General features: G+C 38.8%; 2 protein-coding genes across 2 annotated transcripts in view; one reads left to right on the plus strand and one right to left on the minus strand.

Moving 5' to 3' along the window:
• LOC110878742 overlaps positions 1–2,018 on the minus strand; it is a 9,351-nt gene extending 7,333 nt beyond the window's left edge. The window contains exon 1 of the mRNA XM_022127105.2: positions 1,675–2,018. Coding sequence (XP_021982797.1) covers positions 1,675–1,927 — 253 coding nt within the window. The 5' untranslated portion in view covers positions 1,928–2,018. The remainder of the gene's footprint in view (positions 1–1,674) is intronic.
• A 50,094-nt stretch (positions 2,019–52,112) lies between these two features.
• On the plus strand, positions 52,113–56,002 carry LOC110878741 (transmembrane 9 superfamily member 3). The gene is made up of 7 exons (XM_022127104.2): positions 52,113–52,596; positions 53,691–53,731; positions 53,928–54,495; positions 54,588–54,725; positions 54,814–54,970; positions 55,068–55,552; positions 55,629–56,002. The coding sequence occupies exons 1-7, from the start codon at positions 52,442–52,444 to the stop codon at positions 55,846–55,848; spliced, it is 1,764 nt and encodes a 587-aa protein (XP_021982796.1). The 5' UTR covers positions 52,113–52,441; the 3' UTR covers positions 55,849–56,002.
• The last annotated feature ends 16,087 nt before the right edge of the window (positions 56,003–72,089 follow it).

Below are 72,089 nucleotides of genomic sequence, written 5' to 3' on the forward strand. Positions count from 1 at the left end.
AGTAAGGTGAATTTATTCACAATCATCTTCATTCTCTTGTACATCAAGTAAAACAAGTTGCTCGATAAATCAGTGCAATGAGAATGTTGAAGAACAAGATTGTTTAGATAACTGGATGTCAAACCGAATTTGAACATGAACATCCAAAAAAATGTCTTATTTGTTCCTTGCACCTGTCATCAGCAAAAAACAGGTTCCGAGCCTATTCAACTAGGGATGTTCAAAAACCGTTGAACGGCCAAGCAGAACCAAAACAAGTCAGTCAGTGTGGCCAGTCTGAGATCCAAACAGTTAGGTTCACGGCCGGTTTAGCTCATTGTAGATGAAGATCCACCCAACCACGCCGGTTTGGTTTCTTGTTCGGAAACCGTACTGCCTAGAATTTTCACCAAACCAGGCGAACTGGCCATGAACATCCCTATTATCGACCATGCAAATTCAAAATTTAATTTTAGTCCAATACGTAACCGCGGAATTATGTTTAGCAATTACCTAATATTGATAAATAGTGACCATCTAAAACCACCCTGCTAAGGCATATGTATGTATGTTTTTCAAAGTTCACAATCAGGATTCAAGGGACAATGTTAATAAATCCCAAAAACCGTTGAACTGGGGCGGCCAAGCCGTCCTCCAAAGCGTAACAATTATGCAGATTTGGCCCATGTGAGATCCAGACGGTTGGGTTCAAGGCCGGTTTGGCTCGCTGTAGAGGAGACTCAGCCTACCCGACCTGTTTGGTTTCTCATTTCCGAAACAGTAAATCGTATTTTTCGTGAATACCTCTATTAATAACCATGTAAATCCAAAATTTAGGGGCTGTTAATGAGGCTCTTAATGGTTCAGCACTTAATGGTTCAGACTGTTTGTTTCACGAGCAGATGTCTGAATGGTTCAGACATTTGCCTCTGAATGGTTAAGACCCTGTGTTTAAAAAAGCGCGCTTAAAGCGAGCTTTAAGCGTGAAGCGCTGAAACGCTGGAAACATCGCTTTTTTGGTCTGAAGCGTTACATTACGTGAAGCGCTGTGAAGCGAGCTTTAAGCGCGAAGCGATGATGGTTTGAAGCGACGCTTCAGCCCAATCAGGTCACATTTGGGCCATTTTTTAAGCCCAACAGTCTTTAAATAGGGTTAAATGAGGCCTGTTTCTTTACCCTAAGTGTGTTTCGACTTTAATTTATGTTTTAACTATGTTTTTTATGTGTTAAGTGTGTTTTTTAATCATGTTTTTGTGTTTGTTATTGATTAACAAGTAGAATAGGTCATATTGATGTGTACAATATATATATATATTTTTTTTTATTTTGAGCGCTTCGTATACGTGAAGCTCTCGCTTCGCGCTTGAAGCTTCGCTTAAAGCTTTTGGAACCAAAACGCTTCGGAGCGCTTCGCGCTTTTTTAAACCAAGTTAAGACCTCTAATCTGAATTGGTCAAATATTTGCCTCTAAATGGTTAAACATTATACAGGCTCTTAATGGTTCAGACCTTGGTTCAGCACTTAATGGTTCAGACCTCTGGTTCAGCACTTAACCATTCAGATGTTGCCAACCAGTAACTAAGTTTAGCAATTACTTTACTGTATATTAATAAACAGTAACCATCTAAAACCACCCTGCTATTGCATATGTATGTAATAAAAGTTGAGGATCAGAAGTGAAAGCATAATAATAACCTGGAAGTAATGCCGCTAGGGTAGAGGCAAGTGAAGTCTCCTCCGAGTTGTGAAGAGGAGGCATAAATAAGCGAGCATGATGTGCAATATGAACCCTGGGTCCAGTTAATTTGTCAATACAGGGCTCAGGCGTCACAGGTGTAGAATGGATGGATTTAATGAGATTGTATCTAGTGTTTGTTGATAAAACCCTAGATGATGATGATGATCGAACCGCTTTGGAAGCTAAGGACCGTAAAGCCATTTGCATCATCAACGTCCCTCCTCCCGTAAAACTAGAGTTTTTTTAAATTACCAAAGCCTTCCTTCTTCTAGCCTGAACAAAGTGTTTCACTTTCATGTGTAGATAAGCAAAAAAAAAAAAAAAAGCTATAGACTTTGTTAAAAAGGCTAGGCCAAACACCCCATGAATCTTCTTCTTACGGGTGTTTGGCTAAACTTATTTAAATCAAAAATGACTTTCTGTTAAAAGGACTTATTGATTCATGACTATGTGAAAATAAGTTTTTAAAAAAGTGTTTGAATTAGCTTACATGGTGGGGAAAACTAATAAGTCAATAAATTGTTTTTTAAAAAAGTGTTTGGTTAGCTTAATCACGTAAAATGACTAGTGAATTTCAAAAAGTCACAATGTTCTAACTTTTCAAAACTGACTTTTCTTCTCTATACAATAAATCATTTTAAAAAGTCCTTTTGAGTTTGTCAAACACTTTTTCTGCTTATTAACATTTTATAAAAGTCAATAAGTTATAAGGAGGTGTGGAAAAGCTTAGTCAAACAACTCCAGAATTACCATCAAAATCACTCTACACATGTATGCAATTTGTCACATCTAATTTGGTCCAAAATGCATATATATATGGTGGACATTCCATCATTCTTTGACACCCAACCATTAATGTCTGTTAAAAACACATGTGAAAAGACACTCCTACCCTTTTACAGTTGCATTATACCACCCAGTGGTTTTATAACTATAATACTTTAAAACTCCTGAAATCTAAATGTAAAATCATTGAATTTTATTATACTGGTCTCTTATTGAATTAAAGATTTGATTTTCGGTTAAGCCCTATGCCATAAGCAGATTCATCGTATGTTGTTTCCTACAGTTCCTATCGGACGATTTTGTGATCATTTTCACCTATTGTAAATCCTATTAACTGTCCATGGGGCCAAGAGGCATTCACAAACTATTTAGGTGACGATAAGTCTGCATAGGAGTTATATTTCAACTTAATTTTTTTGTGTTCGATAATTACGAAACAAGTGCTCATAACTCTAACTCATTATATGCATGAGTATGAATGTATGATGCCACTTGGTTGATATCAAAGTTCAATGACGTTGTAACTACAATCTTGATTGACCAAGTAAAATCGACCAGTTTCATACATTCATTAGTAAAATCGACCAACTACAATCTTGATACATTTTCAAACGCGATATAATTATTAAATCATACAATCATGTGCAGGGTGATGATGATAAGTTTTTGCATGAAAATCAATTGTTGCCAAGCAAGTTTGACGAGGCATGTAGGAACGCTAAAGCTCCACTCCTGTTGCGATGCAACCTAGTTATGATCACTCTTACTATTTCATAACGTCTTTCATGGACAATCACATTCGTCATCATGCTCAAGCTCTTAATTCGTAAGCTTGCTTTTAAAGCATGTTTTATGAACATGGTATCTTAAAAACTCCAAAAAGACTTGTTGGGTGGGAGTATTTCTTCTTCTTTTAGTTTAGATTAGATGAAACTGCATGGTTTTAGTATTATGCATCACAAGTGTGCACCTGTGCCATATTTATATTGTGGTTGCAGCGTTCTGAACTAGTGTGATGTCATTTTATCTACGTTTTTTATCATGAGACTTAAGCTTTCTTAGAGATGGTGGTTTATGATCTTGGTAGGTTATGGGTGGGGGATTGTAGAATTTGAATTGGAAAGAGTTATGGATGTTGCTTGGATTTACCTTTTAACTATCGTCTCTTATGTTTATTCATGTGCCCGACTGCCTGTTATGTCTGAAATCTTACAAATCCAACTTTATGATATGATTTAATGAGAATAATAATTGGTACATATGACTTGTCGATTGCTTCGAGTCCGAGCCTAGTACTCTGTAGTGGCCCGAGTTTGGGTGAAATTTCCACATCTAAGGAGTGGGTCGGGTGGTACAATATGGTGATGAATTGGTGATGGCAGGTTTGAACGGTGGTGGTTGTTGCTTGATGTGTAATTTGTGCAACTAATTTTTTGACCAAGTTTTAAAAGTGAGACTCACGAAGTACATACAAAGGCAAGTGAATCTGACGTGAAAGTAGTATGAAAAGCAAGACCGAGTGTCGAACCGTGGACTCTAGGTTGGCACCTCTAATAATAAACCCCAATCACAATTCTAGCCCTAAATCGATTTCTAGAATTTGGTTTTATTTTAGAATTAACTAACTAATATTTTAACTAAATTAACTAACTTAACGAAAAGAACACGAAAGCAACTAAGAATTGTGAACTCAACCAGTAAAGACGAACAAACCACTTAGGTGGGAATCACTAATGACACATGAAAACAACTATCTGGCCAATGACTTAGATTTTGGTTTATAACTGACTACTCCCTCATGAAAGAGAATAAATCCTATAGTGATTAGGTAACAAGAAAGGTAATCCATAATCTCAAAAACCTAAAAACCGAACAATAGAAACAACCAAAACATGCAATGGAGTGATATGAGGAAACAAACCTAATTAATGGTCCTAAATCCCACAACTGTCAGATTGCAAAGATTACCCTTAACCAACCCTCTAGATGTGAAGCAAGCTACAAGACAATACACCAAAATCCTAGGAATGACTGACACACGGATAAGCAGACAAACCCCGAGTTATCGGGTGCTCAAAACTACCAAACAATATACATAATTACCTAGCAACTTCTAATTATCCTTTGAATCAAAAAAGATGGATGGACACTAACGTCTAGCTGATGTTAAATTGATTTGTGTTATGGATTGTTACAAATTTTCAATTAGTTAGATTGAGAATCGCAAATAAACAACCTAAAAGCGAGTTTAACACAACTATTGGTGACTCATTCCTACCAAAAGAATCAAACTCATCAATAATATCAATAAATTTAGCAAAACAAAAGCATATACAATCAATTCTAGCAACAAATCATAACCAATTTACTCCAAAACATTATCAAAGTCAAATAGTCAAGAGAATTGTCAAACATGCATCAAAGGATCATCCAAACCTAAGTAGTTTTAACGTTTTAGCTACTCGTCAGATTCAAAAACATCTTAAAATCAGTAAGCAAATAAAAGCAAAGATAAACATGGTTTCAAGGTTTAAACTACAAGAACTCAACCGAAATATAAACCGGGGGCGCTCCTATTTTAATCCTATGATCCAGAACTCTCAATCTTTAAAGAGTTCTTCAAAATCGCCTTAAAACTACTCTTGTTCATTTGGTTGCGAGATATCTTTCAACCCACGGCTTCTATGGTTTTTTAAAACAAATTTTCCATTTTTTTTCGCAACCCTTGCGGGCCGTATGTGTAAGACCCATAAACGTTTCTGACAAAAGTCGCAGCGGAAATTCGTGCCGTATAATTTCTTTCATTACACACGTCTTGACTTACTTGAAAGTTCATTTTAAAAATATATGTGTTACAAAACAAAAACATAACATTCGTTTGCTAAAGTACATACACAATTAATCTCGTACAATCTATCTTGTGACTTGGTCTTCGATCTCTATTCCTCGTGATAATCGCCCGTGATTTGCACAACCTGCACTCACCACATACAATCATAACATTAGCACACAATACATAAACAAAATTTATTCCTGTACCATCCCCTTTCGTTATTTGTCTAACTTTTAAGCATTTCATCTGCGTGTCCGTATCCTAGTGAGGCTTCAATAATGTACCTGCATTACTTTTCATCCTCAAGACACACCATTAACGTATTACTCAACGTATCTAAATCATGCATACTTACATTCTTACATGCATACATTCAAATCTACATACGTACATACCTTCCTATACCTCTACATATTTGCATACACTCATACGCACCTTCATGCATACATATATACATACACATTTACATACGTACCTACATTTCTACATCTCTACATACATGCATATACTCCTACGTATCTTCATATATACATAAATACACATCTACATACGTACATACACTCCTACGTACACGATTAATATCTTGCATACCTCTACATACTCATACATTAATCACATGGGACTTAAGACTTAGATTTATAACCCATATACATCAAAGGAACGATAAAAATCATGTTTGGGAGGCCCACCGTAGTCCACGGATAATATACCGAAGCCTACAATGCATAAATCACTTAAATAACAAAATTTCAGCTTTTAAGACATGAGGAGGGTGTCGGCGACGGCCCTTGCATTTACGCGTAGCCAAAAACCTCCGTAGGCAGGAAAATAACGCGTCGGCAAAAACTGACTTTCCATGAGGCGTCGGCGACGGCCTCTCGAAAGTGGGTTTTCCTGCTGTGTTGTTTTCGTCGTTCGTACGCACTAAAACTCGCATAACTTTCAACCCGTTTATCCGTTTAACCTCACGTTTCTTCCTACGTGATCGTAAATTGGTCCTCTACCGTATGGACTCAAAATCCCACATCCGGATTAAGGAAGTTCTTAACTTACGCGCTTTCGGCTTATTATTCATTTACGAATTATTCGACCCGTTCATGATTTCATCAAACTACTCATTTGTTTTAACCTAAAAGTTACATGAACATTATAACTATAATACTTTTACATTATCCGGGGTTTTGTACTTGGGATTTATGCACCCGATACCCGGTATGCGTTAAACTTATTAATTTCATTCATTTATACGAAAACAAACTTTGTTAATACAATGCCAAATCGCGAAATTGTTTGTCCATTAACCATAACTCACAACCGAGTCTTTAGACTATTAATCCGCGTCTCCGATTCTTGGTTAGTGTACTTATGTACAATTCTACCCATACCCGGTTATAATACCGTAATTATTACTTATACAACCCTTCCGGTATAGTAGTAAAACCACATTTTGACCCATTCGGCCTACTTAACGTAAATCATCAATTTCATACAACCCTTCCTTATTTGACTTCAATTATCATGCTTAATTAACTAGAATATAACTTTACTTAACAAACTAAGAAGTGATTCGGAAATCACTTACCTTGTGCATCTGTGTCCGTATCCGCTTCCTTGCCTCCCCTTGACCCGTTAGCCTTTCATGCTTGAGTCCATCTCGACATAATTCCTCTACTTTCATGCCACCAAATCACATTCTCGTTAGCATACACAATTGTACATGTTAACGATCATATCAATCGCATATTTCACATTTGCCCTTCGTTAGTCACAACTAACAAGCATAAGATATATAATCAAATTCATATCCTTTCAAACTCATGTAATTCATCATGTCATCACAAATATCACGTATTGACATAACATGTAACATACGACTTCCTATAATCCTACTTTTACGACAACAAATCATATCATGTTTCTTATGCGTAGTTGACTTTCAGAAATCAACAATTCATCATATGAACTTTCGACTTATTCTCATCTACTCGTAACATCAAAATAGGCTATACGAAAGACACCATATACATTACCTACTCACAATGCAAATGTACTTACAACCATATTCAAACTAGTAATTTAACATGATCATGCCATCATTTTTCGTATTTCGTTCCTATATACACCAAGCTTTTTCATCAAATTTTGCATCCTAACTTCACTTAGGCATTTAATCATACACTTGATGGGCGTACCATTAATTAAGCATAGTGTACAAGTATCATTTGCATAACATGACCAATTCATGTCAATATCATCAAGAACATCAAATTCAATAGAATTTCACATAACTTTTCTTCTAATTCAGTTCTAGCTAACAATTTACCAATATAAACAATCATCATACATACTCTCATCCAATTTCACACTTTACAACTCATACCCATTCTACTCTAAGTGGGTTTTCACTTCCAACATTGATTTAATCAATTTTAAGCATTCATAATGTTCTAGATGGTAATCTTAGTTCAGTATCATACTGATTTTGTCACACCCCAACCGATGGCGGAATCATCAGGGCATGGCACTGAGCGAAACAGATTGTTCAGAAGTTTCCATAACAACTATTTATATAATCCAGTTAAAGATACGTCCCATACCGTATCCCGAATAAACAAATACATTACTACAGATATCATCCAAACAAGAAATTCTGTTCCGATAACTCGGATTTTAATAAAATGAATATTGTTCAAAATGCTTCTAGAGACTCGATCTGCAAGATCTACAGACAACTATGCTCTAGACGCTTATTCCTAGCTCGCCTTCCTAGCAGGTAAGCATCCTAATTGCATGTCACATACGTTAAAATAAAGTCAATACATATAATGTAAAGGTGAGTATACAAGTTTAATAATAGCATATAGAGTTCGAAATAGTTTACGCATAACCAGCAGGTACACAGAGGAAAACGAAACATGTTAATTATCGACATGGACCTATCAATACCAGTGACTGCGGGTTGACTGTCCGAGACAGTTCGCAATACATGATTACCACCGTAATCCATGCAAGTAATTGTCCTTAACAACCCCCGTGTGAACGGGTGCTGAGTCCAAACTATAGTACTACGTCGTTAAGGCAGGTAGACAGCATTCCACGTGTAAACACAATCAACAAGCATTCATTTAGTCACGTAATACATGCATATTGGTTAGCGTTCAATAATTGAGTAGTGTGGTCGATTTGTGATTTTGATAAGTAACGTATGTAACACCCAAAAATGCTAAAGCAAAAAGGGATCGAGTATACTCACAGCGGTTGATTGATGGATTGAAGGGAGCGCTTGAGAGTAGGGTTAGCCTGAACAGTTCGATAGTATAACGATGAATACACGTAGAATGGAAACAAGTGTAAGTGGGTCGAACAGTCTGGTCGATCGAACGGCAGGTTCGATCGAGCGGGTTGTTCGTTCGGCTGGACAATCCGTTCGGACAGCCTACTCGATCGGCCGGTAGGCTCGATCGGTTGGACTGTTCGAGTGGACTGTTTCTTCCTTTGAGTAGGGTGTGTTTGTGTATGATGATTTGATCTTTTGAAGTTTTTGTTGTAGCATTTGAGAACACTGAAGTGTACTTACCTTTCAGGTCGATCGATCGAACGGTCTGTTCGATCGGTCGGCTTAACCGATCGGTTAGAAACTTCAGCAGTAGTTCTCAGCAGGGTGTCACTCGATCGAGCAGCATATTCGATCGAACAGCCTGTTCGTTCTGATGGCATGTTCGATCGGGTGGCACTCCAATGCGTCGAACGAGTTAAAAATCGATTCGGTGTTGAAGCATAGTATCTCATGATCCGAAGAGTAATGTTTACCAATCGAATAACATGTTCGATCGGGCATCACTTCGTTCAATACCATACTTCATGAAGTTGTGAAATGTGGGACCCTGTGCTAGCCGCTCGGCTGGCCCGGTCGATCGACTGGCATGTCCGATCGGCTGGGCTGTTAGTTCGAACAGCCTAGCCGTTCGGCCAGCATTCTGACCTGGTCGGCCTTTCGTCTAACACTTGGCTGTTTTGATTATTTGACATTATATCGAGGTAGTTTGACAACGAGCTGAACCATGGAACTTCCATTCTTACTTGTTTCACCTGTTCGGACAGGAATCACCCAAATCCGGCCAGTGAACGGTTCGGAACGGTAGTTTAATGTTTAACCCGAAATCGGTGAACCTCGTAAATAGAATCCGAATCTTGAACCACTCATCCACTAGAACATTTGGTGAGTTGGCTCAAGCTCCGTTTCTACCGGTTTGAAGGCATTGAGCGTGAAAGAGTTGAAAGAAAGTTGGAATTCCTTCTTTCAATCCTTCACATCATGGAATGTTTAGATCTTCGGTAGATCTTAGCTTGTTTATGTGAAAATCGGTTAGATCCAAGCTATTCATGGTGGATTGAAGTCAGGACATGGTGTTCTTGAAGAACACCATGATAACATCACCCAAGAACGCCTAGATCTTGGTGATTTCACGGTTAGAAATCAAAAATCGAAAGATAGAAAGGTGTAGGAGCATGTTTTGACTAAGAAAGTACAAGGTTTAGGTTGGAAACTTACCGAAATCGGAAGAAATCTGAGGAAAGAGGAGGAGCACGAGCTGGTCGGTCAGAACTTTCCAAAAGTGGTAAAGAGTGACAATGACAGCCCTATTTATAGGCTCCAAAGAGGAAAGGGTTGGCCGATCGGCCAGGCTTCCCCCGATCGAACAGCCTGCTCGATCGAACAGCCTGTTCGATCGGCTGGGCTGTTCGATCGGTTGTTAGCCTGATCGATCAACAGCCTGGTTCGAGGGTTCGGGCGACGATTTTCGATATTTCGATTTCGATCGAAGGCGCTACGAGTACGATAGAGTTTCCTATTCAAATTACTTTCAGTCCCAACTACTATATCTAACATACAATCATCTATAATTCACCTTATCCTAACGTTACCATTCGTCGAAGTCGTAGTTCGATTTCGATTGTATTCGATTTTGAGTTTCGAGGCTTCGTTTCGAGTTTCGATTGATCACCATAGAAAGCACAAAACATAAGGTAAACACGCACATATAACACATAAGGCACACACACACGTATAACAACACCCAAAGTTCGCGTAATTCAAGATTCAAGTTTGATGATGGTTAGATCGGTTTGATTACTGATTAGTTAACTTTATCGCATTGTTACTTCCTACCATTCACAGTCGTAAATCGATTCGCGTTAAAACATTCGATTACCTCGATTCTTTCTGATTACAACACTTACTCCACATAATACAAATAAAACTGAAAATAGACTATCTACAATCGAAGAAAGTCAAAGTTGACTTGAACTTTGACTTTGACTTTGACATTCGAAAACACGGGGTGTTACAACCTCCCCTTGTTTAGGGAACTTCGTCCCGAAATTAGGCTCGAAGCTGCACAGCACCGTGTATTACCAATTTGACGCTTCAGATCTTCATTTAAACAATTGAGGGTACTTGGCCTTCATGTCGCTTTCGAGTTCCCAAGTGAACTCCGCGCCTCGTTTTCCTTCCCATCGGACCTTCACGATAGGGATGCGTGAGCGTCTGAGTTGCTTGGTTTGGCGACCATGATTTCGACAGGCTTTTCCACGAAGTGTAGCGTTTCGTTGACCTGAAGATCGTCGAGAGGTACAATCAAATCATGGTCAGCTAGGCATTTTCGGAGGTTCGACACATGGAAGGTCGGGTGGACGTTATTGAGTTCCTCCGGTAGTTCGAGTTTGTAGGCGATTTTTCCGATCCTTTCAAGAATCTTAAAAGGTCCAACATATCGAGGCGCTAGTTTCCCTTTCTTTCCGAATCTGACCACACCCTTCCAAGGTGATACCTTTAGGAGTACGTAGTTGCCAACGTCAAATTCAAGGGGCTTGCGTCTTCTATCGGCGTAACTTTTCTGTCTATCCCTGGCCTTTGCCAAGTTGTCGCGAATCTGGAGGATTTTGTCAGTCGTTTCTTGTAGTAAATAGGGACCGGTTAACTGCGAATGACCGATCTCGTGCCATACAATAGGCGATCGACATCTTCTTCCATATAAAGCCTCAAATGGTGCCATTTGGATGCTAGCATGATAGCTGTTGTTGTACGAGAATTCAACTAGCGACAGATATTTGTTCCAACTACCACCGAAATCTATAACACACGCGCGGAGCATGTCTTCAAGAGTACGGATCGTTCTCTCAGTCTGTCTGTCGGTTTGAGGGTGGAATGCGGTAGTTAGGTTAAGCGACGTATCGAGCGCTGCTTGAAACGTTTCCCATAATCGCGAGGCGTACCATGATTACAAATGATCTCGTCGGTGTAGATTTGGGCTAGTCGTTCTACCTTGTAGTCTTCCCGTATTGACAAAAAGTGGGCTGATTTGGTCAGACGATCTACTATAACCCAAATGCTGTCGTGACCTGAAGGCGTGGGTGGGAGTTTGGTTATGAAATCCATAGCTATACTCTCCCACTTCCAGATGGGAATTGGAGGTTGTTCGAGTAAGCCGGAAGGTCGTTGATGTTCAGCCTTGACTCTGGCACAAGTCAGGCAACCCCCAACATAGAGAGCGATATCCCGTTTCATACCCGGCCACCAGTACTTGTAACGAAGGTCCTGATACATTTTGTCAGCACCGGGATGAATAGAGTATCGAGACTTGTGGGCTTCGTTCATTATAATCTTTCGCAAATCGGTCCGCTTAGGGATCCAGATCCGGTCTAGATAATAGAAAATCCCATCTGCTTTGCTTACTAGCTGAGCTCCATCATGGTAGATTTTCTCCTTCTTCAAAGTGCGTTCGTTAAAGCAAGCATGTTAGGCTTCGCGGATGAGAGCTTCGAGGTTGTGCTGGGCTTGGGTATTGCAAATACTGAGCAAATAACTCCGTCTGCTGAGTGTGTCGGCAACAACATTTGCCTTGCCTGGGTGATAACGAATCTTGATGTATTGCAAAATACATCATTTATTCATGTAAAGTTTGTATAGTTTTCGTTATATTTAGTTTTGATTTTCGTTAGAATATGTATACTATTGATCAAATCGTGTTTCGTAGGTCTTGATGCTCAAATATGCGAGAAACCGAGCAAAACGAGTTAAAATATTGAAGTGTCAAGTCTTGAAGCATGTTGGAAAGGTTGAAGAGTTGAAATAGAGTTTAAAAGCTGAAGAGTCACTTTCTGGCACCCCATCACCCACTGAGCAAGTTTCTGGCACCTGGCGAGAGTCTGAAGTTAGTAAATGAGCTGAAAAACAAGGTGGCACCCCACCACTAAGTCCCTGAGTTTCTGGCGGCCAGCCAGAACGTTCTGATTGGAAATTAATACGAAAATTAAAAGGGTTTGTGAAAAGGAGATATATGTAAACATCCTTAACTTGGAAAAAAACCCTAATTCGAATTTGGGGCATCTTGGGCGACTCTTGGAGCATTCTTGGAGCAATTTTGGAGTTCTTGAAGCCTAGGAATCATCGGTACGAGTTCGGGGAAGAAGGCTTGAAGATCGAATCGGGTTTTCTAGTTCTTTATTCTTAATTTTTCTTACGAAACTTGTGATGATGAATTCCGGTTTAGATTTCTTTGAATTGTTTTCATGTTTTAGTATGCTTGGCTAAACTTATAAACCGCCTAGACTTTGATGAATGGATTGATATAACGTTTTTACCGGTTTATGTTATTTGCATGATGTTTATGGATTGGTTGTGATTTGTAAAAGGTTTGATTTAATGATTTGATGTATATGCATGCTTTGAATTGGTTTATTGTTATTACTTGCTTCATATGATTCTTAGTGACGGTCTATATCACAACATAGAGTCATATTAGGGTTTAGGATTTCGGTGAGTGTCTATATCACATAAGAAAACCTATACTCTTTAGAGAGAATTGGCCAATAAACCCTAGAAGTAACTAATAATAATTTGCTAAGTCTTAGTGTTCTACTAGTCCTAATACCTGGAAAGTGAAGGGCTATTGGTAGGTCTTATCCGGCGAATTGCTTTAGATAGTCCTTGGAAAAGGTCATGTCTTGGTTTACCTGTCGGTTTTATTAGTCTATCAAGTCAAATTAATTACTTCAAACTACCCTAGACCTAGGATTGGAAAAGAATAGGTCAACGTTAGGGTACTTACACAATAATTAGACAACTGGAAAGGCGTCTAATAACCGGTAAGATTAACGACCTAGGTAGTTCCACAGGTTTCTCCTTGAGAAGGGTCGAGGGGCCTCGTTGGTTCTTAATAGGTTTAGTATTTTAAGATCCCGGTTCCATAACTCGTGCATTTAACTTAATTGGTAATCTCTTAAAAACAATCCAGGATTCTTGTCTAGGTGGTCTCGTTCTCATACAAGGAAAGTCCACAGTCTACGTTCGTCTCTAGTCTAGTTCTAGTTTAATTTAGTAGTTTAATATAGATTTCCTAGTTTTCCGTAACCCCCCCCCCCAAAACAATTAAAACAAGTTAAGTCGTGTCTGTCAGCGTCTAGTCAGAGTCTAATTGCGTGATACATAGAGTCCTGCGGTTCGATACTCGGACTTGCTTAGGCTATACTACATTGACCGGTACACTTGCCGGTTGTGTGGTTTAGGTTTAGAGAGTCTGTTTTATAAATTTAAAGCTTTGTAGTGTCTAGCGTAGAGAGTCTAACTTAGTTAATTTTTATAGTCTGTTTAGCACACATCAAGTTTTTGGCGCCGTTGCCGGGGACTCTTGGCAATCGCGTTCATTAGCTTTGATAGATTTCAGTGACAAATACGTGCTACGTGTTTTATTTTGTTTTGTGTCTTCTGTTTTCATCTTGAGTCGTAGTAACTTCTGTCCGCTTTTCTTGTGTTCAGGTTTTTGCTTGTAGTGGATGCCACATCTGCGCTCGCACGGACCACCACCACCAGTCAAGCTTTCATCATCTCAATTGGGCCAAGGCCCTCAGGTTGCTTCTTCATCCTCTTCTCGTTTCCCAAATTTTGACTCCACCCCGTTACCCACCCCACCGCCTTCACCAAACCGTTCACCTAAGGTTTCCCCACCCGAAAGCCCTACTTCTAGTACCTCTAGCAATCCAGTAACCGTAGAACCAATGGCAAACCCTAGGCAAACCGTCCATCAGCAAGCCACCCAAAATTTCACCGGCCTCGCCTCACCCATCACCGTTCCACCCATAGTTAATGAAAATTCATGGCAAATTCCATCTTATGCCATGCAGGCCATCACCAATAGTATCCAATTCCATGGCCGAGATGATGAGGATGCTCCGGCCCACATTAACCGTTTCTCTAGGATGCTAGCTACCTTTAGCCTTTGCGGTGCACCCAACGATGCCACCTACTTACAGCTTTTCCCATTTTCATTAGCCGGCCGTGCGGCTACTTGGTTGGACTCTCAACCAACCGGTACTTTTACCACTTGGGCGGGGCTTCGTCAAGCCTTTTTGAACAAGTATTTCCCGCCCGCCAAAGCCGCACGTCTTAGGGACCAAATCCACTCCTTTCGCATGGAGCCCGACGAGCCGTACTACCTTGCTTGGGAGCGTTTCCAAAACCTTTGTGCTCGTTGCTCCCAGCATGGTCTTTCTGATTGGGCTTTATGCGAGAAATTTTATAACGGTCTCACCCAAGAGACTCGTGAGAGGTTCGACACCAATGCGGGGGGGCACATGATGGGTATTCTCACAGTAGATGAGTGTAGAGAGCGTTTTGAGGCATTTGCTCAGTCTCAATCCCAGGCACGATCCGATCAGAGGTATCAAAGTGGTAATTCCCACACCACTACTAGTACACCCGCCCGAGGGGTGAACCATGTCGCCATGGATCCTAGTTTAGCCTCTGTTTTGGAGAACATCACTCGAGAGCTTAAGGAGATTAGAGCTAAGGTTGATAAGTGCGAGTTTTGTCGAGGTGGTCACGACACGAGTGCATGTCCTTTACTAGTTGGTGAGGAGCGATGTGATTATTTAGGAGGAGGTTTTGGTAGAGGTCAGTCTAGTGGTAATAATAATAATAATTTTGGATCGGGTTGGCGAAATAATAATAATAATAATAACAATTTTCGCTCAAATGGACCTCCTGGTTTTCAAATAGCTCAAAATCCAAATAGAGGTCTAGGTTTGCTTTTCAGTGGGGGCTTAAATGGGCAAGCAAAGGATGGGGGGTCAAATAATCAGGTTCAAACGGGTCAAGGTTCAAGTTTCGATTTGGGGGGTAGCATGGAAAGAATGGAGTCCATGATGAGTCAACTAATTGTTAGGGATCAAAATACCCAAAAGAAACTTAGCGAACATGACCTTATGCTTAAGAATCACCAAGCTGCTTTCCAAGATCTTCAAAGGGTTGTAGGTGATATGTCTAGGAAGTTAGAGGAGAGATTACCCGGTCAGTTTGCGGGTAACACCCAACCTAACCCGAATGCTCATGTAAAGGCCATTACCACCCGTAGTGGAAAAATCGTAGGGAACCCGAGCGTAGAGGAGAGAGTAGTCGATGAGGATGGAGATATTGTAGATGAAGAGATAGAGATGGAGGCTCCCGGCGAAGTGCAATCGAGGCTGCGCCCAGCAAGTACCGCACAGCCCGGTGAGTCTCAAGGTGAGAAGAGAGTAGAGAAACCTCCTATAGATGTTAGGCCTTCACCCTATGTGAATCATGCGTATGTTCCGTTTCCCTCACGTCTTAAGAATCAAAAATACTCGAGGGAATACGGGCAGTTCTTAGATATCTTCAAGCAATTGAAGATTAATCTTCCGTTTATAGAGGCACTCCAGTCCATGCCAAAATATGCAAAATTCTTGAAAGACCTTCTTAAGAACAAAGAGAAATTAGGTGAGTTGTCTAATGTCCCATTGCATGGAGGGTGTTCGGCCATCGTTTCAAATAAGTTACCTGAAAAGCTTACCGATCCCGGTGTGTTCACTATTCCTTGTCTATTCGGTAGTCACACGAACACTAGAGCCTTAGCCGACCTAGGTGCTAGCATTAATTTGATGCCCTTTTCTCTCTATGAGAAGCTAGACTTAGGCGAGCTTTCACCTACCCGAATGACATTATCTTTAGCTGATAGGTCCGTGAAACACCCGAGGGGAATAGTTGAGAATTTGCTTGTTAAGGTGGATAAGTTCGTTTTTCCGGCTGACTTCGTCATTCTCGACATGGAAGCCGATGAAAACGTACCGTTAATCTTAGGACGCCCGTTCTTGAACACCGCTAAAGCTCTCATAGATGTCTTTTTAGGCACCATCACACTTAGAGCGGGCGAGGAATCAGTAGTTTTTGAGGTTATGAGTTCGAAAGGGCATAGTGATAGAGTGCATTTGATTTCGTCAGTGGGGGAGTGTGAGAATGACGAGAGAGATGAGAAGAAGCATGTGAGTGATGCGAGTTTAGAGAAAGTGACAGAATTTAAGTGCGGGGACCCACCAGATAGAAAGTTAGAGGAATTGGAGGAGAGAGTGGAGCGTTTAGAATCTAGGATTGCGACACTGAGCAAACCTCAGTGTGGGGATAGATTTCAATACGGGGAATGGAGATTCAAAACGCTAAATGAAGAATTGAGAGGTTTTGAAAGAGATAAGGGTTTTCGGGTTGATTTGGATGATAGGTATAAAGGTGCTACAGCCCGTGAGTGTGTGTTTGGAGGTGAGTTGCATCTTTTTGATCCTCCATAAGTATGTGAAAAGTTGAAAACCCAAGTGTATATTTTGTACCGTTTGTATCTTCGTTTGTTTTTTCGTAATTTTTAGTAGCTAACGGTCGTTTTTATTAGTTTTTCGGGTCCTAGTTTGTGTCTTGAGTCCTTTGCAGGAGTACATTACTGAGGATTTGCAGGAAATTGCGAGGGAAGTGAAGGTTCCGGTAAGTTTTAAGTGTTAGACAAATTTTGGTGATTTTTGATGAATTAAAAAAAAAAAAAATTAAAAATTGAAAAATCCAAAAAAAAAAAAATTGAAAAAAATAGAAAATGTCTTTGAAATAAAAGAAGTTTGCATTTTTAAACGGAAAATGATAGAAAAAACAAATTTTTGCTCGGGTTCAAATAATAATAATATGAGATTATAATAAACTGAGTTTGCGTCTAGTTTGGGATATGTGGATAGGTCCGGGTTTTGGTTCTAAGTCCCTTTGAGTTAATATACCTTAATTGTCGGTCTGCTAGTGGGTTCTCGCCTGGGAAATATGGGAAACTAAAACCGGCAAAAATAGTATAAGGGATGCCGTTATAAGCTAAGATAGTTAGAGTTTTTTATCATATCTCGCTGAAAAAGGAAAAAAAATAGAATAAAAGTGAGCTAGAAACTAAATGAAAGTAACACAGGCCTATGTAATCCGAGTTGGGGATAGCGACTCTACAGCCGGAATGCCTCTAGGATGTGTGAAATCGACTTGCCGAATAAAAGTACCGAAACCTATGTAATCTGTGATTGGGGATAGCGACTCTACAGTCGGAATACCGCTGGGTTAGGGAAAGCATCGTCTAGTCTCACGAATGAAAAAAAAACAAAGCAAGCTAGAAAAAAAAAGAGAAAAGAAAAAAATTAGATTTGATTTCAAACTCTCTTTATCTTGGTATAAAACGGTTAGGAATTGGTCAAATGATCGTTCTTTTAGTCCTATAAGCTTGAGTTGGGAGTAGGTGGACTGTAGATTCTAGCGTGAGACCCTAGGTAGACTGACCGCACTTAAACTAAATTTACATGATAAGGGTTTAGGACTGGATTCGGGTTTAAAGGGATAAGTATATTCGCAATCGCGGCTAACGCAAATCTTGGTTTTAATTAATTATACCTATACTTTTGGCCCGGGTAATTGTTTGTTTCTGATTCCGTTGCATAATTCTTTTTCGAGGACGAAAAAAGAGTAAGTGTGGGGATGTTTGATGTATTGCAAAATACATCATTTATTCATGTAAAGTTTGTATAGTTTTCGTTATATTTAGTTTTGATTTTCGTTAGAATATGTATACTATTGATCAAATCGTGTTTCGTAGGTCTTGATGCTCAAATATGCGAGAAACCGAGCAAAACGAGTTAAAATATTGAAGTGTCAAGTCTTGAAGCATGTTGGAAAGGTTGAAGAGTTGAAATAGAGTTTAAAAGCTGAAGAGTCACTTTCTGGCACCCCATCACCCACTGAGCAAGTTTCTGGCACCTGGCGAGAGTCTGAAGTTAGTAAATGAGCTGAAAAACAAGGTGGCACCCCACCACTAAGTCCCTGAGTTTCTGGCGGCCAGCCAGAACGTTCTGATTGGAAATTAATACGAAAATTAAAAGGGTTTGTGAAAAGGAGATATATGTAAACATCCTTAACTTGGAAAAAAACCCTAATTCGAATTTGGGGCATCTTGGGCGACTCTTGGAGCATTCTTGGAGCAATTTTGGAGTTCTTGAAGCCTAGGAATCATCGGTACGAGTTCGGGGAAGAAGGCTTGAAGATCGAATCGGGTTTTCTAGTTCTTTATTCTTAATTTTTCTTACGAAACTTGTGATGATGAATTCCGGTTTAGATTTCTTTGAATTGTTTTCATGTTTTAGTATGCTTGGCTAAACTTATAAACCGCCTAGACTTTGATGAATGGATTGATATAACGTTTTTACCGGTTTATGTTATTTGCATGATGTTTATGGATTGGTTGTGATTTGTAAAAGGTTTGATTTAATGATTTGATGTATATGCATGCTTTGAATTGGTTTATTGTTATTACTTGCTTCATATGATTCTTAGTGACGGTCTATATCACAACATAGAGTCATATTAGGGTTTAGGATTTCGGTGAGTGTCTATATCACATAAGAAAACCTATACTCTTTAGGGAGAATTGGCCAATAAACCCTAGAAGTAACTAATAATAATTTGCTAAGTCTTAGTGTTCTACTAGTCCTAATACCTGGAAAGTGAAGGGCTATTGGTAGGTCTTATCCGGCGAATTGCTTTAGATAGTCCTTGGAAAAGGTCATGTCTTGGTTTACCTGTCGGTTTTATTAGTCTATCAAGTCAAATTAATTACTTCAAACTACCCTAGACCTAGGATTGGAAAAGAATAGGTCAACGTTAGGGTACTTACACAATAATTAGACAACTGGAAAGGCGTCTAATAACCGGTAAGATTAACGGCCTAGGTAGTTCCACAGGTTTCTCCTTGAGAAGGGTCGAGGGGCCTCGTTGGTTCTTAATAGGTTTAGTATTTTAAGATCCCGGTTCCATAACTCGTGCATTTAACTTAACTGGTAATCTCTTAAAAACAATCCAGGATTCTTGTCTAGGTGGTCTCGTTCTCATACAAGGAAAGTCCACAGTCTACGTTCATCTCTAGTCTAGTTCTAGTTTAATTTAGTAGTTTAATATAGATTTCCTAGTTTTCCGTAACCCCCCCCCCAAAACAATTAAAACAAGTTAAGTCGTGTCTGTCAGCGTCTAGTCAGAGTCTAATTGCGTGATACATAGAGTCCTGCGGTTCGATACTCGGACTTGCTTAGGCTATACTACATTGACCGGTACACTTGCCGGTTGTGTGGTTTAGGTTTAGAGAGTCTGTTTTATAAATTTAAAGCTTTGTAGTGTCTAGCGTAGAGAGTCTAACTTAGTTAATTTTTATAGTCTGTTTAGCACACATCAAATCTCACAGTCGTAATCGTTAAGAAGTTCTACCCATCGGCGTTGACGCATGTTAAGTTTTTTCTGATTAAAGATGTGTTGTAAACTCCTGTGATCGGTGAAGATCGTACACTTGGTACCATACAGGTAGTGTCGCCAAATCTTCAATGCAAAAACAACTGCGCCTAGCTCGAGATCGTGGGTTGTATAGTTCTTCTCGTGGATTTTGAGCCGACGAGATGCGTAAGCTATAACCTTGTCTCGTTGCATGAGGACACAGCCAAGACCAAGGTGAGAAGCATCACAGTAGACAATGAAATCGTCGTTTCCGTCCGGCAACGTGAGAACGGGAGCATTGCAGAGCTTGCGCTTAAGGGTTTGGAAAGCAGACTCTTGTTCAGTTCCCCAAACAAAAGACCTGTCTTTATGGGTAAGAGCGGTAAGCGGCACAGCGATCTTAGAGAATCCTTCGATAAATCATCGATAATAACCCGCTAATCCAAGAAATGATCGGACTTCAGACGGGTTCTTTGGCGTAATCCAGCTTTTAACTGCTTCAATCTTCGCGGGATCGACATGAATACCCTGACTATTCATGATGTGACCCAGGAATTGGACCTCCTCCAACCAGAATTCACACTTGGAGAACTTGGCATAGAGTTGGTTCCCCTGAAGTAACTCGAGAACCAAATGTAGATGTTGCGCGTGTTCGGCTTTTGACTTGGAATAAATCAAGACATCGTCGATGAACACGATGACGAAACGGTCAAGATAAGGCTTACACACGCGATTCATCAGATCCATAAAAACTGCGGGTGCGTTGGTTAGACCAAAAGGCATAACAACGAACTCATAGTGGCCGTATCGAGTGCGAAAGGTTGTTTTGGGTACATTTTCCTCTTGTATGCGCAACTATGATAGCCTGAACGTAGATCGATCTTCAAGAAACACTTGGCACCTTGCAGCTGATCAAATAAATCGTCGATTCGAGGCAAAGGGTAACGGTTCTTGATGGTCAGCTTATTCAATTCCCGATAATCGATGCACATCCTGAACGTCCCATCCTTCTTTTAGACGAAAAGGACTGGTGCGCCCCAAGGAGAGGTGCTTGGGCGAATAAAGCCTTTTTCAAGTAACTCCTGAAGTTGGTTTGAGAGTTCCCTCATTTCGGATGGCGCGAGTCAGTAAGGGGCTTTGGCAACAGGGTTAGCTCTAGGAATAAGGTCGATACGAAAGTCGATATCACGACTTGGCGGTAGTCCGGGAAGATCATCAGGGAACACCCGAGGAAATTCACGAACCACTGGAACGTCTTTGACTTCAACCTTCTTTTTCTTTTCCTTCTCTACTACTACAATGTTGGCCAAGAAAGCGTTGTATTCCTTGCGGAGATACTTGCTAGCTTGGACGCGTGACATAAGTTTAAGGCCTTTCGAAGCTGTTTCAGCGTACACACACAATAAATCACCATTCGCGAGTGAGAATCGAATCATCTTCTCGAAACACACAACTTCAGCATGGTTTTCGCGAAGAAAGTCCATGCCTACTATGACGTCAAAACTTCCGAGTTGCATCGGAATAAGGTCGATTGGAAAGAGGTGATTGTTGAGCTCGAGAGCACAATCACGGAGAACAGAGTTAACAGCGACGGTTCTTCCAGTAGCAACTTCGACTTCGAATGACGAGGGAAGATAAGAACGCTTACGACTAAGGAACTTCTCGAATTCAAACGACACAAAGCAGTTATCGGCTCCAGTATCAAACAAACATGATGCATAAATACCATTCACAAGGAACGTACCATTAACCACGTTGTTGTTAGCCTGGGCTTGACGAGCATTGATGATGTGTGTCGGTGTGTATATATTTTAGATATATATTTAAGCCCTTTTTACACTTTTAGCCAAGTTTTAAATTTATAAAACACGATATTCACTAACACTAAACACACATATGGGCAAGTGCACCCATCGTGGACGTAGTATAGTGTTGGTAAGATACCGAGGTCGTCCAAGGACACAAGAGCTTTTAATACCGGTTTATCCTCAACGTCTAACCAAATCAAAAAGTTAGAGAAATGTTTTAAACTAAAAAATAAAAACTAACTAAATGCTGAAAAGTAAAATAAAATAAAAACAGATAGACAAGATGAATCACTTGGATCCGACACGTGTATTAGTATAACCTTTGATTATTTTCGCACTTTTGCACTTGTTTAAGAGATTATCTTAGTTATTGTAGTAGGCCCCTCTTTTGAAGGCGACGTTACCCTCAACCCAGTAGTTTGAGTCAGCAAGGATACAATCCTAAAGGGTCGGATTATTGAAAGATAATGAATTAAGTTATTAATGCAAATTGTGGTAGGCCCCGCTTTTGGCGGTGACGTTACCCTCGGCTAAGTAGTCTGAGTCAGCAGGGATACAGTCCTAAATAGCCGGGTTATAGTATTAATAGTAGTTAACTTATGAGGGGGTCAAAGAGTTTGGATCCCCGCCATCCAATACCTATGGGCATTGAAGGAGATCCTACTAAATTTGACCCAGGTCCCAAGCAGGACCTCTAAACGCTGAACAAGGGCAAGACCCTTACCAAACCGTTCCCTTAACCCCCGACCAGGTAGCCAACATACCTCCATATAGACCGTGGAGATATGAATGGTGAAAATCTTTTATTTTATATAGACAGTAAAATAATGCCAAGACACCACGGACAAACGATAAGGAAAGATCACCTTCAACATAAGTAACTAGTTATTAAAGTCATTAATACAAAACCAAATAAAAAGTGCAAAAGATTAAAAATAAAAAGTATTATACTAAACACTTGTCTTCACCAAGTGATGTAAGAGACTTAGGCAAACATGGCCTTGATTGTCAAGAACTCTTACGATCAATCTTGGATCCCGAGACGACTCACACACTCTACGATGGACAATGGATGATGGTGGTGGATGATGGTGTTATGGTGGTGGTGGGTGGTGGATGAAGTGTGAGAGAGGTGGTGTGCCAAGGGATGAGAGAGAATGAAGCCAAGCTCCTCTATTTATAGGCTGAACAGAAGGCTGGACACGGCCCCGTGTCCGCTGGACACGGCCCCGTGCCCGTCTGACATTCTCTCTCTTCATTAATTGTAATTGCGAATTACAATTAATGCGCCTGCTGTACTTTCACCACGCCCCCGTGCCCGCTGGACACGGCCCCGTGGTGGGCAATGGAAGCTTCTACTGGTTTGTCTTTTCTGCTGCTTCCTGGGCACGCCCCCGTGTTCGCTGGACACGGGGCGTGTTCAGACTCTGTTTCTTCTCCTTTGCCTTGGGAGGTGCCGTTGAGGGTCCGGGCAGTCTACTTTTGTTCCTTTTCTTGTATTTATGCTAGAATTAGTTGTCTTTTTGCTTCTTTTGTGATTTTGAGCTCATTTAATCCTGAAAATGCAAAAGGAAGACAAAAACACTATTTTTCCAACATTAGTACTCAAAAAGGGTTAGTTTTATGCCTTAATTGATGTGATTTATATGTTGCATTTTACACACATCAAATACCCCCACACTTGAACTTTTGCTTGTCCTCAAGCAAAACTCTCTAAATGTGGCTTACACTCCCAAATGGAATAGGTAGAAGAGAAGGTTTTTTAGCTTGTCCTAGAGTGTCGGGAATCCAAGGTCTTTGTAAGTTTTATTTTTATTTATTTACAATCCTATTCGTTATGATTTATTTTGAACGTTTCATAAGATAAATTACTTATTTTGGCATAGCATGCCTTATTAAAATTACATTTATATACAAGTTCACATACCTCACGGGGGATCATTCAACACTCGGCCGAAGGTGTATATTTTAGTGAATCACTCGAGAGCGGCACGGAACTTACGCCTTCCATAGGCTTGCCAAGCAATCAATTCCTCCTCCTTTTTAACTTTTTACCTTTGTAAATATCAAGAGGACTTCTGGGTGAAGGGTTAGGCTTGGGTTAAAGGTGGGTGGTTGGGTTAGCGGTTAGTAAAAAGGGCTAAAATCGTAAAAAGCGTCGGTTTTCGTAAAATACCTTGTTTTTAGTGACTTTTTATTTTGAAGTATTTCTCCAAACAAGCTTTTATATAGCTTTTGTTTGGTTTTGACTTCACCAATTTTTTTTTTTTTCATCACATAAAAAGGCGAGTTTTCGAAAAACCGAGCTTGTTACTAAAATAAAGGGTGAAAAATAAAAAGGTTTTTTTTTTTTTTTGGTGGGTAAAAAGGGTTTTCTGGGGGTAATGAAATGAAAGGTTTAGGCTCAAAGGGGCTATCTAGGGGGATTTTGGGTAGGTGATAAAAAAAATAAAAAATAATGGTTTTGAAAGAAAATGGTTAGTCCTAATGCCTCCATCATTTACTTACTTGGGTTTAAGTTGGTAAGGACCGGGAATGTATCGTCGTGGCAAGTTCTAGATTTGTAAGAACTGAGCGGCTATTCACACAAGAAACGAAAAATGAGCATTTAATCTAAAGATGTGTATATTTTTATGCTCAATAAAGGCTCAAAACTCACTTTTGTGGGAATGGGTTTTTATGTGATCAAGTATATATAATCGAATTTTTAACTAAGCTTGTCATGCCGTTTCATAATTTTCTTGTGTTGGTTCTTTTTATCATGACGCTATCGGTTGTAAACTTGTAAAAATATAACCTTTTTAGAACTTGTTATTCCCAACTTAAACTAAGACAAGTAAATAATAAAAAAAATGAAAAAGTTTTTTGAAAAAATTTTTGGGATGTTTAGCGGTTCCAATAGAGTTTTGTGTAAGGCTTGTGTTTAGGATTTTGCAAAATTTCAAGGTTTTAATATCCCCCCCCCCACCACACTTAAATTACACATTGTCCTCAATGTGTCCAAAAATAATGTTTTTGGTTGATTAGAATGTGTAAAAGTGGGTTTAAAAGCAAAGTTTTGTGTTACTGGCATCCTGGACACGACCCCGTGTTGACCGGGCACGGCCCCGTGGTCAAGTGCCAGTAACAAAAATTAGAGAATAGAAACAGAAGCCTGGACACGGGGGCGTGTCCGCTGAACACGGCCCGTGTCCAGTTACCTGAACTGGGTGATTTTCTGCAGGGGGCTCAGCACGGGGCCGTGTTGGTTGGGCACGGCCCGTGTTGAGCCTTCTGTGATGGAGATTTGTGTCGGGCTGCTCTGTTCTTTGTGCATGGTTCCATTTTTCTCGTTCCCTTTTTCATCCATTACCACCATGAGTGTGTTTTATTCGTTAAAACAACCATCAATCTTAAAAACCATCATAACATTACTAATCATAGAGAGACATTACATAAAGATAAAGATAAAAATTACATAACTATTAAACTTATGGAGTTCTAGCCCTATGTTTTATTTTAATTTAGCAAAATTTCCAAGAAGCTACTAATCTTGGTTAGATAAGGCTTTTTAGAACTCCTACTTCCGGGTGTGGTTCTCCTCATATGTCGGCAAGCCACTCCTCTACCTCCCTTGGAAGGAGAAAAGAGGGCTCGTTCGCATTAGTTTGAGGAGTTTCAACTTCCGCTGGAACTTCTTGTGGGTTTTCCATGGGAGGTTCTGCGGGAAAGTCTCCCCACCCGGTAGGGTTGTTAACCCCGAGTGCCAAGTTCCGGTCTTGTTGTGGAAGGACTGGTTCCATAGGAGGTGCTACCAAAATGTTTAACCTTTGGTGCAAAAGGTTAATCTCTTGGAAGCTGCTTTCAAGTCCCATTGTAAGATCGTTAATACGGTCAATGAGGACCTCCTCTACTGACGTCATTTCGTCGAGAGCTTCCCTTAGTGCTATCACGTAGTGCACAAGTGTAGCTTCAACGGAGGGCCTCCTTCCCCTTCGGCTGTTTGAGGAATGAACGGATGATGTTTCGCTGTTTTCACTCGCCATTCTACGAAAAATAAACCAAAAGCAGTTTATATAACGAAACAGTTTCTGGACACGGCCCCGTGCTCATTGAGCACGGCTCCGTGTTCATCTTTCTGCATAATTTTGGAGCAAGGAATCTTGGGTTTTTAAGTTATTTCCTGGGTTTATGTAAACTTTTTGACAGTAAATAACTTTAAACAATGTTACACAACATGTTTTTACCAAGATTTCATGATCCAAACTCATTATTTCCTACCACAAAAGTTGAAAAATTCAAACTTTTCATGGTAGCTTTTGAAGAAAGATGAAGAAGAAGGAAATGTCTAGAAGAGGAAAGGACAAGATGGGTTGTTGGAAACTTCTTTTAGACTTACCTAGGATTGTTTGAGAGAAGATTCCTTCAAATCTCTGTCCCAAGTTGGTCCAAATGTGCAGGATTTTTGGCTGCATTTATAGAAAACGACATCCTTCTGGACACGGCCCCGTGTCCGCTGGACACGGCCCCGTGTGCAGATGAAATTCTGACACAGTTTGTCCGTATTCTGACGTTCTGATCAGAAGGGAATCTTTTGGTGGACACAGGGGCGTGTTGGCCGGACACGGCCCCGTGTCGGAAAGCTGTTTTATGAAGTTTTGTCTCTACTAAGGAGTTAATTTATATCGGGTGGCTCTTGACTTGTTGGAACAACCCCAAAGTGCCTAATATACCTTAATTGTCCTATACTAAGGCGAGAACGCAAGAGGTTGTCGGTGAGGGTAATTCCTATTTTCATTCTAGGTGGACAAGTCCAACCCTTTCCCGGGCTCTCGTTAAAGAAGGTGTATGCCGAATCGCTCAGGTCTATGTATGCACCGAACGAGGTCGATGGGGAGTCCTTCACGGCACAATTGGCACAGGGACGACTATCGTCCACGTCTTTTCTAGGTAAGAAGGTGTTTTCGGGAGCAACGAGGTTGTCGGAATGCGGTTCCAACATTTCCTCATGGTCATCGTCTTGGGATGGATCTAAAAAATCCTTCCTAAGTTCTTTTGACCAATTGAGAAGTAGTTCTTCTAGTTGAAATAACTCGTAAAGGAGCATTTCTCCTAGAATATCTGGCTGGGCGCATTCGAGGGAGAAATAGTGCTTATTTTTACTTTCGCCCCTCTTAAGGTTACAAGGAATCGGTGGGTCTATATAGTGGGGCCTATAAGTGAGAAAAAAACATTTTAATTCCTCATGTTCGCCTCCACATATTCGACACCACAAACCATAAGAGTGCCGAAAGTAAAAAGAATTACTATCACTCATGTTTGTGTCAGAAATTACCAACCGCCAGGATCTAACGGTTCTGTTTTCAGCAACTGAATCTTGGGCACAGGGGCATGTTGAGTGGACACGGCCCCGTGTTCAGCTTACTGTCTGACTTAAAACAGGATTGCCAGTTCCAATGATTGAGCACGGGGCGTGTTCAGCAGGCACGGCCCCGTGTTGAGCTCTGCAGAAGCGGAAAAACTTAGAAAAATTCCTAAAAAATTAAAGAAAAATAAAAATATGATTAGGCCGTTGATTCCTAACTTTCTTAAAATCCTTGTGTCCCCGGCAACGGCGCCAAAAACTTGATGTGTGTCGGTGTGTATATATTTTAGATATATATTTAAGCCCTTTTTACACTTTTAGCCAAGTTTTAAATTTATAAAACACGATATTCACTAACACTAAACACACATATGGGCAAGTGCACCCATCGTGGACGTAGTATAGTGTTGGTAAGATACCGAGGTCGTCCAAGGACACAAGAGCTTTTAATACCGGTTTATCCTCAACGTCTAACCAAATCAAAAAGTTAGAGAAATGTTTTAAACTAAAAAATAAAAACTAACTAAATGCTGAAAAGTAAAATAAAATAAAAACAGATAGACAAGATGAATCACTTGGATCCGACACGTGTATTAGTATAACCTTTGATTATTTTCGCACTTTTGCACTTGTTTAAGAGATTATCTTAGTTATTGTAGTAGGCCCCTCTTTTGAAGGCGACGTTACCCTCAACCCAGTAGTTTGAGTCAGCAAGGATACAATCCTAAAGGGTCGGATTATTGAAAGATAATGAATTAAGTTATTAATGCAAATTGTGGTAGGCCCCGCTTTTGGCGGTGACGTTACCCTCGGCTAAGTAGTCTGAGTCAGCAGGGATACAGTCCTAAATAGCCGGGTTATAGTATTAATAGTAGTTAACTTATGAGGGGGTCAAAGAGTTTGGATCCCCGCCATCCAATACCTATGGGCATTGAAGGAGATCCTACTAAATTTGACCCAGGTCCCAAGCAGGACCTCTAAACGCTGAACAAGGGCAAGACCCTTACCAAACCGTTCCCTTAACCCCCCGACCAGGTAGCCAACATACCTCCATATAGACCGTGGAGATATGAATGGTGAAAATCTTTTATTTTATATAGACAGTAAAATAATGCCAAGACACCACGGACAAACGATAAGGAAAGATCACCTTCAACATAAGTAACTAGTTATTAAAGTCATTAATACAAAACCAAATAAAAAGTGCAAAAGATTAAAAATAAAAAGTATTATACTAAACACTTGTCTTCACCAAGTGATGTAAGAGACTTAGGCAAACATGGCCTTGATTGTCAAGAACTCTTACGATCAATCTTGGATCCCGAGACGACTCACACACTCTACGATGGACAATGGATGATGGTGGTGGATGATGGTGTTATGGTGGTGGTGGGTGGTGGATGAAGTGTGAGAGAGGTGGTGTGCCAAGGGATGAGAGAGAATGAAGCCAAGCTCCTCTATTTATAGGCTGAACAGAAGGCTGGACACGGCCCCGTGTCCGCTGGACACGGCCCCGTGCCCGTCTGACATTCTCTCTCTTCATTAATTGTAATTGCGAATTACAATTAATGCGCCTGCTGTACTTTCACCACGCCCCCGTGCCCACTGGACACGGCCCCGTGGTGGGCAATGGAAGCTTCTACTGGTTTGTCTTTTCTGCTGCTTCCTGGGCACGCCCCCGTGTTCGCTGGACACGGGGCGTGTTCAGACTCTGTTTCTTCTCCTTTGCCTTGGGAGGTGCCGTTGAGGGTCCGGGCAGTCTACTTTTGTTCCTTTTCTTGTATTTATGCTAGAATTAGTTGTCTTTTTGCTTCTTTTGTGATTTTGAGCTCATTTAATCCTGAAAATGCAAAAGGAAGACAAAAACACTATTTTTCCAACATTAGTACTCAAAAAGGGTTAGTTTTATGCCTTAATTGATGTGATTTATATGTTGCATTTTACACACATCAAATACCCCCACACTTGAACTTTTGCTTGTCCTCAAGCAAAACTCTCTAAATGTGGCTTACACTCCCAAATGGAATAAGTAGAAGAGAAGGTTTTTTAGCTTGTCCTAGAGTGTCGGGAATCCAAGGTCTTTGTAAGTTTTATTTTTATTTATTTACAATCCTATTCGTTATGATTTATTTTGAACGTTTCATAAGATAAATTACTTATTTGGGCATAGCATGCCTTATTAAAATTCCATTTATATACAAGTTCACATACCTCACGGGGGATCACTCAACACTCGGCCGAAGGTGTATATTTTAGTGAATCACTCGAGAGCGGCACGGAACTTACGCCTTCCATAGGCTTGCCAAGCAATCAATTCCTCCTCCTTTTTAACTTTTTACCTTTGTAAATATCAAGAGGACTTCTGGGTGAAGGGTTAGGCTTGGGTTAAAGGTGGGTGGTTGGGTTAGCGGTTAGTAAAAAGGGCTAAAATCGTAAAAAGCGTCGGTTTTCGTAAAATACCTTGTTTTTAGTGACTTTTTATTTTGAAGTATTTCTCCAAACAAGCTTTTATATAGCTTTTGTTTGGTTTTGACTTCACCAAAATTTTTTTTTTTTCATCACATAAAAAGGCGAGTTTTCGAAAAACCGAGCTTGTTACTAAAATAAAGGGTGAAAAATAAAAAGGTTTTTTTTTTTTTTGGTGGGTAAAAAGGGTTTTCTGGGGGTAATGAAATGAAAGGTTTAGGCTCAAAGGGGCTATCTAGGGGGATTTTGGGTAGGTGATAAAAAAAATAAAAAATAATGGTTTTGAAAGAAAATGGTTAGTCCTAATGCCTCCATCATTTACTTACTTGGGTTTAAGTTGGTAAGGACCGGGAATGTATCGTCGTGGCAAGTTCTAGATTTGTAAGAACTGAGCGGCTATTCACACAAGAAACGAAAAATGAGCATTTAATCTAAAGATGTGTATATTTTTATACTCAATAAAGGCTCAAAACTCACTTTTGTGGGAATGGGTTTTTATGTGATCAAGTATATATATAATCGAATTTTTAACTAAGCTTGTCATGCCGTTTCATAATTTTCTTGTGTTGGTTCTTTTTATCATGACGCTATCGGTTGTAAACTTGTAAAAATATAACCTTTTTAGAACTTGTTATTCCCAACTTAAACTAAGACAAGTAAATAATAAAAAAAATGAAAAAGTTTTTTGAAAAAATTTTTGGGATGTTTAGCGGTTCCAATAGAGTTTTGTGTAAGGCTTGTGTTTAGGATTTTGCAAAATTTCAAGGTTTTAATATCCCCCCCCCCCATCACACTTAAATTACACATTGTCCTCAATGTGTCCAAAAATAATGTTTTTGGTTGATTAGAATGTGTAAAAGTGGGTTTAAAAGCAAAGTTTTGTGTTACTGGCATCCTGGACACGACCCCGTGTTGACCGGGCACGGCCCCGTGGTCAAGTGCCAGTAACAAAAATTAGAGAATAGAAACAGAAGCCTGGACACGGGGGCGTGTCCGCTGAACACGGCCCGTGTTCAGTTACCTGAACTGGGTGATTTTCTGCAGGGGGCTCAGCATGGGGCCGTGTTGGTTGGGCACGGCCCGTGTTGAGCCTTCTGTGATGGAGATTTGTGTCGGGCTGCTCTGTTCTTTGTGCATGGTTCCATTTTTCTCGTTCCCTTTTTCATCCATTACCACCATGAGTGTGTTTTATTCGTTAAAACAACCATCAATCTTAAAAACCATCATAACATTACTAATCATAGAGAGACATTACATAAAGATAAAGATAAAAATTACATAACTATTAAACTTATGGAGTTCTAGCCCTATGTTTTATTTTAATTTAGCAAAATTTCCAAGAAGCTACTAATCTTGGTTAGATAAGGCTTTTTAGAACTCCTACTTCCGGGTGTGGTTCTCCTCATATGTCGGCAAGCCACTCCTCTACCTCCCTTGGAAGGAGAAAAGAGGGCTCGTTCGCATTAGTTTGAGGAGTTTCAACTTCCGCTGGAACTTCTTGTGGGTTTTCCATGGGAGGTTCTGCGGGAAAGTCTCCCCACCCGGTAGGGTTGTTAACCCCGAGTGCCAAGTTCCAGTCTTGTTGTGGAAGGACTGGTTCCATAGGAGGTGCTACCAAAATGTTTAACCTTTGGTGCAAAAGGTTAATCTCTTGGAAGCTGCTTTCAAGTCCCATTGTAAGATCGTTAATACGGTCAATGAGGACCTCCTCTACTGACGTCATTTCGTCGAGAGCTTCCCTTAGTGCTATCACGTAGTGCACAAGTGTAGCTTCAACGGAGGGCCTCCTTCCCCTTCGGCTGTTTGAGGAATGAACGGATGATGTTTCGCTGTTTTCACTCGCCATTCTACGAAAAATAAACCAAAAGCAGTTTATATGACGAAACAGTTTCTGGACACGGCCCCGTGCTCATTGAGCACGGCTCCGTGTTCATCTTTCTGCAGAATTTTGGAGCAAGGAATCTTGGGTTTTTAAGTTATTTCCTGGGTTTATGTAAACTTTTTGACAGTAAATAACTTTAAACAATGTTACACAACATGTTTTTACCAAGATTTCATGATCCAAACTCATTATTTCCTACCACAAAAGTTGAAAAATTCAAACTTTTCATGGTAGCTTTTGAAGAAAGATGAAGAAGAAGGAAATGTCTAGAAGAGGAAAGGACAAGATGGGTTGTTGGAAACTTCTTTTAGACTTACCTAGGATTGTTTGAGAGAAGATTCCTTCAAATCTCTGTCCCAAGTTGGTCCAAATGTGCAGGATTTTTGGCTGCATTTATAGAAAACGACATCCTTCTGGACACGGCCCCGTGTCCGCTGGACACGGCCCCGTGTGCAGATGAAATTCTGACACAGTTTGTCCGTATTCTGACGTTCTGATCAGAAGGGAATCTTTTGGTGGACACGGGGGCGTGTTGGCCGGACACGGCCCCGTGTCGGAAAGCTGTTTTATGAAGTTTTGTCTCTACTAAGGAGTTAATTTATATCGGGTGGCTCTTGACTTGTTGGAACAACCCCAAAGTGCCTAATATACCTTAATTGTCCTATACTAAGGCGAGAACTCATTGGGTCCGCATGCTTTAAACTGTTTGAAGCTGAAAACAGTCTTGCTGGCATCCTTAGGAGCGTCGATTCGCGACTCCTCAGATGACTTGCTGGCATTTTCAAAGACATCACTCACAGCTTTTGCCACGCTCTTGGCGATGATAGTAGCGAGACGTCTGTCTCTCTTCTCTTGGCGAGTGAGTGGGGTTCAGTGTCCAGATGATGACGTGGTCTGCAACAGACATCGTCGTATGTCTCAGACACAACAAATCGAATCTCACCTCACACGTCTACTACTTACTAAAGCTTAGAAACACGTCGAAACACATATCACATAACACGTAGGCACACAACCACAGATTCACGTGTAGGATCGTTAGACGACCTGATGAGTCGATCAGAAGAGTGCTTAGACAGAATCAGAGGCGGAATTCATTGATTCGGTCTTCGTTTAGCTTGATTTCACTAATTTGTCTCTGTTTATTGCTCTTTATAACAAGTTACAAGCTCTGGAGACGATTTGGCAGGGCTTCGCCGTACCAAACAAGACCACACCTCCGCTACTCCTAGATCCGCTCATGTGTCCCTTATATAGGGCATGGTGGTTCACTTATATGGACATGTCCATATAAGCGGACCTTACATGTCCATATAAGCGGACCTACATGTGTACGTATAAGCGGACCTACTTCCTAATGACCATATAAGCGGACCTAACTCACTATACACATACAATCTCCTGTTTTCTCGTACAATGAGCCCTAATCTAACATTCTAAGACTAAGACTTGATCCAAGACGAAATCAACAGATGAAGTGCACCAACATCACGTAATCATAGAAGCACGTAGGCACATAGAGCACAGAGACACATAATCACAGAGGTACATAAGCATGTAGGCACTTAATCACGGATGCAGTCAGAATACAGAAACCTATTATTCACGGCTCGCGCGTCATTCGTATATAGCGACCATGTATAGTATATCGAATAGTAGCACATATTTGTATAGCATGTCGAGTACAGCATAGTATAGTGTATATCCTAGCATAGTATCGTCTAGAATTGCAGCGACTTGTTACCGTTTTTGAGATAGCAGGCAATGCGAGTCGTGTGTGTCGATCGAAGTGGTAGCAAAAATCGAACGAACATCAAAATTAAACACATAAACAGGCAAATACGCATAAAATACATAAAAATCGACGAAGCATCAGAGTCGGCAGTTGCGGGCTCAGAATCGAGAAACATAAAATCGAGGAAATGGACTGTCTGCGGCTACTAGACATTGACTACCCAAAGCGATTCGGCTATTCACGATAGACTTGTCGTCACTTTCCGACTTTCGGGATCGCGTTTCTGCCTCGATTCTTAGGCATTCAATACGTATTCCCTAAGTCATACTTGTGAGTTCAGGTCGTTGGAGTCCGTCGAGGCTTCGGTGAGATGAGTAAAAGTGGAATAAGTTGCCAAGATTCGGGTTTCACCCCTGGCTTAGCAATTTCTTCCTTGTTTTAATAAAATTCGAGGAGATTATTCATCAAAATATGGATTTCACTCCTGATTTGGTATAATTCACCTCGTTCGTTATCGAGAATAATGAGGAAATCATTGATAAATTGATAAAATCGACATCGACCAAGTAATTCAGTCGGGAGTTTGCGGTTTTCACACCTAATCCTGACCAAACCGCTTGATTTTATTCGAAAATTCCGAGTGCAGTGATAGCGAAGAATATCGGAATATAGCACACCTAAGCTTGGTCTATTGGTTCCTAACTATAGTCTAGGTCTCTAAGACAGCGACCCGGACTAGGTCGTGTCTTGCCTAATTCCCTATAGTTATGGCTCTGATACCAATTTGTCACACCCCAACCGATGGCGGAATCATCGGGGCATGGCACTGAGTGAAACAAATTGTTCAGAAGTTTCCATAACAACTATTTATATAATCCAGTTAAAGATACGTCCCATACCGTATCCCGAATAAACAAATACATTACTACAGATATCATCCAAACAAGAAATTCTGTTCCGACAACTCAGATTTTAATAAAATGAATATTGTTCAAAATGCTTCTAGAGAGTCGATCTGCAAGATCTACAGACAACTATGCTCTAGACGCTTATTCCTAGCTCGCCTTCCTAGCAGGTAAGCATCCTAATTGTCTGTCACATACGTTAAAATAAAGTCAATACATATAATGTAAAGGTGAGCATACAAGTTTAATAATAGCATATAGAGTTTGAAATAGTTTACGCATAACCAGCACGTACACAGAGGAAAACGAAACATGTTAATTATCGACATGGACCTATCAATACTAGTGACTGCAGGTTGACTGTCCGAGACAGTTCCGTAATCCATGCAAGTAATTGTCCTTTAAAACCCCCGTGTGAACGGGTGCTGAGTCCAAACTATAGTACTACGCTGTTAAGGCAGGTAGACAGCATTCCACGTGTAAACACAATCAACAAGCATTCATTTAGTCACGTAATACATGCATATTGGTTAGCGTTCAATAATTGAGTAGTGTGGTCGATTTGTGATTTTGATAAGTAACGTATGTAACACCCAAAAGTGCTAAAGCAAAAAGGGATCGAGTATACTCACAGTGGTTGATTGATGGATTGAAGGGAGCACTTGAGAGTAGGGTTAGCCTGAACAGTTCGATAGTATAACGATGAATACACGTAGAATGGAAACAAGTGTAAGTGGGTCGAACAGCCTGGTCGATGGAACGGCATGTTCGATCGAGCGGGTTGTTCGTTCGGCTGGACAATCCGTTCGGACAGCCTACTCGATCGGCCGGTAGGCTCGATCGGTTGGACTGTTCGAGTGGACTGTTTCTTCCTTTGAGTAGGGTGTGTTTGTGTATGATGGTTTGATCTTTTGAAGTTTTTGTTGTAGCATTTGAGAACACTGAAGTGTACTTACCTTTCAGGTCGATCGATCGAACGGTCTGTTCGATCGGTCGGCTTAACCGATCGGTTAGGAACTTCAGCAGTAGTTCTCAGCAGGGTGTCACTCGATCGAGCAGCATATTTGATCGAACAGCCTGTTCGTTCTGATAGCATGTTCGATCGGGTGGCACTCCAATGCGTCGAACGAGTTGAAAATCAATTCGGTGTTGAAGCATAGTATCTCATGATCCGAAGAGTAATGTTTACCAATCGAATAACATGTTCGATCGGGCATCACTTCGTTCAATACCATACTTCATGAAGTTGTGAAATGTGGGACCCTGTGCTAGCCGCTCGGCTGGCCCGGTCGATCGACTGGCATGTCCTATCGGCTGGGCTGTTCGTTCGAACAGCCTAGCCGTTCGGCCAGCATTCTGACCTGGTCGGCCTTTCGTCTCACACTTGGCTGTTTTGATTATTTGACGTTATATCGAGGTAGTTTGACAACGAGCTGAACCATGGAACTTCCATTCTTACTTGTTTCACCTTTTCGGACAGGAATCACCCAAATTCGGCCAGTGAACGGTTCGGAACGGTAGTTTAATGTTTAACCCGAAATCGGTGAACCTCGTAAATAGAATCCGAATCTTGAACCACTCATCCACTAGAACATTTGGTGAGTTGGCAGCTCCGTTTCTACCGGTTTGAAGACATTGAGCGTGAAAGAGTTGAAAGAAAGTTGGAATTCCTTCTTTCAATCCTTCACATCATGGAATGTTTAGATCTTCGGTAGATCTTAGCTTGTTTATGTGGAAATCGGTTAGATCCAAGCTATTCATGGTGGATTGAAGTCAGGACATGGTGTTCTTGAAGAACACCATGATGACATCACCCAAGAACGCCTAGATCTTGGTGATTTCACGGTTAGAAATTAAAAATCGAAAGATAGAAAGGTGTAGGAGCATGTTTTGACTAAGAAAGTACAAGGTTTAGGTTGGAAACTTACCGAAATCGGAAGAAATCTGAGGAAAGGGGAGGAGCACGAGCTGGTCGGTCAGAACTTTCCAAAAGTGGTAAAAAGTGACAATGACAGCCCTATTTATAGGCTCCAAAAGAGGAAAGGGTTGGCCGATCGGCCAGGCTTCCCCCGATCGGACAGCCTGCTCGATCGAACAGCCTGTTCGATCGGCTGGGTTGTTCGATCGGTTGTTAGCCTGATCGATCAACAGCCTGGTTCGAGGGTTCAGGCGACGAATTTCGATATTTCGATTTCGATCGAAGGCGCTATGAGTACGATAGAGTTTCCTATTCAAATTACTTTCAGTCCCAACTACTATATCTAACATACAATCATCTATAATTCACCTTATCCTAACGTTACCATTCGTCGTAGTTCGATTTCAATTGTATTCGATTTTGAGTTTCGAGGCTTCGATTCGAGTTTCGATTGATCACCATAGAAAGCACAAAACATAAGGTAAACACGCACAGATAACACATAAGGCACACACACGTATAACAACACCCAAAGTTCGCGTAATTCGAGATTCGAGTTTGATGATGGTTAGATCGGTTTGATTACTGATTAGTTAACTTTATCGCATTGTTACTTCCTACCATTCACAGTCGTAAATCGATTCGCGTTAAAACATTCGATTACCTCGATTCTTTCTGATTACAACACTTACTCCACATAATACAAATAAAACTGAAAATAGACTACCTACAGTCGAAGAAAGTCAAAGTTGACTTGAACTTTGACTTTGACTTTGACATTCGAAAACACGGGGTGTTACAGATTTCATATAAACTCATGAAATTTCTTGAAACCCAACCTATTCAAGATCATCAAACTATCAAATTCTTCTTACCTTAAGCTTTAATAGGCCTATATGATCAAGAAATCATTGACATGCATGAGTAACAGCCACGATTAGGGCTTCAATTAGCTGAATTTGTGTGATTAGAAGGGTTTCCCCTTTCTTTCTTTGGCTCTGGCGTCGAACACACACACACACGCCTGATGTGTGTGTGTTTATTTTTGTTTTCATTTTATCCTTCAAACTTTCTTAATATGTCACCATTAGCCCCTCAAGTTTAATGTTCACTGTAATATCTAGAAATTTGGATTTAAAATAATAATGATAATATTAATATCCATACTAATATAATAGATTAGAAAGTCTATATGTTTTGGACAATCAAATTTGTGAGATAAGTATAAGTTGCTAAATAAATAAATAAATAAATAAAGAGAAATAATAGATAATTCATGATTTAATCAAACTTTTCTTATTCTTCTGTCACATTTTCGAATATGCCCTCACTCCAACATTTATCTGCATGCATTTTCTTTTGGGAAATTCAAAACTCTATCAAATAGTAACAAACCAGCCGAAGATCAAGGAATTCATTGATTATAACTTTTTATACAACCTTGCAACTTCGAAATATACAATTCTCATCTATCGGGCGATGGTTTTTATGAACTCCCTCACCGTAGCCGACCACACAATCGAGCGAAGTTGTTCTGTTCCGTTCCGTCGCAGCCGCACTCCGTCATCGGTTTAACTCCATCGCTACGTTACCCTGCCGCGACCACCACTTCCTGTCATTATCGCCGCCACCATTGGCCCGAGATCCAAACCAGTCCGCAGCCACACTATGTGTACCAGCGGCCGTACGTAAGATATAAACTACCACTGTCGCTCACCTTAGTTCAGTTCAGTGTGACCATCCGAATCGCTAATTGTTTGTTTCGGTCTGCTCCGTTGGGATAATAAGGTATGATGCAAATATAGATATACGACTTTTTGGTTTGTTTCGTTTCTCCCGGCGACCAAAATAAAACTCAATAACATATTTTGAGTTTGAACCGAGTAATTATTGGGTTCGCTTCTGTTCGAATGATACTACACCACCGAATAGATATATTAGTTTAAGGCATCTACATGGCTTTGTATATCAATATAGTTTTGGTTAGTAATACAGTTTTAGATTCCCGCCAGTTATTATATAACTTCTCGTAAACTTCAAAATTATATTATTTATAGTAAATCTCATAGTTACGTATTGTAATTGTTGTAAAGCAATAAAAAACTATTTTGGTATAATTGGTTTTATAGCTACTGCACTAAATTGGTTTTATAGTCTAAGGTGCTGTTTGTTTTTTCCTAGAAGGTCTTCCTGATGTCTTTTGTCTGCGCCGCGCAGACGCGCGCAGATCTTTGTGGTCTGCAGCTTGTTTGTTTTCTCGCAGACCTTTCATTAAAAAGGTCTGCGAGAGGTCTGCTTCAAACAGACATTCAAGCTTGTCTTCAAAGGTCTTCACACCTCTTCTCACCTTCTCCTCTCCTCCCTCCAGACCTCTTCTGCCACCAGACCCACTCCGCCACCACCTCCACTCCGCCACCACCTCCCACCCCTGCTCCGCCACCACCTCCAGCTCCGACACCCTCTCTCTCCTCCACCCGACACCCCCAATCACCTCCACCATCAAAAGCGCCGTCATCATCATCACAGGAACCACAACCACCGCCTACACCGCCGTCTCTCTCTCTCCTCGAACTCTCTCTCTCTGGATCTCTCTCTCTCTGGATCTCTCTCCTCCCTCGATCTCTCTCTCTCTCATCAAAAAACCCCAAATCGAACCCCAAATCAGAGATGTAGTAGTGACGGTGGTGGCGGTGGTGTAGTGGTGACGGTGGTGGTGGTGGGTTTGCGGTGGTGCTTGATGGTGGTGATGATGAAGGCAGAGAGAGAGATCGAGGGAGGAGAAAGATCTGGGGTGGGTGGTTGTGACGGGGGTGGTGGTTGCGACGGGGGTGGGTGGGTGGGTGGTGGTAGATGGTTGTGGCGGTGATGATGCAGAGAGAGAACAGAGGTGTGTGTGTGTAAAGTGTGTGTTTCTGTGTGTGTGAAGATGTTATATAAAAAAACAAACCATCTTCTCCTTGCAGACTGCAGACCTTTGGTCCACCTCTTCTTCTGCAGATGCCTGCAGATGTGGTCCGCAGACTGCAGACCTTTTCTCGCAGAAAAAACAAACAGCACCTAAGTATTACATGTAGTTACTTGGAATGGATGTCAAAACTATTCTGATTATGAAATAAGCTTCTAGATTTTAAAAGGTTAAAATCTCCATATTGTTATGTGATAATACGTCTTTAGATCTTGTTAAACTATACTTGTAGGTTTTAAATAAGATAACTAATAGTTTTATTATCATTCTTTAATATAATATAAATGCGATTAATTATTTTATAATGTTCACGCAGTTAGTTATTATGACCGAGGTAGTAGTTTTATCATTAAATTAAAGGTTTAGATTCAGATTCTTAGTCGCCGGGAATTTTAAAGGAATGAGTCTATTAACGGGATTAAATTATTATAAAACTAATTCGAGTTGTAACGGGATTATAGGTTCTTGAAATTCGGGGTCGACTTGATTATTGGTTTTGCTTGTGTGCTAATAAGGTACGGATTCATTGGTCTTCACATCATAGTATTATTTGCTATTCATTAGGTACGGATTCTGTTTTCTTTTCATCATAGTATCATTATTCAAGTCCGTTACTTTGTAGTACGGATGCTTTCGCTACTTGTCTCTGTTTCGTATTGTTATAAGACTAGTATATATTGTAGCATGCAATAGACCTTAGACCTTGTGCTCATTATTGCATGTTCCCTTTAGACTTATGGCAAGATATTTTTATTTCTGATACGCTTTGTACTCTGTCACCCGAGCAATTATAAGTTACGTGTCGTTGGGGCGTCAACGGCATGGCACTCATCGTGACGGTGCGTAACTAAAGTTCACGGCGTTTCTAGTTTGTGCTTGTGTAGCACATGGCCCCTAGAGGCGAATAGATCGATCTTAGCTCTGACTCCTGACTCCTGTTGAGATGGAATAATGTGTGTGCGCCTACACGCACCATCTCGGCGCATGGACTATAGCCATGCATGCCTCTGTTTAGGCTCGTGGGTGCTTCTATATTACGTGACTTGTTTTATTGTTATATGTTGTCACGTATGTCTTGTCTCTGTTATGATATGTTTGATATGTTATACGCATCAGATTATGTTCAGTATCTGTTATCTGTTCAGTATAAGTTTTGGGATTCAAGTTATATAAGTATCTGATTCAATGCCAAAATCTAGACTTGTTTAACGTCAGTACCGTTCATGTTTCTGTCCGTATGTCTACCTTACTTTTACTGTTGATTTCTCCGTTACTGGGCAACTTTTTGGCTCAGCCGTAGTTTCTTTCTTGTGTTTGTCTTATTTGTTTGACAGGTAATTTGGGAAACGTGGGGAATAAGTGAAGAGTGTCGTGAAGCTAAAGATTTATATTTATTTCGGTAATGTAATGAAAGTGTAATTAGGATATTTTGTTTTCAACGTATTGGATTGGTTTTAGTTTTGATATCTGTATGAGTGACACGTCAGCCTGTTCAGGTTGGGGTGTTACATTCACACTTTGTTGCAAGTTTCTTTCTCAACTTGGTTAAGTTTCATTTTAATTATATAAGAGACTAAACTCGTTTTTTATAACAACCGGGCTCTAATTTACCAAACTCGTTTTTGGGGTGTTACAGTATGGCTAAATCCTTGTGGTCCGCAAGGCTTCCTGCATCGTTTTTCCACCGCCAGGCCCATGCCGACCGTATGGCTATGGCCTTGAGGTCCGCAAGGGATCCATAAAACCTAATATTTGGATTCTCCTTGTCGATCTACCCCAAATACATTTTATTAAGTTCGACATGTCCTCTTCCGTATCACGAATGTAACCCATTAGTTTGCTATTAATTTGCCAACAACTCGATACATTTTATTAAATTCAACATGTCCTCTCCCGTATCATGAATGTAACCCATTAGTTTGCTACTAATTTGCCAACAACTCGATACACGTGACAAACCTTTTTTTTTCTTCCATGATGGCTAATTTATTGCTCATTGATGGTACATTTATATATCTTTGGTTACATATTAATTTGTTATTAAATATATCATTAATTACATATTAATTTGTTATTAAATGTACCTTCTATTTAGAAAATATAATACTTTCAATTTCTTCTTTTCTAGACGACATATCTATATCATATGGATGGTCAAAGCTTAAGGGTTAGTTTAATTATTTTTATTAACAACAATTTCTTTATTTTTTATGATTAATACATAAATCTTGTATAATTAGAATTCTTAACTTTTTTGTTGTGGAGCAGACTACTTAACTATCAAGATGTCTCATTAGGAACATTTTTTTTTTTTTTGAAAAAAGGCGGTGTATTAAAAAACCTTAAGCAAGATGCTCAAGCAAAGTACAAACAAAAGGAAAAAGACAACGAAAATACAATACACTTACGCTACAAACTAAAACTCCTCCATAAATCCCATGACATACCCAATAACCCTGACCGATTATAAACCCACGAGTACGAAGTAGATTTAATATCTCCAATTGCTTTTGCCAAAGATGGAGATTTGCTTTTGAAGATGACCTCATTCCTCGTTCGCCAAATGATCCAACAAGTAGCCGCCACCACTGTATACACCGCCCTTTTGAATTTCTTTTCACCTTTGTAAGAGTCAATGAATTCCAACAATTGCACCACACTTAAAATGTACCTCGGAAGTTGAATTTTCATCCATTGAAATACCTCCGACCAAATTTGTTGTGCCCATTCGCAAGTGATGAGTAGATGATTGACCGATTCCAGCTCCCCATTGCACATAACACAGTTGACGGAGGTCAGTTGCAGCCGACGAATCTGAAGAGCTTCTTTTGTTGTGCCCATTAGGAACAATTAGTTTGATTACCAGATAAAACATTATTGGACACATTTATATGATACATCTATAGTTTTGATGCGTCTTGCGCTTTTTTAAAACCAAGAGTGCGTTCCGCTTTTTAGCTTCTTGGTGATTAAGATCGAGGTGGATTTAGCATATAAAAACTTAACAATGACACCCTTGAATTGAAGATGATGATGTACATATAATAGGTCCAAATATGTTAACTTTGTACATAAATTCATGGGCTATTAGATTTTATTACCTCCAACTATTGGCTATTGGTCACTGCCACCCCTAACTATCACTTTGACGCCCGTCACCTCCAACTTAACACTTAGTGTGTTCTGTCACCACGTCGTTAACTGATCACTAAGTTTTGATCATGTTACTACACTTTTTTGGGTGTCATAGGGATCTTGGGAAGGTTTTAAGGATCTTAAGACACCCCCAAAAGTATAATAACATGATCAAAAGTTAGTGATCTGGTGACGGAACACACTAAGTGTTAAGTTGGGGGTGACGGACGTCAAAGTGATAGTTGGGGGTGGCAGCGACTAATGGTCAATAGTTAAGGGTGATAAAATCCAATAACCCTAAATTCATACTATAGTTGTTGCAAGTGCCATATAATATATACATACGTGGGCGCTTGGGGGCAACAGTGAAATTGCACTAGCTTTTACGTGATTTTACTAATTTTGTGAAAAAAACAATAAAAGCGGCAGATGGTTTATCGTGCATCATGTGGTGGCGTTAATAGCTGAAAGACTCTGGGGTACATGCATCGATCGGTCTTTGTCCCGATTGTTGAGTGTTATGTGCCTTAGGTCCAAGGTTTGGTGCAAAACTACTATCGAGCTGGGGGTCTTACTGAAAGCAGTCTCTCTATTCCAACGGGGTAGATGTAAGATTGTCTAAATCTTAACCTCCTCAAACTCTATCTTAGTTTTGCTATTGATGAAATTTACTGAGTATGATGATGATGAGTTGTTGCTAGTGCCAACCATCAAACCATGAGTGGTAAACCAAAAAGGTGATGTCCAAAATCATTTCGCAGCAACCACACGATCAACAATAATTGTTGCTAGTGCCAACCATCAACAATGAGTGGTAACCAAGTGACTACTTAAATAACCAATTATAAGCGGTAACTAAGTTAGATGTTACCAATATTAGTCAATCGTCAGTGGTAACAAATGATGAGTGGTGACTTACCACTAATAGAAATACTTTTAGTAATTGATTATCAGACCATGTGTAGTGATAAATCAAAATAGTGCCCCTATCATGGGGCATTTTTCGACACGTGTCATCCCAGTTAACATGGGGCATTATAGCATAAAGTAGTGTAATGGGGCATTATTCCAATAACCCTCATGCAATCATTTCACAATTATTATTTTTTTTAACTTTAAATATTTCATTAAATTAAAAAAATACAATACTAGAAATAAAAAAAATATCCGATTAAATAAAAAAAAACACTAGTTTTCGTCTTCGCTTTCTTCACCCTCGCCAACTTCATTAAATTAAACAAAATACAATACTAGAAATAAAAAAAATATCCGATTAAATTAAAAAAAAAAACACTAGTTTTCGTCTTCGCTTTCTTCACCCTCGCCAACTTCGTCTTCCTCATCGGTGGAACCATCGCCATCCGCAAAATACTCGGTCTCGTTCGGAAACGACGCCTAAACAATTCGTTCGAAAATGTCGGCGCCTCATCAAAATAATCTTTCATCAAACGATCGTGTGTCGCGCGTCGGTCTCGTTCAATATAACCTCTTTTATTTTTTTCTGCTTGGGGACGACGATAATGCTTGACATATCTCACCGCTAGTTGACAAGCACTCGTAACCGCCTCTTGCTCAACCTCCTCATCGGTGGAACCATCGCCATCCGCAAAATACTCGTTGTAGTAAAAATTTACCATGGATGAAGAACTAGGAGAATCCATCAAGTTTTTTATAAAATGGTTGTGTTTTTTAGAGAGTTTTTGAGAGAGTTTTGGTTGAAAATGAATGAGTTTGTATATATATATATATATATAGGGCTTGGTTATATAAGAAACCCTATGTTTTTAAGAAAACTATGGAAACCCATTGTGAACCATTGATTAGCTTACATCAAACTTGATCAATGGCTATGATTATTTTGGTATGAATAAAATTAAAAAGAAATAAAAAGGACTGCCATTTAGTACCATCAAGGGCATTTTCGGAAGTTATCTCTCTCTTCTCTCTCCTCACACATCAACTTTATTATCTCTTACACACATGTTATCTCTCTCTCCTCTCACCTCTCTCATCTCTCCTCTCACCTCTCTCCTCTCTCCTCTCTCTTCAATCAAGAACATGAACAACAAACACAAGTTTCTATCTTCAAGTTCAGATCTACATCGTATGAAAGAAAAAATGTTTGAAGATTGTTATTTTAGAGAGAGAACGACGGCAGGATGAAGGTGTTTAGAGAGATGAATTTTTTGTTTTAGAGAGAGAAACAACAATCTTCATCATGTTCATCTATAACACCAAGAACACACATACAAGTGTGTGAGAGAGAAGAAGTTTGAAGTATGTTGTTTTAGAGAGAGAGCGATGACACACGCACGAGTGTGTGTGCGAGAAGAAGGTTTGAAGATCTTCTTCGTGTTCATCGGACGGTTATAGATCCTGTAAGTGTTCTTGAAATATCATTTCACACTTGGTTTGGTTGCTTGTTTGGGGATTTTGATCTTAACAATAATTGTTTTTTTGTTTTGTTGGTTTGGTTGCTGGTTTAGCCTTTTGATCTGAATAGTAAGTGTTTTTTTTGTTGGTTTGATTGCTTGTTAGGGGCTTTTGATCTTAACAGTAGTTGTTCTTATGTTGGTTTGGGTTGCTTGTTTGGGTTTATGATCTGAACAGTAAGTGTTTTTTTTTTTTTTTTGGTTACTTGATTCACAGACTCAGGCCCATAACATGTGTTAAGCCCCCTGTTAGAATCTTATATAACCTGTGTTAATTTATAGAAACAAACCCATAAAGATATTCAATTGACAAGCTTGATGGATTTAAATAAATCCAAAACTTTAGGATGAGATTTTGAACGGGTTTTTTTGTTGGTTTGGGGCTTTTGATCTTAACAATAATTGTTTTTTTGTTGGGTTGCTTGTTTTACAGAGACAGACCCATAACATGTGTTAAGCACCTGTTAGAAGCTGGATGGTTGCTTGTTTGGGGCTTTTGATCTTAACAATAATTGTTTTTTTTTTGTTGGGTTGCTTGAATTACAGAGACAGACACATAACATGTGTTAAGCACCTGTTAGAATGATATATAACGTGTGTTGATTTACAGAAACAGATCCATAAAAGATATTCAATTGACAAGCTGGATGGATGAAGGCGACGTTAATGCGAGGACATTGAATAAGTCACATCATTTGGAAAAGAAGTCTTCGTTCATTTATAATATGTGTTGGTGGTTCATGCTGTAATAGAACACCATGATGTAACGTGTAATATGAAACGAGCCATTTATGGTAACACATGTACCGGTAATTTTGGAATATATAATATTGTATTCATGTCTAAGCTAGTGGTTTACAAAACACCATGATGTGTATATACTGATCTAACATGTGTTACAATTTGTCTGTTCGGAACATATAATTGCTTAACATGTGACAAGGGTGAAAACAGTCGACGGGGGCGATGAGTTTAATGGGGAGCTTAGTTAATATCGTAATCTTGTTGTAACCCCACTTGTATACCTGAATAAAATGTGTTAATATCGTAACACCGTATACCTGAATAAAATGTGTTAAGCCTCTGTTATACCTGAATACATGAGTATAAGCTAGTGGTTTCCAAAACACCATATGTATATACATACTGTAACATGTGTTAAAGTGACTGAAAATGTATAACGTGTGTTAAGCATCTATTATAACGTGTGTTAAGACTTCCATAATAGATGAATAAACTACAATAGTAACTTAACAACAACAGAGTAAACATGATATAACGTGTTTTAAGCCTCTATTATAACATGTTCCAGAATGGATGCATAAACTTCGATAGTAACTGTAACAGTAGAGGTACAAATACGGGCGCCTCCACCATTATAATCTTGTTGTAACCCGACTTGTATTCATGTATATGAAAGTGGTTTGCAAAACACTATGATGTGCATATACTGATAGTAAAAACGTGTACAAGTTAATATGGAACATATAAGTTAATATCGTAACACCGTATACCTGGGATAAAATGTGTTAACCCTCTGTTATAATCTTGGTTTAACCTAACATGGTGTCATGTATAAGCTATTAGTTTCCAAAACACCATGATGTGTATATACATACTGTAACATGTGTTAAGCGACTGAAATGTATAACGTGTGTTAAGCATCTATTATAACGTGTGTAAAGACTTCCACAGTGGATGAATAAACTCCAATAGTAACTTAATAACAACAGAGTAAACATGATATAACGTGGGTTAAGCCTCTATTATAACATGTGTTGAGACTTCTAGAATGGATGCATAAACTTCAATAGTAACTGTAACAGTAAAGGTACAAATACGGGCGCCTCCAACAGAAAATGTGTTAAGTCTAGACCGTTTTAACATCGTGTACTAGAGAAAACAAGAAGAGTCTCACATTACATATTACTAGTAAACAAAAATACATAGCACTAATACGTGTTACGTTGTACATGGGTTTCATGTCACATGTAACACATGCATGTAATGAAGTTCAAACTATAACACGTGTTAGTTGTGTTGTGCTGTAACATAAACATGGTCATGATCCTTAAGCATCTGATCCACGTTTGACAAAACCAACGGTCCCGAGAATTGGATCTTGTTTCCCTTGTATCCATCACCATCCTAATAACAAAAAGATAAGATAACCGTTAAGTCGTTAACCACACATAACTATTAACACATTCATAGCCAGAAAATCTTTTTTCTCAAACAACATCACAACTTTTTAGCTAAATTGCAATCTTTTTCTCAAATAAAATCACAACACAACCAAAAATCAGTTCATATGCAAACCAAGCATAACTTTTTAACACAAAAATAAAAACCTGTAAATTACATAAACATTTACCCCTTTTAAGAACCATGTTAACACAAAAAAAAAAAAACATGTTTCATCTCTAAAACAGCCATTACACAAAAACCTATTAACATCCAGGTTTTATGAATAATTTTTGATATTTTTTCGTCTTTTTTTTTTTTTTTGAAAATTGTGAAAAGCAAGGAAAAAAGATTAAATATTTCAGAGATTTAAACCTGGGTTGCCTAGAACACTTCTTTTTCAATAACACTGAAATATTATTACATATAAACGTCCTTCTTTCTTTTGAAACAAAAATCAATGGTATTGAAAATTAAAAATCTTTTGGCAACATTCTTAATTCTGGAAAAAATAAAACCAATTGTGAAGAACGAAAATCAAAGTAAATGGCAGTTAATCATCAAAACCAACTTATTATTGAAAGGAAACTAAAACCAAAATGAAAATATTTTGACAGCATCTTGATTCTTTGATTTCTTTCATGAAAATAACAACATCAACGACATAATCGTTGTACAAACCTGAAACATTTTCTTCATTGTCGTTGTCAAACTTGATGCCAAACTCTGGTAACATTAATTCAAGCATTTTGACAGCATCTTGATTCTTTGATTTCTTTCATGAAAATAAAAACACCAAAACCTCATCGTTTTGGAAGTCGCTGCAAAAGAACAGGTTTGGGAAACTACGGACCGGCGACATTAATTCAGAGTTTGGTGGATTTGTCTCCATTGATATTAATGGAGATGCTTGCTACTGTGGTGTAAGTATGAAGATTGAAAATTCTCTGATGAGAGATGTAGAAGATATAAAAGGCAAAAGGGAAATATGAAAAATAAATATGGGGGATTGTGAATGTACGATCTGATGGGCATTAAATGAAGAGGTCATCTCATAATTCTTAGGGGGTAAAGAAAATTACTAATATAACCTTCATTTAAAAGTTACACTCATGAGATCAGATCAAACGTGGCAACATCATAGCCACAAATATAGTTTGCTAAGTTTCTTAAGAAAGTGGGGTTTTTCACCAAGCATTATCCTATATATATATATATAGGGTAAGGATAGTGTAAAAAGGGCCTAAAGTGTGAGAAGTGTAAGAAGTATATTATAACACTATATATAATACTATATAACACCATATAAACACTGTATAACAATATGTAACACCATATAATACCATATAACACTATGTAACACTATATATCATTATATAACAAATATAACACTATAGGTTGTCTGATAGCATGTCTATGATAGATGTATAGTGTTATATTTGTTATATAATGATATATAGTGTTACATAGTGTTATATGGTATTATATGTTGTTACATATTGTTATACGGTGTTTATATGGTGTTATATAGTATTATATATAATGTTATAGTACACTTTTCACACTTCTTACACTTTGAGCACTTTTTACAGGATCCTCTACCTATATATATATATATATATATATATATATATAGGTAAAGGATCCTGTAAAAAGTCCAAATTTTATGAGAAGTGTGAGAAATAATTTGGGAATGACAAGTGTCCATTATCTTAATTAATTCAAAAGGGTATATTAGTAATTGTCCATTCTTATCAATTAATTGATTTCCAAAGATAACTGCCAAAAATATCAGGCGATATATTAGGGATGTGATTCGAATTCGATTTGTTCTATACATTTAATTGTTTACGGTAAGTTCTTGTTGTAGTGTTATATTCCCCAGTCAATAGTGTTATATTATGCACATGTATCTTTAATCTCCTTTTCATAGTGTTTATCCCCATCAATAGTGTTTTATTCTGTATAGTGTCTTACAGTAAACAGATAGTGTTATATCTTTCTATAGTGTTTTATCATGTAATATATTGTTCCTTTCATAGTGTTTTATCCTCATCAATAGTGTTTTATTATGTATAGTGTCTTACAGTAAACAGATAGTGTTATATCTTCCTATATGTATAGTGTCTTACAGTAAACAGATAGTGTTATATCTTCCTATAGTGTTTTATCATGTAATATACTGTTCCTTTTCATAGTGTTTTATCCCCCATCAACAGTGTTTTATTTATGTATAGTGTCTTACAGTAAATAGATAGTGTTATATCTTCCTATAGTGTTTTATCATGTAATATACTGTTCTTTATAGTGTTATAAAAAGTTGTTGTGAAGGAAATCGAAGAATTTATTTCAGTACGAGAAATTCGCTGATTTTTTAGGAGATTGATGGGGGTTTTAAAACAGTTACCATAAATTCGCTAATTTATAGGAGATTGATGGGAGTTTTGAAACGGTTACCATATTTGAAACGTTGGAAAAGTCACTACTGCCCTTTAATTTTACATAAGGTCCTTCTAATTAAAACTCAATTTACATTTTATACCCTATTGATGTCAACCATTAGATCAAATATCCAATGGTTTAAAACACTTCTTACCCTTCTCACATTTTAGACACTTTTTACCATATCCCTACCCTATATATATATAGGTAAAAGGTTTAAAAAAATAATAAAAACAACTAGCTGTTACAACTAGCCGTTGATGAGTTCTGATTGGTTGGTCAACATTGTGCAAGCGTTTTAAATAAAACGTCGGACCCATTTTTTTTCGAAAAAAACGCCCCAAAACGCCTAGCGTAATGGGGGGGGGGGGGGGATGGGCGTTATCAGGCGTTTTTTTGAATTAAAAAAAAAAACGCCCCACTACGGGTGGTCCCATAATTTAACCGCCAAAGCAACACAAGAATCGTCTTGTTTTAAGACCATGTGTAGTGGTAAATCAAAATAATGCCCCCACCATGGGGCATTATTCGACACGTGTCATATCAGTCAGCATGGGGCATTATAGCATAAAGTTGTGTAGTGGGGCATTAATAACCCCCATGCAATCATTTCACAATTATTATTTTTTTTTAATTTTAAATACTTCATTAAATTAAAAAAAATACAATACTAGAAATAAAAAAAAATATCCGATTAAGTAAAAAAAAAACACTAGTTTTCGTCTTTGTTTTCTTCACCCTCGCCAACTTCATTAAATTAAAAAAAAATACAATACTAGAAATAAAAAAAAATATCCGATTAAATTAAAAAAAATACTAGTTTTCGTCTTCGCTTTCTTCACCCTCGCCAACTTCGTCTTCCTAATCGATGGAACCATCGCCATCCGCAAAATACTCGGTCTCGTTCGGAAACGACGCCTAAACAATCCGTTCGAAAATGTCGGCGCCTCATCAAAATAATCTTTCATCAAACGATCGTGTGCCGCGCGTCGGTCTCGTTCAATATAACCTCTTTTATTTTTTTCTGCTTGGGACGACGACAATGCTTGACATATCTCACCGCTAGTTGACAAGTACTCGTAACCGCCTCTTGCTCAACCTCCTCATCGGTGGAACCGTCGCTATCCGCAAAATACTCGTTGTAGTAAAAATTTACCATGGATGAAGAACTAGAAGAATCCTTCAAGTTTTCTATAAAATGGTTGTGTTTTTTAGAGAGTTTTTGAGAGAGTTTTGGTTGAAAATGAATGAGTTTATATATATATATATATATATATATAGGTAAAAGGTTTAAAAAAAATAATAAAAACAACTAGCCGTTACAACTAGCCGTTGATGAGTTCTGATTGGTTGGTCAACATTGTGCAAGTGTTTTAAATAAAACGCCGGACCCATTTTTTTTTTCGAAAAAAGGCCCCAAAACGCCTAGCGTAATGAGGGAATGGGCGTTATCAGGCGTTTTTTTTTGAATTTTTTTTAACAAAAACGGGTGGTCTAACAAATCATTGTGATGGTTCGCAACATATAAAACACAAATCTTTAGTTTATTTCACCTACATTTTATAATAGAAACATACACGCTAGTTCTTGATTTTATGAATTATCCTGTTGAAACTTCAATCAAGCATCAAAATACTTCAATTTAAACGTATTAAAAAATTCAGAAACATCATTCATCGTTACACAACTTACACATACCATTTTAAAAACCAAATAACATATTCTTTAGTTTTATAATTCATCTTTGACACCACATAAGGTTGTACAAGTAATATAAGTGTTAGTGGTGTCAGACATTATCCACCACCTAGTGGTAGGAGGTTTGGTTTCTTAAGTGGAAACTCAAGTTCGATCCCAACTTGTATTACTTTTGGTGAATTAAGACAATGAAAATGAAAGATTTGAGCTAGGCCTTGTGCGAGGTTGTCAGATCGAATCCCGAGCCTACCTGGGTTTTCGTCTCACCGTATGCTACGTCAGAGAGTTTTTTTTTTTTGTGGCACAACGACTGTCTAGTGATAACCGACAATATCGCTTTGTAGGGGAACGCCAAGCCAAACTCTAAAGCCAGCATGAACCCAATTAAGATAACATAGTCCAACTAGAGTGAAACTACAAGACTTTCCAATTTGCAGAGTACTGTAGCATAGGGATGAGCAAATACCGATACCGTCCAAATACCGTCCCGATCCCGACCAATACCGATCCCGAATTTTGTGTAAACTTGGTACCGATACCGGTACCGAAATACGTCGGTTCGGGACGGTATCGGTACGGTATCGGTATTTTAAGGGTAAAAGTCGGTATTTTACCGATACCGTACCGTACCGATATCGAAAAATCACAAAAGTGGATACCGTTTCCGGTACCGAAAACGGATCGGGATTTCGGGATCGGGATCGGGATCGAGACGGTATTTTATACCCTTTGCTCATCCCTACTGTAGCAAACACAAGAAAAATATAACCGTACAAAACAAAGAGTGTCAAAAGCAGAAAGCATTGGTATGTATTAGGGATGAGCTCGGTACCGTCCGGTACCGAAAATTCTCAAAAGTGGGTACCGGTACCGAATATACCTGGTTCGGTACTGGTACCGGTATGGTACCGGTATTTGAGGGTAAAAACCGGTAAATACCGGTACCGAACCGGTACCAAAAATGCTAAAAGTCGGTACCGAATCGGTACCGAAAAAGTACCCGGTTCGGTAAATTCGGTACCGGTACCGGGAACGAATTGCTCATCCCTAGTATATATGGCATGTTTGGCTAAGTTTTTTGAAACAACTGATTGACTTATTGGTTTTTTGAAAAAATTAGTATGCTGTGACTTTTTGGAAAAGTCATTTTTTCCCACACATACAAGCTCATTGCCAAACATCATCTAAAACTTGTAACTTTTCAAAAAACCAATAAATCAATAAGTTGTTTCAAAAATATTAGCCAAACATGCCGATAATATCCAATGATTAGGAAACAAAATGATATCCTTTTTTACCTTGTTTGTTTGTTGAATTGAATTGAATTTAATATTGGTGAGGAAGGTTTTCAGATCTGGTGGAATGAACAGGAAATCAAAGTGTGTTAATGTTAGGCATGAAGTCTACTACTAGTATCTAGTTCACATTGCACGTCAACACCATTTTTAAGAAACCCTAAACCTTTGTTTATCGAACCACTGTATGTGAGATCTGGATCTGGATCTAGATACATCCACCTTCATCTCTCCGATCTCCGTCCATAATAATAACACACCGAAATCTGTGTTGTTCGTATGATGGAGAACATTCATCAATGGCTGGTGGTAGCATTGTTCGTCATTTGCAGCCTAATCACGACTGTCAAATCAGATGTTTCAAATCACAAATACAAAAGCGGTGATGCTGTTCCTCTTTATGCCAACAAGGTTGGCCCCTTCCAAAACCCTAGGTATTTCTTTACGATCTCAATTGCTCAATTATCTGTTTTCATCGATACTCTGCATTTCATTTTATGTTGTCATGTGATTGTTGATCTAAATGACGTAATTGAATTGTATTCTGATAATCTGGAATTATGCCTTTTGGATTTGGATTTTGTAATATGCTGTCAAAAGGAATAAGACAGGATGTGCTTAGAACATGAGGAATCTAGTTTTTTTTTTTTTTTGCTATATTGATACATGTTTATCCGATTTAATCATGATTTGAAGTTGCAAAAAAATTATTCGATTTAATTATGATTTGAAGGTGCAACAAAAGAAACAAAATGATCTGAATGTTGGAGTAAACTGATTTGGTTACTCACTTTTTTTTTTTTGTTAATTTGGATAAAAAATGTAATTTACAAAGATATAAATTGGTTATGATTTTTAATTTCAATAAGTACTTTGAAATAACAAATCCAAACAGCTGGAGTGATCTTGTGAACTTTTCTTAGCTCGTATATGTCATATGTAGATTTTGAAGTTTTACATGGTGGATTCAAATGTTGCAAGGACAGCGGGAAAAGGCTGCTTTCGTGGACCATCTTAGATTTGTCTGTGAATGTAATGTAATATAATGTCAAAACAATATGATGAGATAAATCCTTTTTAGGTCTCGTGTTTGGTCATGCTACATTGTTGATGAGACCAATGGCCTATATATTTCTATACAATATTTCTTTTGGTGTTCATTAAAGTCAAGATGTTGTTTGATGGAAAACTAGTGTTTAATAGGGCTTAAAACGCAAAATAAATTTCAATTAGGAGAAATGAACTTGTTAGGTTTTTTTATTTTACTTTTTGCTTGCACTTAAACCGGATTTTTTTTTACATAAGTAGCACCAGAAAAAAATGTAGCTCTACAGGACAAACAGTTAACTATTTTGTTCGTTGCAAAGTGAAAATTGGTTTCGTTATTATCTCATTTCTACTTTCTATAATTCATATAATGTTCACATGTACGATTGACTTAAGTAGTCTGCGTGGAGCTGGATATAGTTCTATGTTGATTTCAAATGATGGACTTATTGCTAATCAATGCCTATATTTTCTATTCCAGTGAAACATACCGCTACTTTGATCTACCATTCTGCCTGCCAGGTTTGATATGTTCATACTCCCTCAACCTCCTTAAAGCATATTTATTCAAACAAACAGAATATTGTTGAAATAATATATATATATAACATTTGTAATCAAATCCGTCACGCTAATTATTGTCTATGCAAAAAAAGATTAATGGACAAAAGTTATTCTGTTTTGACTCATTACCCAACCCGTGCAATGATGTAAACAGATGATTTGAAAGAGAAAAAGGAAGCGCTTGGAGAAGTGTTGAACGGAGACCGTTTGGTTAGTGCTCCATACAAGCTTGATTTCTTGGTTGATAAAGATTCAGAGTCGATTTGCTCTAAGAAACTTTCAAAGCAAGATGTTGGAAAGTTCCGGAAAGCCATTTCAAAGGACTACTACTTTCAAATGTACTTTGATGACCTGCCTCTATGGGGTTTCATAGGGAAATACGATACAAAAGAACAAAAATACTACCTTTTTAAGCATCTGCAGTTTGAGGTACTTTACAACAAGAATCATGTTATTGAGGTTAATGTTCAAACGGATCCTACTGCTCTTGTCGATATCACTCAAGACAAGGAAGTCAACGTTGACTTTATGTACACAGTTAGATGGAAGGAAACCAACATTCCGTTTAAAAAGAGGATGGACAAGTACTCACAAAATTCTTCACTTCCACATCACTTGGAAATACATTGGTTCTCAATTATTAATTCTTGCGTCACCGTGCTTCTTTTAACTGGTTTCCTTGCCACGATTCTCATGCGTGTTCTCAAAAATGATTTCGTCAAGTAACTTTCTCTCTCTTATATATATGTATGCGAGTGTGTGCGTGTATATATATGTTTGTTTTGACAATTATTTGTTATACATCAAATCATAGATATGCTCATGATGAGGAAACAGCTGAGGATCAAGAAGAAACTGGATGGAAATACATACATGGTGATGTCTTCAGATATCCACAACATAAATCTTTATTTGCTGCTGCCCTTGGTTCTGGGACCCAGTTATTTGCCCTGTAAGCCAGGCCCGATTCTTTAATCATTCTTTTAAAGTCATAATTTTTATGCTGTTTTTTGTTAACCTGTTTATGTTTGACTACGCAGTACAATCTTTATCTTCATACTTGCATTAGTTGGTGTCTTTTATCCATATAACCGAGGAGCTTTGTTCACTGCATTGGTTGTAATATACGCACTAACATCCGGAATTGCTGGCTATACTGCATCCTCTTTCTATTGCCAACTCGAAGGAACCAATTGGGTGAGCATATCGCGATCGCGATCTCAATCTCATTTTGAATTTAATTTTAGTTTTTCTTGTTCTTATTGTCTTATACCTAACTTGGTGTGGTTTGTAGGTGAGGAATTTGATATTGACTGGAGGCCTGTTTTGCGGACCCCTTTTCATAACGTTTTGCTTTTTGAACACGGTTGCAATTAGTTACAGTGCGACTGCAGCATTGCCGTTTGGAACAATAGTGATAATAGGTCTGATATGGGGATTGGTGACATCTCCATTGCTTGTTTTAGGTGGGATTGCAGGAAAGAATAGCAAAGCCGAGTTCCAAGCCCCATGTCGGACCACCAAATATCCACGAGAGATTCCACCGTTGCCTTGGTACCGTGGGACCCTCCCTCAGATGGCAATGGCGGGTTTTCTTCCGTTCAGTGCTATCTACATTGAGCTTTACTACATATTTGCCAGTGTTTGGGGTCACAGAATCTATACCATATACAGCATCTTGTTCATTGTCTTCATCATTCTGGTCATTGTCACTGCCTTTATTACCATAGCTTTGACATACTTCCAACTAGCTGCTGAAGATCATGAATGGTGGTGGAGGTAGAGTATTTATTCATTTATTAATGGGTTATTGGTAAAACTCGAGGTTGACATATGATTTGCAAATATTTTACAGATCTTTCCTATGTGGTGGTTCAACTGGGCTGTTTATCTACGGATATTGCTTGTATTACTACTATGGGCGTTCCGATATGACAGGTTTCATGCAGACCTCATTCTTCTTTGGTTACATGGCATGCATTTGCTATGCTTTCTTTCTCATGCTCGGTACTATTGGTTTCCGTGCTGCGCTCTTCTTTGTTCGACATATATACCGTTCTATCAAGTGTGAGTAAACACAACATGCCCTTACAGTTTGTACTAGGAGAGGGAACTTCATTTTTCCTTATTACAAAAAAGTTATATCTATCATATATTATTATTATTAGACAATTATTTTGCAACAATTTGCCCTTCCTATGTTGTGATTGAGTTGAGCCATTCCTTTTAGTATGCATGCACTTGTTTGTGGCATTGCTTGCTGTATCACTACTATATGTCTTGGTTGTCAAAGGGCTCGCTTGTCACATATGTGCAAAAAACAACTTGAGACAAAGAAACACACTAACAAAAAATCATAATAGACAGAAAATTAGTACTACACTAATATGATAAAAAATCTAGTATAAATCGAAATTAAAATGACTCAACTAATATCAAAATAAAAAAAAAAACTTTAAAAGTCTAAAATTAAATGTAATATACCACTTTGTTGAATTCTTTTGTTTTTTAAGACGTGTTCTTCCTTCAATCAACTTTTATACAAAACATATAATTATCCTTTTTAAGGCGTGTTCTTCCTCCAAAACGTTATATAAAATAGTAAAGAGAGGGGTTAGTGACACTCACCTTTGGGTGCGTTTTCTACTAGCGCAATCCCACAAATTGGTCTACACGTCCTAATTTAAATAGAAACGATTTAATAAACAATTATTCTATAAATCCCTAAGTTTCTCTAATACTTAGGATTTTCACATAACTTTGAAATTTTCTCGAAAAGTCTTTATTTTGGTTATCTTGGCGTCTATATATATATATATATATATATATATATATATAGAGAGAGAGAGAGAGAGAGAAAGTATAATGTACTTCACGCCTAAACGTACATTAACGTACTTGACGAAATATATAACATGCGTAATTATTTTTTTGACCAAAATAACGTGCGTGATTTTGGATCCCATGCATGATTATACCCCTGATCCAACGGTTACCATTGTCTCCTACGTGAAGTATGATAAGCCGTGAAGTATGTTAACCTTTCTCTCTCTCTCTCTCTCTCTCTCTATATATATATATATATATATATATATATATATATATATATATATATACATATATGTATAGGGAAAGTGTTCTGTACAAATGCCCTTATCGTACATTACGTACGCTACAATCTGAGCTGTCAGATCATCTTCCCGCATTGAAAATCGCATGTTTTTTTTTGTTACAATTTCGCATGTGATAAATTTTAATAAAATTGCATGTTGGTTTTTTTAACAATTTCGCATGTGGTAATTTTGATGAAATCGCATGTTATTTTTAAAATCGCATGTTCATTTTTGAAATTAAAGTGTATAAATTAAAGTGCATGTAGAATTAAAATCGCATGTTCATTTTTGAAATTAAAGTGTATAAATTAAAGTGCATGTAGAATTAAATCGCATGTTCAATTTTGAAAATCGCATACTCCTTTTAATATATGGATAAAGTGCATGTGCATGTTCATTAATATATTAAAAATTGCATATTCATTTTCATTTGTGAAAAGTCAAAATCGCATGTTACTTTTTTCAAGGAAACAAATCGCATGTGTATAATCTGTGTGTGTTACTGTTCATCTTCTTCGATTGCTGGTCGATCGTTGTTAGTCTTCTTCCGTTTGACCCTCACAGCCCCCAAATCAGTAGTTCTTATTATCGATATCGCACCAAAAGGAACGAACGAAGGGGGGTTGAGGAAGAAGAATTTCAGGTTTTTGAATTTGATTTAGGGTTTGATTTTGAACTATCATAAGTCAATTACAGGGATTTATGAACTCGCAATGACGTTTTTAACCTTCTTGGTATGATTTAGATATATTAAAATGATTGATTTAATCATTTAAATTAGTTTTGCCCGCGTTTGATCGATTGAAGATCGTACGACTGAGGGCATCGCGTACATAATGTAGGATAAGAGGTATTGTACGTTAACCGGCCTCTATATGTATATATATATATATATATATATATATATACATATATATATATATATATGGAGCCGCTAGAATGAAAACCACCCCGAGTTGTAAGAACCGCGAGAACTACACCCCACGGGTGGGCGTTCACCATGATTTTTTTTTACAACTAGATGTGTATATTATAAACACAACCGTAAAAAAAAAAAAAATTAAACGCCGCGGCCGAGGGGGTAGTTTTTTACACCACAAGTTTGGTGAAAAAAAAAATGAAAAAAGAAAAAAAATTAAAAACACCAAACTTGTGGTGTAAAAAACTACCCCCTCGGCCGCGGCGTTTAAATTTTTTTTACGGCTGTGTTTATAATATACACATCTAGTTGTAAAAAAAAAATCATGGTGAACGCCCACCCGTGGGGTGTAGTTCTCGCGGTTCTTACAACTCGAGGTGGTTTTCATTCTAGCAGCCCCCTATATATATATATATATATATATATATATATATATATAGGATGGGGATCATTACAGAACACTAACTATTGCGAGAACAAAAATAACAACTCAAAAACACTAAATTTTGGGATTTAAGTTTAACGTTTTTTTTAAAATTTTATGTTTCTTACATTCATATAAGTATTATGTATACATAAAAAATCATATTTTTTTACCTACACGTAGCTTACATACATGTTGGTAATTTAACCTACACATAACCTACATATGTGTAGGTTATACAAAAAGTGAAAATTTTGCATATTTTGTTTTGAATTCTAGTGTAAGAAACAATAAATGTTACATTTGCAACATTTTCATTTACTTTTTAGGTTTTTAGGATTGAAAAACTAGGTGATTCATTGTGTTCTGCGTGTTCTCGCAATATTTTGTGTTCTGCATAGAACCTTCCCCTATATATATATATATATATATATATATATATATATATATATATATATAGGACAAAGATCCATTAGGAACCACCCTTTATTACGAGAACCGCGAGAACCAATGTGAACACAACCAAAAATGCCTAAAAATAGCTAAAAACACACACAATTTTTTTTTTAATATTTTTTATAAAAAATCGCTACTTTTAGTAGCCAATTTTTTTTTTTATTTTTTAAAGTTTTTTTTTGCTACTAAAAGTAGTGATTTTAACATAAAAATATTAAAAAAAAATTAGATTTTTTTAGGTTTTTTGAGGATTTAGTTTTTAGCATTTTAGCGTTTTTGGGGGTGGGGGAGGGGGGTTTAGGTTTTTTTTTTTTTTTTTTTTTTTTTTTTTGAGGGGGGGTTAGGTTTTTTTTTAGGTTTTTTAGAGGGTTTTAGTTTTTAGCATTTAGCTTGGGGGGGGGGGTTAGGTTTTTTTTTTTTTTTTTTTTTTTTTTTTTTTTGGGGGGGGGGGGTGGGGGTTAGGTTTTTTTAGCTATTTTAGGTTGTGTTCACATTGGTTCTCGCGGTTCTCGCAATAAAGGTGGTTCTCGCATGAACCTTACCCTATATATATATATATATATATATATATATATATATATATATATATATATATATATATATATATATATATATATATATATATATATGGAGCCGCTAAAATAGAAACCATCCCCAGTTGTAAAAACCGCGAGAACCACTCTCAACCAATCACAAAGAGGGATAGTTTGGTCATTTCCCTTAAAAGTCCAATATATCATTTATCATCTCTCCTCTCTACTCTCTCCTCTTTAAATGTCCAGTATTAAAGTTGCAGACCTTCATTTTGTCAAATAATAAAACCCTAAACTCATAATATTCAGCTGCACACTTCTTGCTTTCTCTCCCATCTCACCGGCGACCGGAAATAGGGATTCCGGGCGGTGCTTTCCTCCTCCGACGAGCGCACACACACTCCCTCAACCCTTCTTCATCCATTATCTTTCACCCACAAATAAGGAGCTTCATCCTCTCAAACACACAACACAGACACCCACAACCTGTTACCCTGTTCCCTCTCGATGGCTTGGCCGACGACCGGACTCCATCTTCGGCGCCGGGTTGATCCGATAACCACACCACATCAGCTCCCCTTTTCTCGTTTAAAACGGGCGGCATATCCGGTGACCAGCAGAGCATGGGCCGCCGAGGGATGAAGACGGCGTCGCCGGTAACGACGGCGGTTGTGGTGAATCTGAGCAACGGAAACAGCGGCGGTCTGTATTTCCGATGATGTAGACAAGGTTAGATGAAGAGGATGATGGTTCGAGGAGCCGACGACCGGAGACGCCGCTCACGGCGGCGGTCTGTATTTCGGTCCGACAAATTTCCCGGTAAACAACCCCCCCCCCCCCCGGTTCCTTTTATTTCCTGAAGAATGAGAGTGATGTTGATCTTGTTGTGGCTAATGTTGTTTAGCTCAAATCTTAGTTATGTTCGGTTCGAGAATTAGTTTCGGCTCGAGTTCAGGGTTTAAACTGATCATCTCATATGCTTTGGAGGAACTCCCTGCAGAACAAATGGCGACGCTTGAAAAAGCCTGGCGTGAGCGGCGTCTCTGGTCGTCGGCTCCTCGAACCATCATCCTCTTCATCTAACCTTGTGACCATCATCGGAAATACAGACCGCCGCTGTTTCCGTTGTTCAGATTCACCACAGTCGCCGCCGTTAGCGGCGGCGCCGTCTTCATCCGTCGGCGGCCCATGCTCTGCTGGTCACCGGATATGCCGCCAGTTTTAAACGAGAAAAGGGGAGCTGATGTGGTGTGGTTGTCGGATCAACCCGACGCCGGAGATGGAGTCCGGTCGTCGGCCAAGCCATCGAGAGGGTACAGGGTAACTGGTTGTGGGTGTTTGTGTTGTGTGTTTGAGAGGATGAAGCTCCTTATTTGTGGGTGAAAGATAATGGAAGAAGAAGGGTTGGGGGAGTGTGTGTGCGCTCGCCGGAGGAGGAAAGCACCGCCCGGAATCCCTATTTCCAGCCGCCGGTGAGATGGGAGAGAAAGCAAGAAGTGTGCAGCTGAATATTATGAGTTTAGGGTTTTATTATTTGACAAAATGAAGGTCTGCAACTTTAATACTGGACATTTAAAGATGAGAGAGTAGAGTGGAGAGATGATAAATGATAGATTGGACTTTTAAGGGAAATGACCAAATTATCCCTCTTTGTGATTGATTGAGAGTGGTTCTCGCGGTTCTTACAACTGGGGATGGTTTCTATTTTAGCGGCTCCCTATATATAGGAGACCGCTAAAATGAAAACCACCTTCAGTTGTAAGAATCGCGAGAACCAATTCCTAGCCAATAGATCAACAAGATGGACGGATGAGATTAAAAGTAACTAAAATCAATAATAAATACATTTTGTCTTATTATGTCTTTAATATTTTAATTCAAAAGGGTAGTTTTGTAAAATTACTATTTTTTGTCTTTTTATATTTATTATTTTTTATTTTTATTTTTTTGTTTTATTATATTACTCTTTATTTTTTAAATAGAATTTTTTTATTAAAAGCATTTTTAAATTCAAAATTTTTAACAAAACAATTTTTTTTCGCGCCGGTTTTTTTCGCGCTGTTTTTACGCCCGGCTTTTTCACGTGTCGTTTTTTTAACGCGTCGTTTTTGCACGTCGTTTTTTACGCTCGGCTTTTTCAAGCGTCGTTTTTTAACGCGCCGTCTTTTACGTCCCGTTTTAAAACCTCGTTTTTTTAACGCGCCGTTTTTTACGTCACGTTTTACGTTAAAAAAGTTTACGTTTGACGTTTTACGTTAAAAAAGTTTACGTTTTACGTTAAACTTTTTACGTTTTACGTTTTACATTAAACTTTTTACGTTTTCCGTTAAAAAAATTTAGGTTTTACGTTTTACGTTAAAAAGTTTACGTTTTGCGTTAAAAAGTTTATGTTTTGCGTTAAAAAGTTTACGTTCTACGTTTTACGTTAAAAAGTTTACGTTTTATATTTTACGTTAAAAAGTTTACTTTTTACGTTAAAAAGTTTATGTTTTACGTTAAAAAGTTTACGTTTTGCGTTCTACGTTAAAAAGTTTACGTTTTACGTTTTAGGTTAAAAAATTTACGGTTTACGTTACACTTTTTACGTTTTACGTTTTTACGTTAACCTTTTTACGTTTTACGTTAAAAAGTTTACGTTTCACGTTACAAAGTTTACGTTTTTACGTTTTACGTTAAACTTTCTATGTTTTAAGTTTTACATTAAAAAGTTTACGGTTTAACTTTTTTTTACAAAAACTTTTTTACGCAAAACGAACGCACCCAGAAATCGCAAACTCGGTAGGTGTCTCAGATAGATTGTTATCGTCATCGACTGGGGAAAAATATAAAAAACCAACAACATCAAAACAAAGTGTATCTCGAAAAAAACGGGGTTTGGTTCAGATTTTCCGATAATCAAAAGACTGCAAAGTGGGGTTGCAGGTTCAAAAACCTACCCTACACCATCGTTGCCGCGCCATCGTCATCAAAATGTAGGTTTTTTTTTTCATCATCGTCACCCCAATCCAACCGATCAAAACCCACATAGTTCACTTATCAAAAAATCACCAGAAAATCAAGCGGGCACCACCGGCGCCACCGGCGCCAAACGAGCACCAACGGCACCAAACGGGCACCACGAGATCCCCCTGAATCACAGTATCGTCGGGTAATCGCGTCCAATCCCAAATTCTATAACCATAAAGGAATGCCCCTTCAGTAACCTCAAGAACCCTACAATCGAACTAACAACAACAACAACAACAACAACAACAAAAGGGCAAACAGTAGGTATAAGTCAAAAAAAGCCACAAATTACTCAACTTTTTACAAAAATTCCCAAAATGGGAACTCAAAAAGCCACAAATTAATAAAAAAAATTGAACTCTTTTCAAGATTCCCATCAGCAATTTCAAGATTCCCATTCAGCAATTTCAAGATTCAAAGTTTTGAATAACTATTAACAATAAACAACAATGGGAAACTCTGACCTTATCATTAACACTTCAAAAATTGAGATTCAAAAACTGAAATCTTTAATTTCGCAATCTGAAATTGGTGTCGCCGCATTTATGTTTTTCCGGCTTATTTTGTGCCAGTGTCGCCGGAATTAGACGCCGGCGAGGCCTCTTTGTATCTCTTTGATCTCCTCTTTCACCCACCCCTTCACCCAACATTCACCGCCACCACCGCCTTCGACACACCGCCACCCCTAACCCACCACAACAACCACCCCTTCACCCATCGTTCACCGCCACCAACATACAGATCGTTCATCAACTCCGTGAACGTTTGGGGGTCGCCGGAGAAACGACGGGGGCGTTTCTGCCGGAAAAACAACGGTGGCGCGGAGATAACAGAGTTTGTGGGTGTGGTGTTGGGGGGTCGCCGGAGAAACGATGGGGCCAGTTCTACCGTGAAGATGATGAAGATTTGAGTTTTCCATCAGGATGAAGATGGTTAAGATTAGAGGAAAGAGGCAATGAGGAGAGAGACAAAAATGAACTCTGAAAAGTCAGGATGAGACTTTAAAGCAAATGACAAAGAGATTAGACATTTTAGTTAAATGACTAAAGTACCTGTCACGGCCCCCGACCCGGTTTTACCCGTTTCAGGAGCCGCGGGACAGGAATCCTGCGGTATTTAATTTAGGCGACAGCGGAAGTCTTTTTAAAACAGGATCTTTCAATAATTTAAACTGCTCGTTTCATAACTTAGGGATAAATTCCCGAAATTTACAATAATGTGATTTCTCAGGGAAATCTTTATTTTCAAAACATGTTTCTTTTATTTATTTATACTGAGCCACTTTTCTAAGCTGGGAGTGCTTCACGGCACTTTTCTTTCTTTGCTCACAACATATCACCTGAAACATGTTTGAAAAAGGTTTTGTCAGCGGGGAAATACTGAGTGAATCATTCATTTTACTAAAACGACACATTAGTTATAATTCACAGTATTAAGTGCGATTACAATGTTTCTGATTATCAAACCAACTACCCACGGTACTTTACCACTCGACCCACTGGCCCACCTGTCCAGCGGTGTCTGTGATTATGGTCATATCACCCATTGGCTGCCCCAATGTTGAAGATTATCAAGTAATGTATACAAAACCCCACATACCGGCTGTAACTTGGTGATTACAAAGACTTAATCACTGTAACTATAACTTTGAAAATAATTTGGAGTTTTGTAAAACAGTTGATAAAAAGAGAATGACTCACATTGCAGATTTACAAGCAGAGTATAAGCTTTACTGATTAGCCTGTTAACCTAATTTAAATAACAATGCACACACAAACGGGATTAGTAACTAATTCAGCAGTTACGTCAATTCACGAGATTAAACCCTCACAACTATTATCAAGTGCGATACTTAATAATCAAATGGATTCACAACGAATGACAGAGCATAGTCCGAATTCGAACAGCACTCAAACATTCAAGTTGAAATCACAATGAATAACAAAGTATAAGCTCAATTTGAGCAGCACTCGGACAATCGTTGGATAGTTATAATCGATCGGACGTTGAATCGTAATAGCGATCGAGTTATTACCCTGATTGCGGCAGCACCTCGTGATCGTGTGTGTTTAATTGTGATGTAACAGCCTTAACTCGACGTACCCAGAAGCTATTTACGTCGTTTTCATTTCCCTGTTCAAGTCCCAAGGTCGGCTATTTATACTAATTTTTGGGACTCCCTTACGGACCGTATGCCTGACCCCTTACGGTCCGTAAGCTAAGCAGTCTAATTCATAGGCTGCCTAGACTCGGGACTAGCCTTGGTGAATCAAAACTTTTGGCCAATCAGATCTACACAACGACTTTAATTGATAACTATTCAACTAGGGTTTGCCCCCCTCGAGTTTTAGGGGTCCTGATCCTAATTCCGATTGTTCTGAAAATTTTAGGGCTAGTGCAGAATTAATTGGGTGTCTCAATTAGGGTTTTCTTATTGACTAATTATCGTCCTAATTATTGATTTTAGTGGCAGTTGTTACATCCTCCCCACCTTAAGAAAAATCTCGTCCTCGAGATTTACTGAAATAGATGAGGGTACTTTCGCTTCATCTCTGATTCCAGTTCCCAAGTGTACTCTGGTCCTCTCCTGGATTCCCATTTGACTTTCACTAGCACTAGTCGTTTGTGTTTGAGAAACTTAATCTTCCGATCTTCTATTTGTAGGGGTTTCTCTATGAATTTCAGCTTTTCATTTACCTCTATATCTTGAAGAGGTACTACCAGGGATTCGTCTGATAAACATTTCTTGAGATTGGATACATGAAACACATCATGTACTCCAGTTAATTCTTCTGGTAGTTGTAACCGATAAGCTACTGGTCCGATTCGTTGGATCACTGGGAATGGTCCAACATATCTTGGACTCAGTTTTCCTTTCTTACCAAATCGTACTACTCCTTTCCAAGGAGATACTTTTAATAGTACTTTGTCTCCGACTTGGAATTCTAATGGATTACGGCGATTGTCCGCATAACTCTTCTGGCGATCTCTAGCAGTCTTCAGTCTTTCCTTGATTTGAGTTATCTTGTCAGTAGTTTCTTGCACAATCTCTGGTCCTGATAATTGACTTTCTCCTATTTCTGCCCAACAAACGGGAGTTCTGCACTTGCGTCCATACAGTGCTTCGAATGGAGCAGCTTCGATGCTCGAATGATAACTATTGTTATAGGAGAATTCAATTAATGGTAAATGGCTATCCCAATTACCACCAAAGTCAATTACACATGCTCGGAGCATGTCTTCCATTGTTTGTATTGTCCTTTCACTTTGTCCGTCCGTTTGAGGATGATATGCAGTACTTAAATTAAGTCGAGTTCCCATTGCCTCATGGAAACTTGTCTAGAAACGGGAAGTGAAACGACTATCTCTATCCGATACAATGGAGAGTGGGACTCCATGTAAGGATACTACTTCATCTACATACAACTTGGCTAACCTTTCTGTCACACCCCGATCTCCACGTGTCACCGGTGGGCCCGGTGTGGGGTACAGTGACGTAGTTGGCATCGTCATAGACAAACAACACAACATAATAATGCACAGCGGAAGCAGAAATAGATTCATTTCAACTTTAATTAAAATGTAATAATAAATTTCACAAGTAGTTGAAACGGATCCACAGGCGGATCAAATAAAATAAGATATATTGTTCAACAGTTTATTGTCGTCCGAGCTTGCGAGACTATTGTGGACGCTCTTTAGGAAACAGCCAGCCTAGTACGTATAGTACCTGCACTTAACCTTTTGGGAAAATACGTCAGTTTACACTGGTAAATACAAATTAACTGACTCATTTTAAAAATGATTGAAAATTGATTTAAATGCACATGGCATAAATATTTTTATTAACTTGGGATAATTATGCAATATAAACTTGTGAACGAATTACATGCTACTCGTACGTTCGGTAGCCCGGATCTTGTCCGGGTTAAAGATTAATTGACACACCACATTAAAGAGTTATACACGACGGGTGTACGCCTACACCCCGTGCTCTGGTCGTGGCCATCTCGTAAGATAATGCCAAGGATATCCGGGACACGGTCAATAACCCCCCAAATGCTTAAAGTAAAACAAGACTGTTTAAACGAGCCGAACAAACTATTCCAACTGGACACCCAAGGGTGCAGGATTTGTGCGCTCGATCAAGCGGTATTCTATATACCGTACCCCAAGCCCGTATAGGGAAAATAAGTCAAAATGTATTTACCTGAGTAAGTATGAATCACAATTGGTAAGTGTAGATAGCTTTTACTGGGCCTCCTAATCTGGAACAAAGGTTTATAATAACCTATTAGATTCCTAACGGGTCTTTTATTTAAGCCTAAGCTTAGACCGGTTAGTTTAAGGACGATACGGTTCAAGCGCACGATTAAGTGAAGACCGGATAGAATGTGATTTAGACCCGACAAGTTTGAATACTTGTATAATATGGGTATACTAAATACATTCTGGATTTTGAGATAAAAATGATAACGTTTGACCCGTTTCGGTCAATTTATGCAAACTAGTTACATAAACCGAACCGAATGCAAGAAGGGCGTTACGGGTAACCAAAAGAGTCATATGCAAGTTCCCTGAGATAATATGCTTTAAATATGATATAATATCAGCAAGTTATGTTCTATTATGCCCCGAATCGATTTAAACTCAATTTATGCCTTATAAGGGCATTTTGGTCATTTAAAAGATTATAAAAGAGTTAAATTGGAAATCTGAGTTACGGGTCTGATTTATACAGTAAATATACTTAGTTTGACACATTATAACAGTAGGGTATGACCCGTATACAAAACTTATCATTTAAAATCAAACTATGCACCGTAGGGGTATTTTAGTAATTTCACAAGGGCTAAAAATGTCAAAACTGGAAACCTGAGTTCAAAAATTTATACTTACTGTTATTATATGAAAATATGCCAAATACATCAGCAGGTATGAGTCTTATATGTTTAATATGAGTATGACGCTTACTATGCGCTAAAAACGCTAAAAATGCGATTTAGAGCCGTTTCCGGGTTTTCAAAAGAAAGCTGAGATTTTTATACTTCCAGAATGCTCAAAATAATTTATTTAACAAATAAAATCAGTAGAAAAAGGTTTGGGGTCAAAAGGATTTATAAAACTCATTTTATGGCTTAAACGGTCAAAACCGGCATTAACCGAATCAACTTAGCGACCTATGATACGATCAGCCAAAAATTAAATAAAAATCATCAAAAATCCCAAAATATTATATAACATCAGTGGGTAAAAAGTTTTATATCAAAAAGTGGCCTTAAATAGAATATACGCTAAATGCGCCGATTATGTAACATAAAGATATAGTTTTACGATATCGGCCATAACTCAAAATCTGGACCACCAACTGATCTCAAATTTTCGGTGCAAGTTTATAATTTAGTAATAAAGATTTCTACTCTTTCACTTTTCCAAAAATCACGTTTTATATCAAAAAGGGCAAAATAGTCAACTTTTAAGCATAATCGGAAACATGCATATGAATCGGTTAAGCATAGACTCAAGTTGCAAAAATTCCAGAGAGTTAAACTAAAATAAAAATGGTCAAAAATAAACTCCAATACAGATCTCAAACACGCATGCACGGATCCGAATCGAGAGTCAACAAAAAAGTCGTTTTATAAGACTTTCGGTTCCAATCCGGGTTTATACTAAAGATTGTCGAGTTGATTATGATAAAACACATTCTTATAATCATTATAAAGTTATTTTTGATGATCAAACTGATTGCATGTCATCTACATTACCATTTATGCTATATTTCACAAAACAATTTCTGTTGACTTTTTAAGAACAACTTTGACTCGACAAATAGCATGCTTAGAGTGGGAATCAGAGAATACCCTTTTGAGGGTTTGTTTCCCACATAAATACCAACTTATAAGTGGTTTCAATTTGAGAAATGACAGAGCCAAATTCGTTTAATCGAAAAGTCAAACTATATGAACAACGGTTTGACTTTTAACTAATAATCTAAGCTATAACGGATTAGAGAATGATATGAATGCTTACAAAGGTCCTAATGAAGCCTAGATAGCACTTGGAAGTGGTCTTGCCGATCAGAATGCTCCTGGAATGCTTTGTGAAGTTTTGATAGTTGAGAGTGTTCTTGTTACTAACACAAGAACTCAATAAAATGGAGCTTTGATCAGATTTTATGGAGAAATCAGGTGTTGTAGGAGCATTACAAGTGTCCCAACATGCATGTAATCTTATTGGTGAGAAATGGAGGTGATCACAGCTGTTTCCCACTCAAAATTCGGACTAAAACAGCCCTGTTCGCGAACTGCTGCACCTGGGCATGGGTCGCGGCCCGCATTAGACAGCCCAGGCGGGCCGCCTGGTCTGCAGCTCCCCAAACTTTGATCAAAAGTGGCAGCTTTGGTCCCTGTCTTCGCACGCGAGGTTTTGGCTATTTATTTTGACTCGTAAACCCTCAAACTTGGTTTTTAAGAACCTTGGGACATTACCAACATGGTAATGTCCTCGGTTACCTTTGCGCTCACCCGAAAAGCCATGAAATTCGACGTTGACGCTTTTAACCCTTCAAGTACGGTTTTGGCCATAACTTTCTCATACGATAACGAAACTTCATGAAATTTTTACCACATATTCTAATGAGTATATTTTAGCATTACAAAGCTTCGGGTCTGACAAAAGTTCACTCAGAGGTATAAATTCAACATGTTGACACTTTTAGCCCCTATGGTTTGTAATTCCTCACTTTCGGGCAATTTCCGCTTCGTATGATCCATGATCCATCCGTTTAAGGTTATAAACATTATGTAGGGTTATCATAGAGTCTATTTATCCATTGTTGACACTTTGGACCCTTATGTTCCATAGTTTTCACTTTTTGTCAACTTTAGCCCCTCTAAAGTATGTTTTTACATATCCAATGCCCATGACACGTGTCAATGCATTATTGGACATAATTTTTCGAGGTGTTACATCCTCACCCCCTTAAAAGAAATCTCGACCTTGAGATTTACTGAAACAAATGAGGATATTTCTCCTTCATCGTGGATTCCACTTCCCACGTGTATTCGGGACCTCTACGGGCATCCCATTTGACCTTTACAATAGGTATATACTTCCTCCAGAGCTTCTTAACCTGTCGATCCTCAATCGACAATGGTTTTTCCACGAACTTCAAACTCTCATCTATGTGTATATCCGTATGCGGTATAACCAGTGATTCGTCAGCGAAACACTTCTTTAAATTACAGATGTGGAACACATTATGAATAGCGCTAAGTTCTTCAGGCAAGTTTAACTTATAAGCGACTGACCCGACACGTTCGACAATCTCGAAAGGTCCTATGTATCTCGGGCTTAGCTTGCCTTTCTTACCAAATCGCATTACCCCCTTCCAGGGCGATACTTTAAGCAACACTTTATCACCTACATCGAAGTGAAAATCTTTGCGCTTAGGATCCGCATAACTTTTCTGCCTATCCCTGGCAGCTTTCAAACGATCGCGAATCTGAACGATCTTGTCCGTCGTCTCAAAAACGATATCTGGTCTTGACAGTTGGACATCTCCAACTTCTGCCCAACAGATGGGCGATCTACACTTTCTACCGTATAAGGCCTCAAAAGGCGCAGCTTTTATGCTGGAATGGTAGCTATTGTTGTAGGAGAATTCAATTAATGGTAGGTTCTTATCCCAACTACCACCCAAGTCGATCGCACATGCACGCAGCATGTCTTCCAAAGTTTGAATAGTACGCTCACTCTGACCATCAGTCTGAGGATGATAAGCCGTACTAAAATTCAAACGAGTGCCCAATGATTGTTGGAAACTTTTCCAAAAATGCGACGTATATCTAGTATCTCTATCGGAGATAATAGATACAGGTATACCATGCAATGCTACAATCTTATCAACGTATAATTGAGCTAACATATCGGAGCTATACGTCTCTTTGATGGGTAGAAAATGAGCTGACTTCGTCAGTCTATCTACTATGACCATATGGTATCATTTCCCTTTCTCGTCTTTGGTAACTTGGTGATGAAATCCATTGTCACCATTTCCCATTTCCACTTGGGAATTTCAGGTTGTTGAAGCAAACCTGACGGCTTCTGATGCTCAGCTTTGACTTGCGCACAAGTCAAACATTTTGCTACATGCTCCGCTACTGACTTTTTCAAACCAATCCACTAGTAGTTTGCTTTTAGATCCTGGTACATCTTATCAGCTCCAGGATGAACGGAATATTTAGAGCTGTGGGCTTCCTGGAGGATAACATCCCGAAGTCCTCCATAAACTGGAACCCATATTCGTCCATTCAGTCTTAGCATTCCATCTTTGTCGTAGGATAACTGCTCCTCAGTTACTCCTAACTTCTCTTCAGGATAGTTAGCTTCCAACACAGCTTCCTTCTGTGCAGCTAACACCCTTTCGTTCAAACTATTCCTTATTTCAATGCGCTTGGCATTGATTCTGATTGGTTTCACCCTTTCTTTTCTGCTCAAGGCGTCGGCAACCACATTGGCCTTACCTGGGTGGTATCTTATCTCGCAGTCGTAATCATTTAGAGTTTCCATCCATCGCCTTTGTCGCATGTTCAATTCCTTCTGATTGAACAAGTGTTGAAGACTCTTATGATCCGAATAAATTATACACTCGGTTCCGTACAAGTAATGTCTCCATAGCTTCAACGCAAATACAACAGCACCCAATTCCAAATCGTGGGTGGTGTAGTTCTTCTCGTGCACCTTTAACTGTCGAGAAGCGTAGGCAATGACTTTACCTCTCTGCATGAGTACACAGCCCATACCAGTATGTGACGCATCACAGTACACCACAAAATCTTCTATACCATCAGGCAATGTCAACACTGGTGCATTGCTCAACTTCTTCTTCAGGATGTCGAAGGATTCCTGCTGCTTAGGGCCCCAATCGAACTTAATCTTCTTACGAGTCAACGAAGTTAGGGGCGTAGCAATCCTCGGAAAGTTCTCGATGAATCGCCTATAGTATCCTGCCAATCCGAGGAAACTGCGAATCTCTGTAGGAGTCTTCGGCTCCTGCCAATTCATGACTGCTTCTACCTTAGCGGGATCTACTTGGATACCACGCTCGCTTACCACGTGTCCAAGAAACTGGATTTCTCGAAGCCAAAATTCACACTTCGAAAATTTGGCATAAAGTTTCTCCTGATGCAGAAGTTTGAGAATACAACGGAGGTGTTTCTCATGGTCAGCTTGGCTCTTCGAGTAGATAAGGATGTCGTCAATAAAGACGATGACGAATTTATCTAGATAAGGCTTGCAGACACGATTCATGAGATCCATGAATGCGGCCGGTGCGTTAGTGAGCCCAAATGGCATCACTAGGAACTCATAATGTCCATAACGAGTCCTAAACGCTGTCTTGTGCACATCTTCATCTTTGACCTTCAACTGATGATAGCCTGACCTCAGGTCGATCTTTGAGAAATAGCTTGCTCCTTGCAACTGATCGAACAGATCGTCGATCCTGGGTAACGGATATCTATTCTTGATAGTGACTTTGTTAAGCTCACGGTAATCGATGCACAGACGCATCGACCCATCCTTCTTTTTAACGAACAAGATTGGCGCTCCCCAAGGAGACGAGCTAGGTCTAATAAAACCTTTAGCTAACAGGTCATCCAACTGCGTCCTCAACTCCTTCATCTCCGTTGGTGCCAACCTATATGGTGCTCTTGCTACTGGCGCTGCACCTGGAATGATGTCTATTCGAAACTCCACTTGCCTATCCGGTGGTAAACCGGGTAGTTCTTCAGGGAATACTTCAGGATATTCCGAGATAACAGTGATATCTTCAATCTTCGGCTTCGACTCATCAATGGTA

This window comes from Helianthus annuus, chromosome 9 (genome assembly GCF_002127325.2).
Source record: "Helianthus annuus cultivar XRQ/B chromosome 9, HanXRQr2.0-SUNRISE, whole genome shotgun sequence".
Taxonomy (NCBI): Eukaryota; Viridiplantae; Streptophyta; class Magnoliopsida; order Asterales; family Asteraceae; genus Helianthus; species Helianthus annuus.

Coding starts and splice junctions, on each gene's coding strand:
- LOC110878741 (XM_022127104.2), top strand. CDS start 52,442: ATGATGGAGAACATTCATCAATGGCTGGTGGTAGCATTGTTCGTCATT. Junction 53,732..53,927: donor TCTACCATTCTGCCTGCCAG/GTTTGATATGTT, acceptor TGATGTAAACAG/ATGATTTGAAAGAGAAAAAG. Junction 54,971..55,067: donor AACTCGAAGGAACCAATTGG/GTGAGCATATCG, acceptor TGTGGTTTGTAG/GTGAGGAATTTGATATTGAC.